Source organism: Ooceraea biroi, chromosome 2 (genome assembly GCF_003672135.1).
Source record: "Ooceraea biroi isolate clonal line C1 chromosome 2, Obir_v5.4, whole genome shotgun sequence".
NCBI classification, from domain to species: domain Eukaryota; kingdom Metazoa; phylum Arthropoda; class Insecta; order Hymenoptera; family Formicidae; genus Ooceraea; species Ooceraea biroi.
The window spans coordinates 12,899,383-12,951,492 of NC_039507.1; the positions used below are offsets into that span (position 1 = coordinate 12,899,383).

Genomic DNA, 52,110 nt, shown 5'->3' on the forward strand with positions numbered 1-52,110 from the left:
AAAGTAATTCAATAATGTGTATTTAATAAAAAGGATTTAACAAAAGAAACATATGAAAACGTGTAACACGTGAACATGTCGCAATTAAATTAACATTCTCGCACGTACATACGCGTAGATACGAGGAGATAAAGAGAACGATAACGCCCGCCGGACTCGTGATACTCCAAAATAATTTCGGAGAAATGAAAAAAGTTTTTGGGGCAGAAGTGCGCCTCCTCGGCGTTCGCGCTTGTAAAGGGTTGTACCGGAATTAATTTCACTGCGCAATTCCGTCCGCAACTCGTTCTCCATTGCGTAGTTGCAAGAGCTTCCTCCAAAGAAGAAAGAAAAGAAAAAAGGATAGGAACAAGAATGAACGCAAGACGGAAAAGCTTAAAAATTTTCCAGACACCATCGCACGGCGACAACGTGATGACAAACGAACCGAGAAAAAGCCGACATGAGGAATAACGAAGCGAGGAATGATGCAACGCTATGGCTAATGACAGCCGGCAGCAGCGTCGCGCGAGTAATTAATTATCCGCGAGATGAACGGGTTGCAAAACAACGAGTCGGCATCGTAATATACCCGATTCGATAATCGATTCGAATGGAGGCAGGTTCACTAACAAACGAACGATCTGCGGAACGATTTTCAGCAGCTACCTCGACATGCACGAACGCCGCTCGGACTCGGACGGTACATTTAATACGCAAAATAATTGCGTTCGTGCGCCATTCGTTTCTGCGACCCAGGGAAGAGACTAATCTCTCTCGACGTAATTCCCGCGGAGGCAGCTGAAGATATCCGACAGTTCCTGGATCACGGACGCTGCAAGCGGATCAACGATTATTATGACCGCGCGCGGGTGCGTCTCGCGATGATGTAACGAGAGTACAGCTTATCAAGTATTCACGTGACGATTTTCCAAAATCGCGTGGACGACTGAGCGAATTTGCGCCGAATCCCAGAAACGCTATTACCGGCGCAATTAGCAGATGTAGCGTTAAAGTGCCGCGATATACGAGGGTCCGATTAAAAGCGGTAATTCGCGGGCAAAAGAGGGAGGGATGCGAGGGATGGGAGACCGCGCTCGAATCGTTGATTACAGAGAAAGGGCTGGATACAATGTGTGTGTGTGTGTGTGTTCCGATACAGTGAAAAAAATATTCCACCCGTACAACGCACCGCGGCTAATTGTCGAATATTTAATCATTTAATCGGCCGGATCGGCGGATCGACTTTATAAGTCATAGATCGCCGTCTGTCTGCCCCGGATCCGGTAATAACTGGCATTTCTCGCGAACCCGAAATGACGTGACATATACTATATAACGTGCGCGTCGATACGGTGAAATATTCATTGAGTTTTCTTTACAATACGCCGTAATACGGCATTCGTTAAATTCCACGATGTGCGCTCATAAAACAGAGTCCGATAATCACGCCGAAAATAAAATATAAAATATAAAACAGTACTTTTAGCTTACTTTAGAACAGTCACTTAGTACCTTTATTCGTGTTGATAAATGACGTGTTTAACCAGTTCAGTGGTAATGACTCATACATGGGCGTAAAAAAGAAGTACCACAAGTGGTAATGACTCATATATGGGCACCTTGAATAACTCTGCCAATTTTTAACGGATTTGCGTGAAACTTGCTATACTTAGGTTTTCTAGGTCGCTGAATATGAATCCGGAGTCAAAATTGAGAAATTCAAAATGGCGGACCCAATATGGCGGCTTCTAGTGACTAACGGTATTCCATTATGGATAATCTTGCCTCCGTTATTAGCTGGTGAAATATTATCACGACCTCAGAGTGCGCCACAGGGAGGCTACGATAGGATTTTATACTCCATGTTTTTGTTTTTTGTTTTTTTTATATTTTTAATTTTTTTGTTTTTTTTTAATTAAAAAAAAATGTTTGAAATACAGTTTGAATGTCTTAAACCAATCTGTTATCTGCGACCAAAGGAGCATACCGAGTGATACATTTTCATTATGGAATTACAAAGTTAGCCACCTGAAGCCGCCATGTTGGAACCGCCATTTTGAATTTCTCAATTTTGACTCCGGATTCATATTCAGTGACCCAAAAAACCCCTTATAGGTAAGCTTTCATGTAAAATATGTAATTATTCGCTCTTACCACTTTTGGCACAAAACGTTGACTTCGAGTCCACCACTGAACTGGTTAACGAACATGTATTTATAAAGGTACATATATTGTGAGATTTACATCAATTTACTACTGTTGATGAAAAAAAAGAAAACACTCTGTTAAAAGCTTAAGAAGAAGCTTAAAAAATTCATACATATATCTCTATACATAGAAATATTGAATTGTATAACATATATTCGTCCAGTTTTTTTAAATAATTTTAATAATAAATATATGTTTTAACTTGTATTATTAAGAATACTAAAGGGCAGAGAATTATGTGTGACAACCCAATACATTCTATTTCTGTATTGAATCTGATTGTGAGTTATACTTCATCGTCATACCTTGCTTTGCATACGGGTGTGTGTACACTGATAAAAATCAATGCAAATTTACAAAGGAAATTTACCTTAATTTTTAGGATTTTTACTAAAGATGTGTATTTTTTCTCTTGGTTTAATTGAAAATACAGGAATTTTATGAAAAATGAAGTGAATCTGGTATTTTTACACATTAGTTGTAAATTAGTTTCCGGTATTGAAAAATTCACCCATAACATTACATATATGTGCTTAAATTTCACTCCTATACAGTAAATTTACAGTCTAGCGTTGGATTTTACTCTCAGTATCGTGATATGATAGTATTTCAGTAAAATATGGAGTATGCTTGTATAAAGAATTTCATCATCCTAACATGCGCATGCGGTGCTTGCATTGTAGTTTTGGCCGTATAGAATCCACATTAGAAGATCAGGTGTCACTAAACAAAAACAGAAGATGTTACAGTAATTCACAAGTTAAGTCCATAATAAATCATGTACTTTTAACATCAGACAGTAAACTGAAAAACTATTTAACGGAAACTTGATTCCATTGGAATGATAATTTGAACGTTTTGAAATAAAATTACAAATCATTCTGTAACTCTTTTACAGCATATATCAAAGGTTAAAAATGACCACCGATTTTCAGAGTAAAATTTTTGTTAGTGTAGTTTCAACGTCTCGTCAGGCATTGGCATTTTTTGCTACATTCTATCAAACCTTGCACGTATAATATGACTTGAAAAGTTTACGCTCTTCTCAGATTTGCCAAATGTAATGTTAAATAAACAAATCCTCACCATTTGACGTACGCTTCACTTTTCGACGATGAAATTCAGATTTCGCTGGTCGCAGTGACGAGAAACGGTCCCACTCTCCTCAAGACGTATATGTACATATGTGTATGTATGTGTATATATATATATATTTGCTTCCTTCGCGTCACGTACATCGCGATGAAACGATGAACAAATATTATTTCTCGCGCCAGCGAGAACGCTTCTATCAAGGCATTACGTTATCGGCTGGCGTGCTCCAGTCTTACCCCATGTTCCCTTTTGGACCAATCGTTCGCGCATGACCTGCGACGCTCGTGTCTGCTTCAACCTAAGAGTCAAATCGAGATTTATTGTCTGCTATTTACTTTTTCAGGAACCCAAATGCTTATACATTTTATTAAAAATACGGTTACGGTTTAATTTACGGTTCGATTCAGTTTACAACCCTGCATTTTAATATTATATCGCATGATCGCGGTGTCATAAACTTTATAATCCGCGAGAATCGTCTGCATCAAGACGCTACGTGACTCTTCTCACGTCTTTATTCTCTGAAAAGGGAAGAGAGAACTTGCGACGACGCCCGCAACATGAATCTTGCGAAGGAAGTATGTTTAAAATATAGATACATACAATATAACTGTGTAAAAATATAAATCTGAATATAGATAGGAAAAGTTACCGCGTGCGCCTTCGCTATTGGTAATTATTATAATATTGTAGCAAGAATTTGCATTAACAGCGACGTTTGTTTCACAATAAATACGCAATACACGCGCAGAGTTCAATATCAATATTATCGTATATTTAATATAATATCAATATCAAACTCTCGTACCTCATAATTATAACGTAATACGTTGTCATGACGCGCGTTGCACGCGTCAATATCGATACACTCGCAAAGTGCGCTGGCATTGTAATATCCGTTTTATTAACGCGAATGTGTTGCGAATGTGCACATTTACATACGTAATCCCATCTCTGCATTTTCTTTCGTTAAATCTCGAAGCGTGCATTAATTAAGAAAAATTCAGAGCTCTTCTCTCAGCAAAAATTCCTAGCGTGTTCTAATTATGGAGATCTTTTGCGCTTCAAGAAATCTTTTGTGAAGCAAGAAAGTTCAAACGAGCGAACAAAGCTTCAACGATGTTGTAAACGTACAACGCAATATCGTATTCCAATTGGAACATTTACAGATTTAAAAAATAACGTGATATCGATGTTTTACATAATTAATACGTGTATACAAGATAAGTACGCGATCATGCGAGAATGCGAACCGCAACACGCTTTCCGATTTGCAAGCTCGTCGAAAAATGGGTCACCAGCGACAAAGTTGCGAGATAAATTATCGACTTTGGCAGAGTTACTGGGCCGGCCGAAGTGATCTCGTAGGACTTCGACAAGGAAATGGATGGCATGAGAAAATCGATTTATTTTCGTTCGTCGCAATACATAAACATCCTCGGGAATACGTTAACATAACGTGCATTAATTACGTGTGCGAGTCACTTTGTTCTCAAATCTCGCTTGTTATATTGTGGCATTATTGTACAGTGATCTGGCGCGCGTACAATTTTTATAATTCCACAACACTATTTCTAATAACATACCTATCATATGCAAAATTATTTGTAATAAAAATCTGTAATATACGCGAGAAAATTAATCAACATGTATTGTTTCATAACAAATTTGTTCATTGAAGCGGCCAGTCTCTTCTATGTTTTATACTTGTACGCAGAAATAATATAATAAAATATATATTATAACTAGCAATAAATATTTAATAAAACGATAATTATATCATTAATTAAACGCCGTCTGTTTACCACACGATACCCATTCCACTGCGCGCAGTAGTAAGAGTACAGCATTGAAGCGACGAATTTGATGAATTTGTCATTATCACAGGATTACTAAAACATGACAAGCATTCGCATAAAGCTTTTGCCAGAAACAATTTTCTCTGAGAAATTTGTCACGAACGAGATATATTGCCGGTTGCTACTTTGTTGAAATGTTACGTACACGTATGCACGTACGGCAAAACACATATAATATTTATACACGGCGGGGAACGCGCTTAATGGAAATTTACGCTGAAATAAAGCTCGTTGAACTCGTCGAGATAAGCACATCCGCGGCATTCCAGTTTGTTTTATTGAATAAAATCTGATGCTTTCGTGCGATATGCGCGAAAACACGTTTCGTTTCACGGTTCGTCCCGGGTTGTCGTATCCGAGCACGGGAAATAGCGCGGGCCTGCTGCTGCTGGGGGCCACTTTATCGAGTAAAGTCACTACAGCAGCTTTTACAGGAATTACTCACTGAATCGCGGCGAAGTGAGGCGGCTCCGACATAAGTAAAGTGTACACAATGGATTCATCGCGGCGCAGCGCAGCGAGAATCCTGACGCTCCGCACTCGCGCCGCTTCATCGAATTAATCTTAGTCCACGGGCTTTTACCATGATCGTGGGAATCGTGAAAAATGATCCTATTTATCTCGTTTAAGACGAGATCTATCAGTCGGAGTGCATCAGATTTATCCCGGACCGCTGCATGCAAACTGGCCTTTCGTTATTTCACTCGCCGCTTCGTATCGTTGAGAATGATGGCACTGAATTACAGTAATTAAACATTTACCGAGTCATGCACCCGTCTTCATGAGATTTTAAATCATCGTTTGAATCACGCAACGTGAATCACTTCATAAGCATATTCAAATTGTTCTCGTTATTTTTTTTCTTTTAAATATAACATGACTTTTTCCGAGGCGAGGAATAAATGGAAGGTAATGCAGCTGCTCGTGAAAATTGAGTTCGCGAAAGGAGCTGCCAGCAGAAATTAGCACGTTAAAGTGCAGAGCGTGTGTGCGCGTATACGTACGAATCGTACAAAAGGAGTGCACGATGACGAAGGGACAGCCTCGACTCACATTCCGCACGTTTGCCGAATAAATTACGCGATTTCTAATTAAGTACAGCTAAAGTGCTTATTAGAGTTGGCTCGTTAATCATTCGTCCGTGTGACATTTTTCCATTGAAAAACGTTCGTACAAATGTGCTCGATGTGCTGTCGCGCACGCAAATCGCTTTTGTGAAACATAGTCTGCTAACGAAAGAAACATTCGTCCTGTCCTTTATTGTTGCTTCTCGATCCAGTGTAATTTAGTCTAATTAGACCTGCGTACAAAAACGACGTAGACACAAGCATGAATGATTGCGTATTCTAGGTACTGCAGCAAATCTCAACATCAAGCAAAGACCAAAAAAATCTTCTGTATTAATATTTTTATATTAATATAACTAATATAATTAATATTAATTTTGATGTTGTTACTTTTTGTTACATACATATAAAATATAATAATCGATTATTTTAATGCATGTTAGGCTGCGAACGATACTTTCTGTTCAGCGGCTGTGATGTCCTGATTGCAATAAATAATTCATGACTGCTATTCGATTCGATTGCAATTTAGCGTATTTCACTAATTGCAATAAAGCAGCAACTGCGACCGATCTGCGATGCTTGTAACACGCGGCACGGCGCGAACGGCAATTACACAAAGTATTCCTTAATGTAGAAGAGAATATGAGATCGAACTCGCGTCATTGCAAATTCCACTTTTACTCCAGACAATCTACAGTTCCAAAAATACTCTTGAAAATACGAGCGCTTGCTCTGTTCATCGAGCGAGCACGTTAAGAATACGCTTTGCTTGATGTTTCTAAATCACAGCGCCGACCATTTGTCATTTGTCGTTCCGGTATCCTCCAGCGAGGAGGACACATTTAAAGCGGAAACTTTCTTCAGCACGTTCGCAGGATTACTAGTCTCGTTATTTTCCCGTAACTCGGCCGACCTTCTTTTGACGACGGGAAAGGAGAGAGAGACAGAGGAACCGGATGTGCGACCAATTTTCATGGCGCGCGCGCGACACCGGGACGAGCCGCGTATCTCATTGCAGTAAGCGGATGACCCAATTTCGTAACAATGCACGCCGCCGGCGAGCGTCGGTGTGGGCGAACGAGACGCAGACAAACAGGAGCAGGGTAGAGAAAATCGGGGAAGGAAAGGGAGTGCGGGAGAGACGGACCGCTTTTATCGCCGGGTTGCAGTAGGCGAACACTGGGTTTCCTGGGTTTGGAAGGGCGCATTTATGAGCGGCACCCGCGAGCTTATTTATATCTGCACGTTAAACGTAAGGGAAGAATTCTCGCGTCGAACGGGTGTTTCATCTCGCCGATCGTTCGCGCTTTATTCCGCGTGAAAACGCGCGTTCTTCACGCGTGCGTCTCCGCGAGCTGTTGCCGAGTAGAAAACGCGATCAACGCTCGTCCGTCTCCGAGGAGTCGGAGAATTACGGGCGTGCGCGCGGTGGGAGACAATAACAAAGTACCAAAGTACCAGCGACCGCGAATTTAATTCATGAAACTACCCTCCCGGGGACACGTCGCCTCCCCGTCCTGTCCTCCTCCTTCCGAAATAAAGCTCTGCTTGCCAAGTGAAATAGCGTCTCCGGGAGGAGGAATATGCATTTGTGCGTTTGCCTGGGAGGAGATGGGTCCGCGAAAGGCTTAATTCGCGCCCGGCGACAACGCGACAACGGCCAAGACCGGGGGCAATGCAGGCAAGCGTAAGGATGAGCACGAGACGGACAGGGTGGCGCGACCCCGAGCGCGCGCACGGTTTTACGCGCACTCGCGCGAGCCGAAATTCATGCGGGGGGCGCAGGAACTGATATTTCCCAGAGAATGAATCACCCTTATACAAACGGACCGACACACCGCGGTAACGGCGGCACAATAGTTGGACAATAGCAAAAGCGCGCTGGTTGTTAGCGCTGGTAGCCGGCGAAAAGGGGATGGATACCGGCTAGAGAGGGTGGAGGGCGGTCGGAGGATGCGTCAGAGGGTGAGGCGGAACGCTCACGAGTGCTCATGAGAGAGCGCACGACAAGGGCAGAAGATTTCGTGGGTCGCTTCCCTCCGCGCGCGTACGAGCGAGGTAGCCGAGTGGTAAAAGGGGCCGCCAAGGGGTTGCCGGGGGTTGGAGAGAGAAGGAGAGACGTGGAAGGATGGAGGAGGGCTGGGACTGTGCTCTCTAGACGGAAACAGGATGAAGGTGCGCCTTTCCGCGTGCAAACCGCGCTGCTGCGCCGAGCCGCACCGCCAACAGCCGCGCAAATTAAATAACCCACATCCATTAAAAGCGTTGCCGTTACTCTTCCGGGTTCGTACCCGGTTACCAAGCACTTAATGTCCAATTAACGTATCACGTAAATCGGTTGATAGAACTGAGCGCGAGCGCGAACGTGTCACGCGGCTCGCGATGATTTATGATTTTAGCTACGTTTAAACGGCTCCGACGGTGAATCAGGTCATGCTATTCGCGTCTAAACTTGATAAGCATAGGTTGCATTCAACCGAAACCACGATTGCTAATCCTGTTGCTAATGGGAAATTAAATTTGCTATGAAAAAGTTCAGATAATCGCGCTCTTAAGCCCGATTTAGACGATGCAATATATTGCGCAGGATTTGACGCAATTTTTAAAGAAACATTGCAGAATATCATACACAAATTGCAAACAAATTGCATGTGTTTCGTAAATTGCGCAAGATATCGAAAACGTGCTTTATTCCTGAACAATTGTTTGTCTGCTGGCATGCGCCATGGTTTGTACGTCTCGAGATCTGTTCTTTTTAGAATGAACTGTCTGCACTAATACAAGAAGTATATACATCTGTTCGTTTTAGCTGACTGTACTAGTGCAGAAAGGACCTCGAAAAAGAACAAACTTTTGTTACTTATTTATTTATAATTAGTGCAAGGTTATGATAATCGCCTCTGTATTATTCGTTTTGTTATACATATATGTTTCTATTAATAAGCACGCTATTCCTACTGATACGTTTCTCCATGTTTTCAGTTTGTACATATTGCGTATACAAGTGCATATTACGCAAATCTTGTGTCAAATAAAATGCACAGTATAAAACACAATACAATTCAACGGCAAGCAATTCTTACAGCAAAAAATTGCTCAAGAAATTGCATCAAATCTAGCGCAATATAATGCATAGTCTAAAACGGGCTTTACACGCGATCGAACATGTGCAATTTTATCATTGATTCTTACGAGATTAGACTGCACGAGTGCACGTTATTTTATAATCTATGAATCGCCCATATTCGCTGACGATTCCGCAGCAGAAATAAGCGCTTCTGCATAAATAATTAATTAAGACATGTTGGTTTACTTAGCTACATTATTCGGAATTGTCAACCTGTCATTTTCATTTATACTACTCCTTTCGTTAAAAGGTCTGAATGATACGCGAGCTCTCCGTAAATAGAGCTAAGAGAAACGAGGCAACGTTGCATCTAGATTCCATTGACACGATAACTGATGAGAAGCATTTCTTTTCACGGCGCCGTACTTTACATGCACCTATACCTACATATATTTAAATGACCGTTCCTTGGCGTTCATGAAATTTAAAACCTATCGACCCGTATGGAGCAACTAGATTCTCACGAGATTGCTCCTTTGAGGTCTGGTCAATCGCGGCGTCACTCATGGTCCTGGTTTATCAAGCTGCCCTTCACTCTCTTGCAAGGCTTTCATGAAATTTAATAGGTTATTCGATATACTCTTCGCTTTTTCACGTCAAGTCGCGCTCATAAGAAACAAAGGACGCGCACGCTAATACATTTCTGTCCTACTTCTCTTCCATCTCTCCTCTCACATAATAATTTATCGGCACACTTTTCATGCACGACTTTTGATTTTGATAATTGCGTAGCATAACGTTAACGCGGAAAATATTTTCGATTTAATAAACGTTTTAATGCACGTCACGATTACATCAGGAGAGAGAGAGAGAGCGCTTCTTATTTATATATTATTACTTATATTATTATTTATAATTATTATTTCTATACCAGCCAAGAAACCACTAATTTTCGTGGAAATGATATTACCAACTTCACGTTGCGGCACCGGTAATCTAATGGTCATCCCCTTCGTTTTGTATAATAAAATGGGGGGCATTACCGAGACAGAGTTCCCTACGCTTTGCTCGGAGGCGAAACACTTCACGGGAAAATTCAATAGATAGCCGAACGATGGAGGATGTTGTAGAGATTGTTCCGTTGCGCGTGATCTATGGGGGCACCGTGGCCCGGTCTACCCCATAGCCTTCTCCAAGTATCGAAGTGCCTGCGACAACTCTCCTGTTCGATTCGCCGTTCCTCCTGAAACGAGATCGAAGCGCGGAATGATACGTGATCACAGATAAAAAGCTGGACGAAACGTTTTGCAAACGTTTGGCCAAACATGATCGTACTGCTGTGAAATAAAGGCGTAATGTTTATTTGCAGGATACCATTTCATTTTACGAAGCAGCAAATTCGTGACGGAATCCATGTTCATAATACAAAACATAATACGCACCGTGTGCGAAAGGACTGATAATTAAAAATATTTAAAAAATACCTATTTGCAATAAAATTATTGGGAAATACCATTTCAATTTAATAAATATTATTAAATATTTTGTTTTAACTCTCATCGTGATTCCATCATAAAGCTTCCATCCCATGCAATTACTGCGTTATTTCATTATTAATGTAACCTACATTTAGTCCCATCGCGGCAATGGTTATAAATCAATTTTTAATGGCATTGATTAATCAGTTTTAGTGCATAGTCAAAATTTCAAGCTATTTTCCGGTGGACTTTCCGTACTTCACTTTTACTAAATCCGCTGCTATGATGGATTCATTTTTCGCAAAATAAAACCGATTAAAGATGCAATTTCGGATCGATTTAATTTTAGTGGTATTTTCAATACTGAGAAATATGATAGCCGTAACAGACGAATCCATTAAAAATCCCGTGTGATTTTATTGTGCGCATCGTGTGTATTGCATATGAATTTGGTCAGCAATTGACGAGAGATCGGTTACAATTAATCGCGCCTCGAATTTAGCATCCGACATCGCGCGATCATCATCGATCATGCGTCAGTACTCACCAGATCCCTGTTCCGTTTACGTCGTATCTGCTCGGCGAGATCCGCAATGTACTCCCGATTGCCAATATTGAACGCAGGAAACCTGCAAAAAAGGGGAAGACGCACGTCACACTCGGCTTTCATATCCTTTCTTTGATGGACGCGACGCTCCTGCGGAAATGACGAGGCACGAGGTGCGTCGAGGTGCAGATTACGGAAGTAAGGGTTCCAGGAGAGAATGTAGGACGATCTATCTAACAAGACGACGCGAGAGCGAACCGTGTCAGAGATCCCCTCGAGTTTAAAACTGTAACATTTAGTGTAATCACACTATCGAAAGATAAATGTAGAATGTAAATCACGAGTGAAACCAATAAATTGTGTGATGAGAACAAAGTAGGTAACTTGAATAAAAGATACTCAGTTTGAAAATTAGAACATAAAAAATAGAAAATTTTTATCACTCGAGATGTTATTAAATAAAGCATGTGCAGTTCGGGGACATTATTAACATTGTCCAGAAATGATTGGATAATCTATATATTTTTGGGAAATGTCGAAATCTGATGTAAATTCTTCTCTATTTTTATCGGCCAGCTAGCTGGCATATTTCATTTATTTTACGCTAACAACGCGAAAATTTATTTTACGCTATAACGGAACATATTTGAACACACGTGTATCGATCGGATGCTATATCGATCTTCGTGCGTTTCTAATCTCGCTGCGACAGGTAGCGTCCCTTTTTACTGTCGTAAAAACGGTAGAATCACGGAGGAAAAAGCCTTTTTTAAGTGAATAATACCGAGCATGTTTTCCCCCACGCGTTATCACTGCGTGCGGACAGATAATCGAGGATGATTAATTACTACGGGCGCCGGATGTCAGCCGACTGTGTTATAAACAATGCGACACCTCTGCTACGCAACTTTCATACGCTATTCCATTAAATGTTATCAAAGTGTCTCGTTACACGTTAGGTTAGCGTTGCTCCTATTTGCATCCACCGTTACGACCGTTTACACGTGGGGTTTATCGAACGATAAATCGGGGTATTATCCCATCGGGTGCAACGCCAGAAAAGGCAGTTACGTTAGTTGGCTCCGGACGGCGAAGCCCATAAAAATATTTTCCCGTGGAAAGACAATGATGGAAAACGTATATAGATATTAGTCCGTGGTCCTGACGCATTATAAATTCAATTTGGGATATCACAGCTGCGCCACGACGCCTGCACGAAGTTGTATTACATCTGCAGCTGAAAACTAGGTCGTTCCTGGAAAACCCTACGCTCCCCCTTACGATTATTCTGCAATCGAGTTCTCTTTTTTTTCGGCGGTATCCCTTCTTCGAGAAACGGAAGATTCACGTTTCGCTTCTTCACCGAGAAATTTCAGAACAGAGATACACCGGCGTGCGAAACATCGGTCTGCAATAATATATTTATGCGCGCGAGAGCTTACGTAAGATCGAGCACTTTTTAGAGAAGATCCGGCTGTTTCCGAGGAACATATTCTTCGCGGAGAGATATCCCTCGAAAAATTATCCTGATGAATATTTAGCGCACAGGGGAGGGGAAAATGAGGGCGAGATTGAGCAGGAACGGACAGGTGGAATGGTCGAGGTCGAGTGCATCCAGGTCAATTGGTTGATTACCTGTAATGTAGTTACATCCCTCGAGTGTCGTATTACCGCTAACCGATTCCACCGACATGTCTCGTCGTGTTTGTCGTACTTGCGAGATGCAAATTGAAAAATTAACTGCGCCGAGCCCGGCATTATAATCGAGAAACTGACATTTGCTTTATGAGAAACGGAGAACGGAAAAAAGAGGCGGGTGTATTGTGCCGTGCGCATGTCATCGTGCTCATCTCTCTCTCGTGTTCTCTCTGCTCGTGTATATTTTATACAAGATGTCAGTCTTTCATGACAGATTGTTAAAAGTAAAAAAAACACGAGAGATCTCGGCAGAATTGAAAAAGGGAGAAAATAAAGAGCGGAAAGAACGGGGAAAATGTTGAGGAAGCATAAATGCGTGCGCTTTGAGGTATTGTATAAAAGAAGGAGACAGACGATATCATGCGGTGATATTGTCATACATAATAATATACAAGGTGCTCGGTTTAGCATTTGGCAAAATTAATTGTGATTTTAATACTCGAGCGTGCACGTGTCTCCCCATCAAAAGTGTACGAAATATTAAATTCTCTCTCTCTCTCTCTCTCTCTCTCTCTCTCTTTCTCTCTCGATTAAACTGGTAATCAATAACATATTTCCATCAAGAAAATTACAAACAACAAATGCTCTGGACATTACAATAATGACCAAACGTACACGATTATAAGCAATTTAACGTTATTACGACCAATTTCATAGCAACTATATCGTAACTTTATTGATTACTTTTTATCGTCTCGGCGCCTCGTCATCTCAACATTCGCATAACACAATGAATGAATGAACGGGCTTGAGGCACGCCATATAATATATTGTTTTTAAGTACACACGAAAAAATAATCTTCTTAATTAATACTGAATTAATTAATGTTACAAAATACTCAATCAATACTACATTAATATTAAAATCACAATAATAAATCAATATTTTTATATTTAGTAATTACAAATAAATATCAACACAATATATAAATTTTACATGTATGAATACTCAGCGAGATTGAAAAAGACCTGGACAGTCGGAGTGTTTGACATTCTCGAATTTACAGACGCGCAAAGTCATCTTCGATGATTGCATCCTGCGATCATCAGCATCATTCATCAAGCGACCGGACATTTCAGACAAGTGAGTCAATGTTCAACCAGCCACATGTTGTAACACGTGTACATCCGATTACTTACGATTCTATCATGTATCCCGGACGAGTGGCGTCTGTGACAACGTAGCGCGTGGTCTGCGGATGCGACCGATAGCGCCTGCTGGTTAACAAAGGCACCAATTCGACACCGCCCGTCAGTTCGTACACCTGAATCTCCTCCTTGTAGGGATTCCTCGGGTCCTGCAGTGGCTGCACGTCTGAAGTGATACCTGCGGAGGGAAAGAGCGTCGCCGGGAATCCTCGGTGCCGGGCTTGCTGAAAGCAAGTAGTAAGCTATTTACCTGGCACCGCTTTGTCATCGTAGAATTTATTCATGTCCGCGACGGCGAGAGGATTGGCGTTCCTCTTGTGCAATCTGTCGATCATCGAGTTACTCGTCCAGCCCTGAGGTGAATCAAAGAAAGAGAGAAAGAGAGAAGGAAGTCTTCAGTTAAATAGTTAAAGCGTTCTTTTTTTATTCAAGCTGCATTTGCTGCTAATTAAATTTCATTTTATTTACGCTACCAGCAGCCTAGTATTAAAAGAACTTTTGTGCTATCGAAATATTTGGCACAAATATTGCCCGTTTCGACGCACGAAGACACACGTGTATCGCAAGTAAAATGCAAAATCAACGCACGGAAGGATCGATGTTTCGCCCGCAAACAGATTCGCAACCGTAATTAGCCAAGTCGCGAGAGTTCATTCATCAATGTCGGTCTCGTTAGCCGACTAGTTACAAGCTTCTCGGCGTATTATAACGAAAAAAAGACGCTATAAATCCGCTCACCATAAATCCATACCCGCGGACAGGTAACGCGGTGCGCGATGAGAGAGAAAGAGAGATATCCGCACATTAGAGAAAGGTACGCGGAGAAGTATACCGGTAAGTTTAAAGGATCTCATCCAACGAGAAGACAATTCGGAAACGCAATGCGCTAATAAAGTTCAGTTTAAACTTTCTGGTTGCGGGTGAAAGGACTCCGAGAAGATCGTTTAATTAAGCGCGATGCGACGCGGTTACGCGGAGTGATTAATTAATAATTAAGAATCGCATGTGTCCCTTTTCTTCCCGCTCCTCGGAAAAGACAGTCGAGATGCAATTGGAAATCGAGAATAATCGCCAGCTTAAAGAAGGGTTGCCCGGTTGCAACTCCGCGGAATTGTCGGCGGTGGAACGGATTCGCAATATTCTTTTGATATCCACTGCGCACTTTCGAGGGCGGATTTATATTTGAAACGAATGAATTACCGCGCCAGCCGATTGCGTTTAATTGATAACGCCACGCTTTCGATATCAAGTGCGGCGCGATCGCTCGCCAAATAAATCCAGCAAATAATTTCGTAGCACGAAAGTCATAGCTATCGCACGTGACGCGATCTACACGAATTATATATAATACTATTTCAACGACGCGAAGTCGTTATTGCGAAAACAACAGCAATAATTTCTACAAATTATTTCCACCGACTCCTGCGCAATGATGTAGAAAAAATTGTTGATTCGCGTGCGTATACAATATTCTATATTGTATTAATATATATTGTGCATCATATTATTGCATATATGTATATAATATTTCAAATTATATTATTTATATTATTCAATTTAAATTATATTATTAATATTATTACTGCATATAATTATTGTATATCATATTACAGTATAATAGAGCACTAATGTGATATATTATAGTTTACGCAAAAGTTATTTTGTATATTTATTTCGGACGAATGTGACTGTGTGATTTATTCTGCTAAATCCTGATTAATTTACTCGATCTTGCGTTTTATCGAGCGTAAAATTACGCGATCCGTAATTTCTGTTTTGCACTATCATCGTACGCTAAAATAGTTAATCGAACTCATATGAGCGTACGCAAGCACATGTAAACAAACTTATCAGCAATATCACAAATACCATTGGCAACCCCCGTTTCGACGTATGCGGAATTATGAAAATTACATATTCGCCAGATCGAAGAGCAATTTCCTTGATGAACTTATATTTAACCGGAAACGTCAGCGGCCGAAACTGGCGTGCGAGTGCATTTCAAAAGCACCCATCTAAAATGCTGTTTACGCTAATTGCGCGTAAAATGATCCGCCGCGCCGCGTCAACGATTGTAACGCGCTGTCGATATTCCGGTTGCCATCGAACGCACGCCTGAATAATTATTGCAAAAGGTGGACTGCGTGATATTCGTGACGATGATGGAAAAGCGATGGCGGAGAGTCGGCAAAAATAATACCCCGAGAATTTCACCCGCGAAAAACGGTTTCTCTTCATCCGCCAGGTCTCGCACGGTCAGATTAGCCGCGCGCACATTCGTCACACACACGATATATAAATAAATACGGTGACTCCACCACGCCCCCACGTGGGCCAATTTATCGCGTTTATAACCGCGTGCAAAAAAATACGCGCCGGAGACGCACCGCGGCAGATTTGGGCGGAATTTAATTTCTTAGCAAAAACGCGCCTCCTCGTTTTACGTATCTTCTCTTTCGCGGTATCGCTTTACGTAGTAAATTACGGCGCGCAAAAAATGCCCGCGACCGCGATTTACTTGCGTACCGCCGCGGGATTCATTGCACAGCAATTCGCCGGTGAGGGAACAGATAACTTCCCGGGAGAGCATCGAACAACAGATATCGCGCTCCACGTTCTCCCATATAAATTTATATCGCGAGTCGTTTATGTTCTCATGCCCCGAGTCGCCACTTCTCTATTATTCAGTTCGATAGTTAAAGAGAACTTCTCATTGATACTTCATTCTTGTTGTAAAACATGAAAAAATTCAACGGTTCTCCTGTTGAGTGACGAGCCATCTACTGACCTATATACGTCACTCAACATCAAGACCTGAATAATTCTATAAATATTTTTGTAAAAGTGGTTCGGCGGAAGTAGGAATTGCTGGATTGCAATTTTAACTGGATTGTATTGGATTGTAATATAAATAAGTTTGATGGCAATCTGTATAAACGTGTCCTAATTCTAAGAATTTAGTTACGATTCATTGCAAATGCGCATAACTGTAATTAACAAAAAGCTACTTATAATCAATTTAAACTTAGCATTGCTACTTCGCAACATCTTATTGAAGTTTAATATTTAACCCTTAAAATGGAAAACTGTAAAGTGTTCGACATATAATCGACAAATGCTGTGGGAATTCAAACAAGACAATTCTGCTGCAGACACGCCTCGAAAAATGTGTACTGTATACAGTAAGGGTGTAATAACAGAAAGAGCAGTGCAAAAGTGGTGTGTGAAATTTCGTTCTGGGAATCAGAGCATGAAGGATGAACTGGACTATGGTCTGTACGTCATTTTGATTTTGATGAGAAAGCTTCACAAATATTGATGGATGAAAACCTGCGCTTAACAATACGGGAGTTAGCAAATAGACTAGAAACATCACACATGATTGTTAATAAATAAAAAAAATATTGAATATAACCGAACTTATTCATGTTACAACTCAATTATAAGATCTGAATTTCAAGCAAAACTACAAAATGTGATATCTGACCTGTATGTCTAAATGACTCTGTCATCAAACATTGTTATTAGATAAGATACCATATTTTCGATGTTCAAAAAAGTTGATTTTGTTGCATTGTTAATAAAGAGTTTCGAATTATTTTCTATTTTATGTTAAAAAGGATTAAATACTGTAATTGATAGTACAAAACATACTTGGTTAAACTGACATTTGTCTTTTTTATTTGCATTACTTTTAAGTGTGGCATCTTACTCTAATTGTGCTATGATGTAAATTAACGTATCATCAACTAGATGCGCGATGGACAATTTACTTACGATCAATGTTTAAGAGGCAGGTCTCGAGGGCACAGCTTCTTATATATCACGTTTGAAAAATTTATCAGAATGGACTTATCCCCTTCTCGCGCAGCGAACCCTTCAATTACCGCGATGTCTACAGTTTGCCTCGAACCCTCGGGGCCAATGTTCGTCAATCTAACAGGGTTACTCGCGCGGCAGCAGAAAGTTCGGATGCAAAGTTGCCGGTACAGGCTGACGTGAGATACTCCCATTCGCCGTGACAATGTAATTTCGTTATCGTTCCAATTGGTTTCTCAGCGCGCGAGGTTGTTGCTTAAACGTGCAATTACGGGGAATCCCAATCCTCGAAAGTACGATGCGCGGACATCCCTCTTCCCCGCTTCGAAAATTTTATCGAAAAACATGCGAAAGAACTATGCTGGACCACCGTAAAAAAGGTCACGAGACACTATCGACATTTTTTGTTTTGACGATTCCAAAAAAGCTGACTTCACACTGAGAAAAATTTTCATCGGATAAACCGATTGCATAGTAACAAACGGATATATCCGATTAAAGTGCATAAAAGACAAAGGAAAATGATCGGACATATCCGATAAAGGTAATCGGAAAACTATTTAATCGGTTTATCCGATGAAAAATTTTTCTCAGTGCAAGATTTGATACGCCTATTTGCTTACGATTATTTCCAGAGTTGAGTAACTCGTTACTTTTAACAAAGTTAGTTACAGTTACTTTTTTCGATAATTTTAACTTTATCTTCGTTTCTTTCTCTCCACGTGTAACTGAAACTTAACTCGGTTACATATACTCGGTAACTAGTAACTGATTTAATAATTATATTAATAGTTACTTCTATAAATATAAAGTATAATGTAACATTATATAAATTCAAAATAAGTAATGTAATCATATAATCCAATTAAAGTCTTGGTTCGCCAGGAGTTTAAATGCAACAAATAATTCTTAAATTTGACTGAACTGGCAATTTATTAGATGGTAAAGTCACAACGTTTCGACCTCAGGTTTAGGTCTTTTTCAAGTGACAGTTAAACAATCAGTCATTTTCAGATTCTAATAAATTGACAGTTCAGTCAAATTTAACAATTATTTGTTATAATGATATAAATAATAAATTTATCAGTGTATTTAGAGAGCATATTTATATAATTTAATTCTTTTATCTCTACAAGATTGTTATAGAATTTTTATCACTGTGTAGAAGTGATATTTTTATTTTCATTGCAAGAAAGTGACTGCACAGTAACGACTCGTTACTTTTGGAATACTATATAACTGTAACGTGTTACTTTTCAGAGTCGGTAACTTGTAACTGTAACTGTAACTAGATACTTTTGTTAATAAGGTTTTTATAAAGTAACTTTCCCAACCCTGTTTGTATTTCTGTGTTGATTATTATGCGTTATGATTTTTCTGATACTTGTTATAACAACTTTACTCTCTTTCACCATGAAACCATACCATTAGATAACTCATATGAGTGATACTTTAATTAACCACTTTCTGAGGCATAACTTTGGTATCATAAGCATGTTTGGCACGTCGCGTGACGATGTGCTAATTGTACTGAATTATATGCCACTAACGCATACTGCGAGACTGCAATATATTGTGCATTGTCAACACGGAAACCTATCCCCGTCACGTCACATTATTCCACCCATCCATTACGCAATCCCTTTGTCTTATTGATTTATCTATTAGCAGGTGTGCAAGAAATCGATAATTCTAAATAATTCTAAATCGTGCTTTCGACGAGATGGATTTAAATATTTCTACATTCGCGCCACATTAAATGCTGAAATGCTGAATAATGCTAAATTAAATGTTGAGTATAAAATATCTTTGTCACAATATCTTGCTTTTGCTTCTAAAAAAAGAAGAAATAAAAGCAGTTTTGTTTCTCGAGAAGGAGACGCATCGAATCGTTTCAAATAACGTTCGAGTTCTTTCATAACATTTCTCTATTAATCAGAGTAATATGCAAGTAAACATTTCGCCCTGCCGCTGCGCGCGCATAATTGAATGAGCGCGTATACTCGACGACACTCCGCGCGATGTATCTTGAAATATCGCGCCCAAAGAAACCCTGATTCCCGGAGGATGCAGAAGCTACCCCGATGATTAGGGATTCCCTTTTCGCAATTAGCGGATACGCGACGAGACACCCGTCGAGGTATCCTCACGTGTACGATTAACGCGGCAAGATAGATATGCGTACCATGGATTCGAGGAAGCGCACACCCAGCAACTTCGGATCCCTCCAAGGAGCACCGCCAGGACCAGGACGCCCCCATGGCGTAGGATCCACCAGCTAAGCACACGGTGCCGTCGCATATTAAGCAGTTTCCAGGGCCTGTTTCCTACGTACGTACGTACCTACGCGTACGTACGCGAGATCGTCGCAACGTACTCGGAACACGTGCTCGATGTCTACTCGCGTGCTGCTATCGTACCGAGGGAGGGTTGGTTGGTTTAAACAGGGGCTCCAGCCGCACCCCGGATCGCGTTAGAACCTAATCTGCATCCGATTAGCGACGCGGCCTAATTTCCACGACCGGCACGTAATCTTGAAAATTGCACCGCGACGAGAAGGCGGCTGCAAGGTAATGTGATAGAGGTGTGTTTGCTCGCGCCTTAACGTGCCCTGAGAATTTTGGGAGTCGCCGAGGTTCGCCCCGGTACATGGAAAACGAACGCGGGATCGATCATCTGACGCCCGTTTCGCGACATTGATCGGAACCCAGGTAAACTAATAATGTAAAGTGTTTTTCATGCGCTGCCCCAACTCGCAAATTCTTTTATTAGGCTCGAGATGGGCCAGATTAGTTTAATCTGCTTAGGTCCGCGATAAGCGGCTTAACTAATTACCTAATACATAATACAATAATCGGTTTCCGTCATAATGTAACAAAACACGCATTATCAGAGCTGAGACAGAGAACAATATTTTCACTGTCCACCTAGCTGCGATCACCGCGTACCTTGTCAATTTTGCAATCCTGCGCTGTCAACAAATATAATAAACCGTGGAAATGTTTCTCATCGTCGTGTTAAATATTTGAAAAGTTTGAATTCTTTTCCTAAATTATCCAAAAAACGAGGTGATAAATAGAGGATATCTCTTGCCAATTTTGCAATCCTGTGCTGTCGACAAATATAATAAACCGTGGAAATGTTTCTCATCGTCGTGTCAAATATTTAAAAAGTTTGAATTCTTTTCCTAAATTATCCAAAATATTAGGTAATAAATAGAGGATATCTCAATCATTAAAACTTTTTCATATGAAAAAATAGAAAACATTATACGCGACACTGAACGTTAAAACCTTTTTCGTCACTTTATATATATGTATATACACACAGAGAAAGAGAGAGAGAGAGAGGGAGGGAGGAAAAGCGTCAAAAATTTCGTTGCGAGGGCCGTAGGCAGTAGGCATTGGAGAATCGACTTTGTGGAAGTGAGAGTAGCGTTTCTAGTTCTACGTGATCGGAGAAATCGACTATACGTCTCGAGTTCGGGCGGATACGACGTGTTCGGCCCCGGCGGCACAGCCGCCCTCTCGAAATTATTGCCACGAGAAAAATGCCTCGTGTCCAACATACAAGGAAAGTCCATTACGCGATTTCTCGTATTTGCTGGCATGACGAGTCGATACTGCGCCCGACAATAAAATTCAACTCATTTGGATATATGTATAGTCGCGATTCCTGACGAGAAAGATCACACCTTTTGCGAGCGCATTTCGTCGGACAAATTCACACAACTTGCATCTTTTTTAGTGCATCAGCATAGAAAGAAGCGAAATAAAAATTGTCTGCAATACGTGCAAACTTGCTGTTGACTTGGTCAGAGTTATGAAATCGTGGAAATGGATTTTAATGAAGAGATCTTGTTGTCTTGCTGTATTGTAAATTAATACGGACGAATAAATCAAAATCAAAATTTTTTTGTTCATTTCTTCTCGAGTCAATTCTAGAAATGAAGAAAATCGTATTCCACTATTGGTACGTTTAGAACTATACCACTAAGGATAATAACTTCCGACCAGTCTTGCATACTAGCAGCTTCTAGATTTATGCATAGAACAAAGCCTGTTAAACTCCACGCATCATCGCGTGTTCCACATTCACGCGATGACACTGCAATACAAACTTCGTGTGTGCGGTATCGGAAAGGTATCATGTACGAGGTCAGATGAGATATTAATGGAGAGGGAGACTTCCGCCGGCAATATCATCACTTTTGATCGACACGCGCGCACAAGGACGATAAAGTTACGGGTCCACTTACGGATAAAAATCATGCGAATTACTATCTCTCAACGCCGGCTCGTAATTTATCATTCAAAGTGAATAATCTCAAAGCTGTCCCACTTGCGTGTAACAAAAACTATATAGCGAGACGCACGCAAACGTATTTATAATTTTATATAACGTATACGTACAATTATAATTTGTAATTTTTTATAGGAAGATGACTGCTCAATTGCATAGTACAAATTGAACACCAAGTTGGCCCAACAATTGCCGATTATTGTTCCTTAAATTACCCTAAATTACCTTAAAATTGCATAAAACTGAAAGAAAAAGAATTCGTTTAATCCGAACGGAAATTGATTGCCACCGGATGCGCGGCACACGGAGTTCAACGGAGTGCGTGTTCTTTACCCTTTCGCCCCATTTGTACGTGGTGCACGAGCTGGAATCCTCTTTGCAACATTCAGCGCGATAATAGAAGCGACTTCCGGCGCCGTTGCGCGCTACTCGCGATGTCTGCCAGGTGGATCGTGTCGACAAGGATCACGGCGGAGAAATCGTACGTACGTAATTTGCCTTTGTGTGAAATTTTATGGGAGAGCTGAGTGCGCCTTTTGTGCAGCGACGAACTCGCGTACCGACAATATTGCGCGATTATAACGATATCACAAGCGCACAAAGACGCGCGTCTAATTGGCGTCGCGATGCAAGATCTTCTTTCGGTATACGGTATAACGCAAAGAAGCGCGTTTACGATGAGCTTCTGCGAGGGCAAATGCCATTAATTCACGGACTAATAAATTACCGATCCGATTTGTGCGCACAAAGTTGAGCGCTTTGCTTATTACCTATCTGCCGCGGAAAATGCTGCTGGAAACGTGCGCAGAAACATGCCGCTGCGTTCAATTATGCTTACATAAATATAAATTATTTTCGAAAATTGCTAATTTTAAGTCGATCATATCTGACATTAATCTAGATGATTCAGATTATGTATTTCAAGTGTGAGTTATGACATCCTCCAACACAAATAAGTAAATTATTTTCTTTTGTAAGCAGCACATGTCATGGACAATACATGTCATGAACAATAAAGCGCGTTTTACTACATACTAAACAAATATTTCAATAAAAGTATCGTCAGCTTAATTACGAAATACAGTCAGCTTTGTGACTGCGCTTCCGCGTGCTTCGGATACAGTAATAATTTCTGATAAAGGTAAGCGATTAATGTTTCTGCATTCACGCGGCGTGTATAAATTCTATCGTTAATATTTTCTCGATCTCCTAAAGCAAACGACAGATGCTTGAGGAATCGAGCAAACGCGTCATTCTTTTCTCTCTCTTGACGAATGTATTTCGTAACAAAAAATTTGCGTGCACTCGTACATTCATGTCGCGGTAAAGAAAACGTATGGAAATTTGCATGGAAATACGAAACTCGCTTAATCCAAACAACAAGCGAGATGAATTCTACGGATATTTTTGCTTCGTTCTGTCAGAGATTAATTCTGTCTATATCTGCTTTTGTCCATTTATAAAATATACGAACATATTCTGTATAAAGGAGCGTATGTATTTTCAAGGTATTGGTCTCGCCAGAAATTGTTGATTATAATTTCAGGTTACATCTTTTTAGAACACGCGATATCGTTGTAAAAAATCAAGTTTCACGAAACTTTATGAAATTTTATGAAACCGTTTCCATCGTAAAAATGGGGAAAAAACATATTTTTGTGACTCATACGGAATAAACGTTAACGAATGAATCGAATCTGTTTATGGATCGCTGTGAAACCCATAGACAATTATCAAAAAAACGTTTTCAACGCAATTTGTTACGATCTCAAATTATTATACATTGGTTGAGCAAATATAGCTAGTAACCGCTCTTGATCTCACAAAAATTTGAAGTGATGACGCTTGAATCTAAGCGAATGGTGACATTATTCAATCGCGGTCGAAAAAACAAGTTTTTACAATTAATTGCAACAAATTATGTCTTGTTTACGTTGATAACGTAATATGTATGCATAAGCTGTGAAAAAAATACATGATGATTACATACATATACCGGTAAATATGTAAACTTTAATTCTGGAAGATGTATCATCATCTATCTCCGCTGCGGGGAGAGCAAAGAACTTTTGTAACGTAATCCGCAAATTTATCATTTCGTGCATTACGGATAATCATTTCGCGTGTGACTGCATTAAGCTCTTATTCCGATGATAGATATGCGCGTCGAAAACATCCAGCCGCAGCGGCAGAAAATTTCACTACGTACTCGCTATTCGAGAATTGCACAATAATCGTTAGTTACACTCAAGAGTTCGGACTATACACAACATAGTTATACTTCATTATATATTTCCCGCGAGATTATTCAAATATTAAACAAATCGCACAGGGGTAATTTACCGCTGCATGATTCTCGTAATGAAAAATGCAAGATACTATTATTGAAACATTAACAAGCTGAAATATTAACGTAAGAAACTTGTTCGATTTAATTTAATTTCAGTAGATTAAAACAGAATGTGTTAGAGGAGCTGGTATTTCTCGGACACTTGTTAAAGTAATACTGCATCCATCCCGGCGCATTTGCAATGGATAACAATTCGTTGCGCGAGCTCGCTTGTGTGATTAAACGCTAGTCTCTCGTGAAAAAGCGGAAAAAGTATTAAGATAAAAAAAGTTATTAACATTTCCGGCGAGAAATGAATCGATAAAGTGAGACTGCCGCAGTTTTATAGGTGCTCTTTAAAACTGATGTCAGACGCAGATTACTCTAATATGTGCTGCAACGCGATGTTTGTATCACAATCTGTTATATGTTACTTGAATACGTTTTGCACGGCACACGTTGCGTTGCGTGATATTGTTTCCTGACTCTTGCGTTTCATACATGGCCACATATGTTTATACACGTGTACCGCACACGGATTTAATTACACGATTTGTATGTAACTTACACTGCTCGGCAATTAAAGCGCGTGCACTGGAATTAAAGTGCTGTGCAAGTTTCACCGTCGTGAATAATTCGCGCGATAATTTCGCCCTCGGGAAATCATCAGCAAAAAGGGAACCCTTTCTTCGAATTTTCGACGGGCACAAATTGATTCGGATATCGCGTCGTGAAAGCATATTGCGGTCCGCTTCCCTCGCGACGACTTTGTGGCTCTCGCAACAGCAGCGTGATATTGATTCATCCATTAAAGAGGACGACGGAGAGAAATAAAATTTATTTCTTCGGCGGCAACGTGATAGGACCCTCTCAGAGTCGTCGCGAGCGCGAGCTATTCAACTCGCATCTCGCGTCTGTCGACGAGAAATTGTCGGCGCGAGAACCGATGGCGTGGAATCATTAAAAACGCGGCAACGCAAATCTTGCAGCGCGCAACACGACGCGTCTCGCATGCATCATCGTGTGACGTGCGTGAGCTAACATTCCTTAAAGTTTTCAGGAAACGACTATAACGCACGCCTCTCTCTCGCTTCCTCTCTTGCGCGGATTTACGAGACGAAGTTTTGCGGGCGCGATGCGCCGATAGTTCAGATGAAAAGAAAAATGACAGCAGCCAGGGGAAACAGTCTCTCCCGGGCGGTTTTACCTGACCGAAACTGTGACACCTAGGCGGCTGGAGTGGCTCCAGGGGCACGTTCTTCTTCCTTAGGGTGGCCGCACAGGGCGCGCCGCCACCTGGTTTACCCCACGGCGAGTAGCTGGCCAGGATCTCCTGCAACTGTAAAGAAAAAAAAAAACGAGGAACGTAGCTATGAGTTCGCTTTACGAAACGTTGGCCGAATCGGGGCGCGCGAGATATCCCGGAGACCACCCGCATCCGGTATCTCGTTCGAGTTAGGCGAATCGCACGTGTAACGAATTTTTCGCGTGAACTAGGAGTTCCGACGAGAAATAATAGCTTCTTGTTTTAATTATGAACTTTGAGAAACGATAAAAATACGTGATGAAAAATATCCGAAATGTGATATTTTACAATTTGGACACTCTTGAATACGATTCAAGAATTTCTTGAACACTATTCGGAAAGAAAGCTTTTTTCCCGGAATTAATTTAGAGTATTGAGCCTGACGTGCCTGGGTTTTGTGATTCTACTCGGGCCTAGAGTAGAATCAGCCTTGAGCACATCAGCCACTCTTGGCGACATCGCTAACGTACTTGCATCCGACCGCATACACTTTCACCAGACCGCGACTGCAGCAGACTCCCGGGTAACAAGAGGGAAGGTCTGCGAGTAATCCCTCGGCTGTCTTTATTAACATACCGGTTACACAATAAATCCCTGTTGAGCGCACGGTAAATATAATTTAATGCGTCCCTACATGCGCAGAATTAGCGATACAAAATAATCACCGGAGCAATAATTACGCTCGGATTTTCTCTCGTCGATGTAATGTATCCGCATGCATTTCGGGTGATTGGAATCGGTGCACAAAGTACATACGCGTTACGGTCGCTTGGACATTCGGTACATATGTTTTTACAACATATTCCATGCAGATTGTTATTTTCACGGACGGTGGTAATGAGCGTAACAAGCATTTGCATTTTGCAAATATTTAGAACCACTCCGACGCTGATTACGCATCATCGTTACGCCACGTTGGTAACAATGAAAAATAGAAAAAAAGCATCGCAGTTAGATGCGCAGTAGGAGCTGAAGTAAAATTGCAGTAAACATGAAGCATGCGATCATCTGGAAATATTAATGAGCAATTTATGTACATCGATTTCCCGTATTTGGCCGTAACATTCCCGTTATTGATCGTACCATTCTGGCAAAACAAGATTAATGCTAGGAAGAACATTTCTTCGTAACGTTTAAATAACTCGAGAAAATGATAAATCGCGACTGAGATTGGGCGCTTCGAAATTTCACGATGCTCGTAGATTTTCCAAGCGGTACGAATACCCTCCTAATTCATTGACGTTACTCCAATTACGAATTACTCTTGCCAATCCCTCTCGGAAATTACTTTTTAATGCGACTTCAGCGGGTGGACCTTGGCGCAGGGCTGCGCAACATTCGTACTGTAACAAGTTTGTAACAAGCGCGAGACGAACCGTGCAGTTTAAACGTAAAGCACAACGAGAGAGAGTGATAGATTATTGGGTTATCTTTCGCGGCTTGTTTCTTGGGATAGTTAGACTTGGATTATGCAAATCCGCTTTAATGGGATATTCGTAGCTTTATTACCGTTCGGCTCTTGCACGTAATTTCCCGCTCGGAATTCAACGACGCGCCGCGTGAGAAACGTACAAATAAATAAGCGCAACTGGGTCGGCCACGTAATCGAATAACAATGCTATCTTCAAAACGCGCTCGCAATACAGACGAGTACGATGTAATACTCGAGCGAGATTGATCGATGTTCCCAAATAACATTCATTTTTGGGATATCCGCGCTCGTCTCGAAACGACAACGCGAGTCGAACCATGCAGTTTAAACGTGTGTGTGTCTTGAACATTGATCCGTTTCTGAAATGTTTACGTTTGTTCCAAATGTAGGTCTAATTCAGATGTAGGTAATTTTCTATCTGCCACTCATAGAGATTATACAGGGTGTCCCAGACTTACTGTATTACTACAGCCTGAACATAGGCACTATAGCAACTTTTCAGGATCCTTTGTAGATACTTCGTAGGCACTAATTCGCTTGTACATATGTATATTTTTTCATATTGTTTTCCGTGTTTTGTTTTTAATTTCGATTTTAGTGTTAAATTAAGTGTTTATTAGTGTTAAATTTAGTGTTTAGTGTTTAGTTTTAAAATGAGATACCGGTGTTCATATACAGGGTGTCCCAGACTTACCGAATCACCGATTCAGGGTAGACTCCTGACGTCATTCCGAGACGAAAGTTCCTCTGACAAAATGTCGAGGGTAGCATAGTTTCGGCGCTATAAAGGGTTAACATTTACCAATCCATGTACTGAATCGGTCCTGAATCATTGTCAGTCTTGCGGACAGTGTACAAAGAAATAAAGCAAATAATAATTTCGAGTGTCAACGTTTCTATCAGGTTGAGTGAAGTAATGTGGAAGGGTCCTTTTGATATGCGATGTCCCTGAGCGCGCGACATTTTGACAAGCTGATTGGTGAACTTTAAACCTTTCCCATTTAATAACTATAGTAGCCTCGACATTTCGGCATTAGAATTTTCGTCTCCAAATGAATTCAGGAATCTACCATTAATGGACTGTCATGGAGACCCGATTTCGGGTACATAACTCCCATAACCGTAGTTTGTTCTGCTTATACAGGGTGTCCCGGGTTTTAACCGACAAACTGCGGGAGCATATTCTACTAGTGGAAATAAAAAAAATTCTTATATCGAGTTTGCTTAGAAATGCTTTATTACAAAGTTATAAACCAATATTGAAAAGAAATATGAGATAAGTAACAACGGAACATAGTGTAGAATTTGGAAGGTCGAAGATGTTTATGTTATGTGTATTCACATGTATTCATGTTCACTATGTTGAAACGATTCAGTATGATTGTTACTTTCACAACAGTAGCTGTTAGATTTCAATCGTCGTGTGAACTAGCAATTACTATCAGAATGCCAAAAGTGTTTTCAAATGAGGAATACACTGATATTCATTTCGTGTACGGATTCTGTGACGGAAATGCACGAGCTGCCGTACGAGAGTATCAACGTAGATTTCCTAACAGGAGAGTACCAGGTAGATTTAAAGCAACGAATTACTAATTCAGTTACTGAGATGCAACAAAATTTTCAGGAATGTCGTACTGTAACAAATTCTGTACTACGTCGATATCTAGCTTGTATCGATGTGCAAGGACAACATTTTGAAATGCGTCACTAAATCATTGCGTACATAATTTTTATTTTTGTGAAAAAATCCGTTGTTACTTATCTCATATTTCTTTTCAATATTGGTTTATAACTTTGTAATAAAGCATTTCTAAGCAAACTCGATATAAGAATTTTTTCTTATTTCCACTAGTAGAATATGCTCCCGCAGTTTGTCGGTTAAAACCCGGGACACCCTGTATACTCTTCATGCCACCTATGACGTAGAAATTTCGTCTCAGATCAATTAAACCTCTAAAAGCAGTCTACAGAATTAAACGTAGACTTTGATATCTCGGATGGCTGCAAAGGATTAGTTCCAACATTTGTGTATGTACGTGTTCCTTCTCTATCTCTCACAGGTGACTCTTATCTGGATGGTAACAATGGCAGCAAAGACAATGATGTTAAGGGGCGATCGCCACGGGGCTCATGGCATAAACGGCAGCAACGTGGCCGAGTTGGAACGCCCATTCGTGACACATACTTCACGTTGTTCGCGGTGCTTTTGACGTTGCAGCTCCTCCTTCCGTCGCCTCCATAACGCCGTACCCTCCTGAACGACCCGGCGCTCGCGCTTCCTCCTCGCGTCCTCCTCGACTTCCGGCTCGTACGCCGTCTCAGGAATTTCCTGCGCCATTTACGTACCGTGGCCCCGGCCTGACGGGGAAAAGAAGAACGAAGTAGTGCGGCTGCACGATCACGACAATAGCAATATCCCGATGCGGGGCGAACTCCTTAAACATCCGCCGACGCGAATGTCGAATACTAAAATAGGATGCCGAGGGGCGAAAGAGGGAGGACAAGGGAAGAGGTGACTTGGCGCGAGTCGCATGCCGTGGCACGTGGTTCTGTCATCATTCGTTATCGATTTAACAGAATATTGCTCTTCTCTCGGGAGGCACGTCGTCGTTGTATGTATCCGACGGTGTAATAGGAGTGCCAATGCTAGAACACCACGCTGTAATCGAGACATCCGGTTTTATATATCGTTTCCCGATATAAAAACGAGCGTCCACCGACCGATCCCCGCGCGCGTGTCCACTCCCCGTGCTCCATTCCGCTCACATAAAGCCTCGTGCTTTGTTCGTTCATTCGACGCTTAAGCTGTGATTTAATTCCGCGTGTCCTGCCACGGAGGGATGCGCACGAGGTACGTGCAGTTGCGGATTTTCGGCTAGCGGCGCTCAAATTGTTAGCGCGCCGTGTTGTATTTAACGTTTTTTTCGCAACGTTTATGTCCTCATTTTCTGGCTAAAAATCTTTGCATCCTGGGATTTTTTATTATTTAAAAGACAAAAAAAGGAAATGGAGGAAGCATAGAATATGCAATTGAAAAGCGCGAGCTTGTTGCATTCCAGAGTTATAAATAATAACTGACTTTGTATTCAGATCACATTTAATCAATCATTTTAACTCGTCACACGAGAGCAACTTATGCGATTTCCATTATATATTTTATTGCCTTGGCATCGGACCTGGGTATTCATGCCGCGCAATGTTTGTGAAACTGTATTTCCTAAGTAGGTCATTCAGACCTTTACTTCCAGAATATCAAATATCGTCAGGACGAAATGTATGCTTCTTTCACGCAGTCTTTATGTATCCAAACTTAAAACATAAATAATTAATTAACTTAAATCATAAATAATCTAACGAAATAAGTTTTAAATATTAGTTAATTCAAAATTAATTAACAATAATTGTGCTTTATTTCGGTAATTCGGTGAAATAATCTAGATTAATATTGAAATACAAAGCGCGTGTGCGTGTACGTACGTGTGATTATCTTCTTTCACATCACAACGTATTATAATATGGCAATAATATTGCATTAATTGCAAAATCTACATTCGCTCTTCCGCATGAAACCTATATAATGCTTTATTTGGACAGTACGATTGTATATTTTTCGAAATATAATCCCCTCGTTGCAATAAATGTACCATAATATTTACCGTAGTAGAGTGACGAGGAGATTTACATTTACGAAAGTGCTCCGAAAAAAAATACGAGTACTTCAGATATTTAAAACTGCACTTGTGTGTGTGTGTGTGTGTGTGTGGGCGCGCGCGCGTGCGTGGAATAACGTACAAACGGCACATTAAAATTAATTAACATAAGAAAATCATTCATCCTGATCTCTGTGTGAATAAATTAATTTTAAACTTTAACCGAGATCTTTCTCGAAAGGAGATTATCATTGAAAGAGAAGATAAATCCGTGGGTCCAGTCAATACACACAATAGATGACGTATAAACTGAATGGGCTCTGATAATATCCACTAGCTGAATAGAACTGAATGGTTATGCTTTATTTTTGATACGCACATTTCTGATCGTCGATACAGATTTATGAACAAGCACACATGCACACGCGCGTGCACGCAAGGTGTACTATAGACACGCTTCGTACGATAATAAATAAACTGTGAATGCACTCGGTGGCGAGAATTGACCATAAAGCCGGTTTCCAGATGTGAACCTGCTGCTGGTTGCGTCCGAGGTGCATTGTAAAAAAAAGATTGAGATAAAAACATGGACCGGTCCTTGCAAATAGTACCGTGCACCGACGATGCGACACAATTCTTATATTGTAAAAAGAAAAGATAAAGCTTTCGAGTCTGATCACAATTAATCGGTGGTGGCTGGTGGAACAAGAGTCCGATATTATATTCAAGTGTTGCGATCGTTCGATTTGTTTCTCGCGTTAGACGTGCAGAAGCACATGCAAGAGTAGGTAATCACGAATGCAAGTCGCTGAGTGAAGAAGACCGCCTCTCTTGCTAAAATGATACCATAACTCGCCAAGCCGCGCTGCATTATTCCCACCGTGCCGCTCTTCTTTTTGCGCAAGCAGACTTTCCATCAGCCATTAGAGCTTTATTTAAGCTCGACGCGGTAGCTGCGATGCAGCAGTGATATTCAATCGTACGAGCGCATCAGGAGAGATTCGTCAGCAGGTCACGTAACGATCGGATACAAATTTTATATCGTCTCGGACGAGGGAAGACGAGCGGTCGAAAACCAAGGGGTGGGTCGCGTACGATGTAATGCACACATATATCGATCTCCTTTTCCAAATTCGCTGCAATTTGATCCCATGCGTGTCATCCGAGAAACAAGCCCGAGAAGCCGATCAATACCCCGTCTTGCAATCGATAACGAATGAAATTGACAGGACAATCAAAACGTAACACAAGGGGATGCGACACGCGCGATCGATTCCTGGAGAACACGACGATGCCGGGGCGCCGTTCGGCGTCGTCGTTTTTCTCCCCGAGCGTCGGAATTCAAAATACACGCTTCTTCTTTCGTGATGCGCGAAAGATGTACGATGTACTCACGACGTTACCGCTCCTCGCGTGCCATCACAGGCGGAATATCCGCGCGAGCGAGCGAGCGAGGGATGCTACGTGCAAGTGAAACTGTTTTTCGCGAACCGATTACATTCTTACGGCGCCAACACGGTTGGTGCCTCGCCGAGACGACGAGTACACGCGACTGCGGACCCTCGTGAAACCGCGCGCCTCCGTCAGGGTGGCTTCACGGGGGTTGTGATAGCCGCCGACATCCCGGCTGTTCGCGTTCGACATACCGGCGCACGATTTCGCTGTGTACATGCATAGCTACGTGTACGGTGTTATCTACACTGCTATACCTTTCAACCTTTAACTGCCAACCCTCTCCTAATCAGGAACGTAGTGGCCACTCCAGGTTGCCCCCGAACAATCGACGCGGCTTCCGTGCGTTGGGGGTGCCGGAAGTATTCCTCGATGCGCAAACGAGCGAGGTGTAATCGTCCGGATAGCTGGTAAGGATGTGACGAGGATCGGTGACAGAACTTGAACTGATTTTATGGAAAACTAGGGAAACGCCTGTCTACGCCAGGCGTTATCATTGTTGAAATTAAAGATTTCAAGAATTTTCCCATTACCTGGGGGTGAATCCCTATCACCATGCGAAATTTGGTGTTTCTAGCATGTCGGGAAGTACCCGATCAATTCAACGACAGACGGAATAAGGATTTTATATGTATAGATATTTCAGTTTTCGGTGTTACGTATTTATTGAGGCGTTCATCTTGTTTCTTAAATCTGGAAAAAGACAGATCGATATTATACTTAATTGTAAGTTTATACGTAATAAATTTGCATTTGTCTCGTATCAGTAATATTTTTGGAACGTATATCTTTGGAAAAATGAAATAAGAAAATTACAATGGAAAATTGAAACTTTGCGAGTCGCTGTTAAAATGTTTCTCCGAGATGAGTAAACGCTGTTCTCGAATAGCTGTTATATAAAAAAACAATATTACTTATCGAACTTACCGAAGATTCCACAAAAAGATTAATTACACAAGGGATTACACTTGAAAAGTTACATTGTGAAATAAAATGTTACATTGAAGGAATACAGGATACTGTTATGAAATACGTATAGATTTTTTACTATTTTACATTCTCCCTACGGCGGTCCGCACAATTCTGGACGAGCGAGATGGTTATCAAAATCTATTGACTACATATCATTGATTCGACGTTTTTTTCATAGCAAAAGTTCAGCAGACTATTGATTCATCAGCATACAAAACGTTTTGTGTTACTACTACATCAAACTCTCAAATACGTATCTCCAATTTTTTCAATCTGCAAACAATATATTCTTTACACCCGTATTTTATCATCCAACTTATTACAACTATATAATATATAAAATTTATCGCAATAATTTATCATTAATAATGTAATAATAATAATATCGAAATTTATTATTATTGTTATTGTTGTATTGTTGTATAATAAAGCCTAGCTAGTATAAGCTTATAAAAATATGATAAAAACGTACTTTTGGAATATTTAATATATAATTAAATTATAAAATTGTAGGATTCATGAATTATAAATTACATAAAATTCATTACATAAATAAATAATATAATAAATTACATAAAATTTAAACAAGTCGTATATGAACCTCATCTCCATCAATTGTTCGCCTCAAATTCGCGATTTGCTTATCGGCGCATAATTTTCATTGTGTATGTCCATAACATTAACTTACACCCTATTATTCTACATCGCTAAATCTTTCGACCTTTGACTCTCAAACCTGATCATTAAGAAAAGTGCTTGAATTAAATTAGAAATTACATACAATTACGAGAATATTAAGAGGAATATTTCAAGAATATTAAGAGGATTATTTATAAGAATTTCAACGGTTACATAATACTTTTATTACTTGCGCTGTATAACTTTATGATATTGGGTTGTTCGGAAAGTAATTTCGTTTTTCACAAAGAGATGTCGTTAGTCGCGTTCCTCGATACTTAACCTTACTCTAAGCGGCAAATTCGTTTTATATTTTGACAACTGCCATTTCAGACGTCATTTAGTATCTTATTGTGTTGCGATCTGTCAAGTAATTTTTTTTGGCATCACATCAAACATGGAAAATCAAAGTGAGCATTTTCGTAATATTTTGCTTTTTTACTACCGAAAGGGTAAAAATGCAGTGTAAGCGAGAAAAAAATTGTGTGCCGTGTACGGAGAAGATGTATTGAGTGAACGTCAGTGTCAGAATTGGTTTTCGAAATTTCGTACTGGAAATTTCGATTTGAAAGATGCACCACGTTCAGGTCGGCCAATTAAAGCTGATGACGAGAAAATAAAGGCTCTGGTGGATGCAAACCGTCGCATAACAACACGCGAAATTGCTGAAAAGTTAAATTTATCGAATTCGACCGTTTACGATCATTTGAAACGCCTTGGATTCGTTTCAAAGCTCGATATTTGGGTTCCACACAATTTAAAGGAAATTGACTTGATTCGACGCATTACCATCTGCGATTCATTGTTGAAACGTGAAGAAAATGAACTATTTTTGAAGCGAATCATAACTGGAGATGAAAAATGGATTGTTTACAACAATGTTAAGCGAAAACGATTATGGTCCAGGCAAGATGAACCTGCTCAATCGACATCCAAGGCAGATATTCATCAAAAGAAGATCATGCTTTCTGTATGGTGGGATTGGAAGGGAATCGTATTTTTCGAGCTACTACCAAGCAACCAGACGATTGATTCGAAAGTGTATTGTCGTCAGCTGGATGAATTGGATGCTGCCATCAAGCAGAAGCTACCAGAATTGGCGAATAGGAAAGTTGTCGTATTCCATCACGACAATGCCAGACCACACACAAGTTTGGTCACTCGCCAGAAGCTTTTACAGCTTGGATGGGATGTGCTACCACACCCACCATACTCTCCTGATCTGGCACCATCCGATTATCATTTGTTCCGGTCTCTACAAAATTCTTTGAACAATGTAAACTTCGATTCAAATGAAGGCGTCAAAAATCACTTGCTTCAATTTTTTGTCAATAAGGAGAAGGACTTCTATGAGCGTGGAATCTTAAAGTTGCCAAAAAGATGGCGAAAGGTAGTGGAACAAAATGGCCAATACATCACTGAATAAAATTTATTCTAAATATGAAAAAACCGCCTTTCATTTTTCCTTGAAAAAACGAAATAACTTTCCGAACAACCCAATAAATAGATTGAAGACGTTATTGATTCCATCCGGAATTAAGAAAAAGAAAAAGAGACTTCCACAGACACACAATCCTTACCTAATCAGACCTTATCAGATGTCAGATACGTAGTGGCCGCCAGGCAAGTGGCTCTTCCACTCGCAATATGGCCGCCGTCAACCACGGTCTACAGTCCGAGTTTGCCGTCTACACTTCTTGCACTTACTCCACGACTATACACGAACCAGATTTGACGTGTACAGGTTGCCGGCGAGCGTATTTGATGCATCTCCAGCAGCAGTCTCCGTCTCGTTGTCATTAACGCGTTCACGATGTTACGGGCAACGTTTTTAATCGCGATATGCGCCCTTGCCGTCGTGCACGCCGCGAATCTAGAAATTGTGCCCGACGAGGAGCTCCTGAATCTGATAAAAACCGAAAAATACGTCGTCGTCCTGTTCAGTAAGTTTGTTTTTTTTTTCTTACTTCAATCGTTTAAATGTTATCTCAGGAAGGAGCAATAGACACTAATCGCAAGTTAAATACGTTACTAATCGCGGGAGACGAGCATTACGCACCGATTACACGCGATTTGCGTACAGCTTTGTGTCATAAATCGGTCAGTCCTGTCTCAGCTGAGAAACGACTCATTTTCCAGACAATGATAATCTATTCTATACTAATATATAGAGGTAAACTTTGTTCCATTGTTCGGGGTAATCTCAGAAACTACTAAACCGATTTGAAAAAATCTCACTGGTGGATAGCTTAGATCTTCCTGAGTAACATAGGCTATGTGCAATCGTCTTGCAACTTCTAAAAATGTGCGCATCGTAAAAAAATACGTTTTTTATGCTTTATATTTTCCAAATATACCGAGCGCGCGGAGCGCGCGAGGAACAAGCACCAGCTAGTCTAAGATACAGTTGATTGTTGAATAAAATTTTACGCAAGCTGAACGTGATGTTCGTTTCTCTGCTGACGGTCTGAAGTATCCAATAATGTAGAACAATGAACGTTTAAGGCTGTACTCCAGTTAGCACTGCGAATAAAATACTTCCTATCGTTTTATTTGAAAGAAGAAAATAGAAGGTGTTTTATAGCATTCGCAGTGCTGGACTATGCCTGAATCATCTTTAACCCCAGCTTCCCACACAGGAGTGCCTGAAATCCCAAGCAAAATAAAGTAATTCATGATTTTTGAATGTAACCTTTATTCACAAGCGAATATTTTACAAACTACTTTCTTTTTCAAATTTTCCTATGCACAGGCATATTCCCTGATGTGTGGTGTATAGATGGAAAAAAGTGACTTCAAATCAGTCGATGTTTTCTTATATTTTTAACTAAATGTTAAATCCCAGTACCCCAGTGGGAAGCCTGTGAAAATTGAAAGCTAGGGTTAACCTCGCTAATGATAATGGTTCTGTTCGCAGCCAGGAAAGATTGCCCGGAATGTGAGAATTATGAGAAGGTGCTGATTCAGTTGCGGGAGGACCTGGTGGACTCGCTGTCCACATGGATCGTCAAGGTTGTCGACAGTCAACTACTTCACCTGTACAGTTCCGATAAGGAACCCATTCTACTATTCTTCCGACATGGGCTTCCACTGTTGTACGATGGTACGGATGCCGCAAGAAATAACAGTTATATAAATACACTCCGATTGTTTAATACATTGCTTCGTGATAATACATCTTGTCCTTCCATACACTTGTCATGATATGTCGCTAAACGTAGGCTTCTGCTTTCCCTAAATGTGCTTACAAATACAATACTTGTACTATAGAACTATGTCACGTGCGCTTTCCTTTCTAGGACGCTTAAACGACGAGGATATACTGACTATGTTCACGGAAAATAAAGTACCCGCGGTGAAGGAACTCACGGACGACACGTTTGAGCATCTAACTCAAGCGAGTAGCGGTGCGACGACCGGCGACTGGTTCATCATGTTGTAAGTCCTACTTACTTCTACTTTGCAGTCTACGCGGTGCATGATCGGCTATCTTATCTAGGTAATAATAACGGCAGTACGTTCTAATCGTGCGCGTGTAACACCAGTTACAGTACAGATTGCGTACAGTGCTTGCGTTTGATCGCGAGATGGGAGACGGTCGCCGCGAAGCTCAAGCAGAGGGTGAACGTGGCGCTCATCAACAAATCCACAACTGGGGTTTCCACAGCCAGGAGGTTCAACGTTTACGACACTCCGCAATTTATATTGTGAGTACACGCGGATACAAGTCGCTGGTGTTCGCGCAGGATATTCTGTTATAATGTTTACACGTTATAATATTCGTAATATAACATTATTTATACAGGGTGTCCCAAACTTACCGTATAACCCGTTAATGATGGATTCCTGAGTCCATTTGGAGACAAAAATCCTAATACCAAAATGTCGAGGCTGCTATAGTTTTTAAACGGGAAAGATTTAAAGTTCACTTAAGGACTGCGCGTATCAAAAAGACCCTTCCACAACAGTTCAACTCGACTCAATAGAAACAATAACACTCGAAATTATTATTCATTGTATTTCTTTGTATACTGCTGGCAAGACCGATGAATATCAAAATGATAATTTTTTTGTTATTGTTCTTATCTAGTTGAGTGAAGGAATCTACCATTAATAATTATTAATGGTTATACGGTAGATCTGGGACACCCTGTATACACGAACATAATATTCATATGTTAGAAATCCATATGCGAGTGGCATAAACGCAAGGAAAAGTAACAGATTTTACTTTGTACTTTGTACAGCTTCAGACACGGCAAAATGTACCGGTATGACACGGCGAGGTACGACGTCGGCTCCCTCGTATCATTCGCCAAGGAATGGTACAGAAACGTGAAAGCGGAAAAAGTGCCTGTCCCTCAAACTCCCTTGTAAGCTCGACGGTGCATGTGACCATGCTAAAACTTATCATTCTTTTTTTCGCTTACTTTGTAAGTTTGTACATTGACGTATCGTTCGTTTCAGTGACGATTTCACGCAGATGATCGCGAACTTCCTTCGCGATAACCCGTGGATACTTAAGCTGAGCAGCATTTGCATCGGGATACTGGTCGTTATTACGGCTGTGTCGAAATTTAGGCACAAGCCCGAGACGCCGCAGAAGAAAGAGAAATAAGTCTATCGCGCTTTGATTTGCCAAAGGTACACGGATGTTTTTCTATCATTACCTACTAAACGTACTAAAATTAATTGTTAATTGTACATTAGGTTATCGCACGTACAAGAGACAACTTGTGCAACTTCAGATTTAATAATGCATTATCACACGAACCTGTTTGTCTCTTTTAGGATTCTTCGACGAAGTTTCTCATTGTCATAGTAACAGTTTCATGAGAGATGATTGAGAAATGTTCGCTTATACATACATATATACACACACACACATATATATATATATATATATATATATATATAGTTTAGAATATAGAATTATGTCAGTTGAGCGTGTGCATATACCATCTCCAAATTAGTCGAAGACTAATATTGAAGAATCAATACTTGAACTATAACAACCTAATGTACAAATATCTGTCTTATATATAATTCCGGCATAGCAAATTAGATATATTTTTTACTCAAGAGATGCATTCAAACACAGATAGAGCAAGTAGAGTGATAGGAAATTCAAAAATAAGAGCAAAGATATATTGTTATAGTTTCTTAAACTAACATGTGCTTTATCGAGAGAAAGATTGTTATTGTCGTCTACCTATTGCGCGCAATACATTCCAGCAATTGTGTATCATGACACGACTACGTTATATCTATTGTTCCAGACTTTGTTACTGCTCTTTTTTTTATATATATATAAACGATTTGTAAATAAATTAATTTTATTAAGAGGAGAGCAATTAGAAAAAAAATATAGCGTTAAATTGTAGCGATTACTGATTAATCTCTCCCATGTATGAATTTTTTTTACATAAATATATCTTTGATGCAAGAGACTCGATGCCAATTTCCATCATTTGCCGTACCACATATGTGCACGCATGTGTGATAAATTTAATAGTGGAAATATTGCTTTTTTACAATACGATGAGCCATCTAGCTTAAATATATTTTCATTACGTTTTACAATAAATATTTCAAGTATAAATATGCTTCAGATTATTTAAACTAAAATACAAGAGGCACAAGTGACAATGCTCATAAAATCACATGTAACGTTATGCACAATTTAACCAAATGCACATATGGCAAGCATTGACCTACAATTTCTTTCACAGAAATGAGGAATCTATATGTAAATTTACATAATCTATTTATATGTAAATGTACATAAACCTATGAAAAAGGATATATATATATAAAATAAAATTACAGTTAAAAGTACATAACGTTCATATGTGAATGCACTATAAAAGAAAAATAGTGATCTTTATAACGATCTGTCATTCAATAAAATGCCATTTAAATATCACAACTAAAGCCGATATTGTAAACCTATACACGTAGATGTAAAAGATCAGTTTTTACGCGTACTAGCCCGGAAATTGTACTTGTTCTCTATAAAACCATTTTGGTCTCGTCTTATGCATTTGTAAAAGGCATCCGCGTCCGCAATTAAATATTGTCGACCGCCACGTTTATCCTAAAAACGGTTGACGGATTAGTCAATGCCGTTCTGATACTTTTCTCAAACTTCTCCTGTATCGAGGAGAACTCCATAATATTACTGGGTCTGGACTCGATCCAGAATCCGTCGAACTCGTAAAAGAGGTAACAGTAAAACTGATGAAAGGCACGAATCGTCGGCAGGGTCTTCGAGGAGTTGTATACGTGAGTCTGAGCGCTGCCGTCCCTCAGCAGCCTCAGCGCCATGCTGGTGAGGTTTATACCGACGATGGCGAACGCGTAGCCGTAACGCGGATGATGCGAGTGCGACAACACGTGCGTCGCCGTGCTGGGGTACTCTTGAGCGAAGTAAACGAGATTTTCCAGTCCCAGCATGCCCATCCCGCGGAAATCCGTCTTTGGATCGTCCCCTTGGAAGCCGATCTCCTGCCACTGCTTGGTCACCCTTGCGTCGAGGGGCTCGTACGGCATCAGCAGGTCCCACAGCTTCAGCAGCCGCCGCTCGTGCTCCGGATTGTCCGAGTTGTACGACGTCTTCCTCAGGTCCTCGCACTCCACGCACAGCTGACGGTAGCCCCAGATCAGCTCGACGCACTTGCCGAACGACTTGGGGAAATCAGGATGAGCCGTGGGATTGATCTTCTTCGTCACCAGCACGGTCCTGATCGCGTCCTCCAGGATCTTGCGCTCCGTCCTCGTGGTTATCCCACGCCGATCGGCGACGTCGTTCAGGTACGCGACGAGAGTCCTGATGTTTGAATTGCGCGACCGCCCGAGGCATTCCTTCACCGCGAACGTCCGCGGCGCCCCGGACGGCTGCCCGTAGCAGATTCTCTGGAGCTCGCACATCTGCGTGGTCTGGTGCAAGAACCATTTTACCAACGGCCTGAAGTACCAGCACACCAGGCTCCACACGTACGTGAACATTCCTGCCGTCATCGATCGGCGGTAGCTGTCAAAGCGACGCGCGCGCGATGATCCTAAAAGCACTGCATTACCGTCGCGCATTATTGTTATCCAATCATTATTGTCGCTTCATCTGAATGATCGATTCTTACCGCGCAACGTATCAAATTAATACGTGAGGAACGCCGGACATCCGCGCGATTAACCTCGCCGATCCCGTCTTACTGCTCTCCTCCCTCACTCGCGGATACATCAGAATACACGTGCATCGGCGTCCCTGTCTCTGCACTCACAAATCGGCACTTGGGCCGTTCGGCGTCATGTCATATATATACTTTGACTTTGATCCCTGAAATCAAAGGTCGACAGGAGTGACGAGCGATCTCCGAATCGATCTTGAGGTCCTCCTGCGGTAAACGCACCAAGTTATGGTCAAGGTTAAGTCGTGTCCATATCGCATATCCTTATTGCAAAATCAGCCTTTTTGCAATAATGCTTTTTGCGAAAGTATCGATTGTTTCTCAATTAAACTAACCTAGTCTAGCTTAGACGTCTAGCCATTTTTGCAAAAAGGCTAAAGTGCATCAGTCTAATCGAGAGACGATCGAAAACGTTTGCTTTCGCAAAACGACGCCGGGTTGCAAAAGGACTAGCCTTGTGCAAAAAGGTTGATTTTGCAATAAGGCTGCGATATCCATAAGCGAGCTCTATATTCTATACTTTTATTTTTTATAAATGTTTGAGATGCAAATTGCAAAATCGGGCTCTTTACAAAGGTTTATACATATACAAGGAATCCATATAAAGAAAGGAGTGAACATTTTTTCGAATTTCAATCTCAATACCATGATAAATGAGCAAAACATTTATTCATTCATTTATCATGGTATTGAGATTAAATTCGAAAAAAGTTTTGTATAAACCTTCGTAAGGAGCTCGATTTTGCAATTTGGACCCCAAAAATTGATTAAAAAAATGGAAGTATGAGATTTTATACAACATATTTGTACTTTAGGTGAAACTTAAAAGAAAGTAAATTTCTAGACTTTTTTCAAAAAACTCGCTCTCTAGAAAAGAGAGAGCTGCCGATCCTTTTGAACACAATTATAATCCATTAATTTTCATACTGAGGCCGAAAAACGAAAAGTAAAAACGATTCCATAGTTCATTTTTATTCCGCTACGGGATCCTACTGTCATTCGATCCTGTCGACCACTCGACCCTCGAGATGCATCTCAAATATCTCAATTCCCGGGCAGGCGCGAGTTACGATTGTCGCGTGTAGCGGTTAGGTTCCCCCATGGTATGTACATGAGGTGTAACCGCTAGCTAATGCACGCACGAGAGGACAAGCTTGCGCGAACGCACGTTAGTTTGGAACGGTGTCAATCGATCACCTAGCCAGAAGCGAGAATCATCCTCAACGTGGCAGCCGGCTCGTACGAGTGCGAGTTGCCGCACGAGCGGAGGTTATGGCGAAGTACCTGATACAGATCATCGTGATGGGCACGCAGGTCGTCGGCAAAGCGTTCGCACGTGCGTTGCGCCAGGAAATCGCGGCGAGCCAGGAAGCTGCACGAAGGGCAGGTGGTGGAAGGCAGGGCGCGCAACACGCCGCTGCCAATACCAGAAGCGGGCTCACGCTGGACGAGGCGCTTCGCATCCTCAACGTCGAGCGTCCTGATCAGAAGGAATTGATCGAACAAAACTACAAATATCTCATGGAAGCTAACGACAGATCGAAGGGCGGTTCGTTCTACCTACAGTCGAAGGTTGTCCGTGCCAAGGAACGCATCGACGATGAACTGAGGAACCAAAAGGCCACCGAGACACCACCGTCCTCGCAAACGAGCTCAACGAGTCAAGAAGCTTCCAGGCAGCCATAGGATTTATCTCTAGTCTATTCTAATTCTAGAAGTCTGTACATAACGATGTATATGTGCATCATACTAATAAATAGCAAAATTCGATCATCGAGATCGGAATAACTTTGGCATACACGCACGGACCTAGCTATCGTTCTCTTCTATCGGGTACAAAATTTTCTAGATTTCTAATATATTCTTTTAAAAGCATCAAGTCGATTGTAAGTTCAAACTATGTATTTCGAGCAGAGAGATATACCTATTGTTTAAGATTTTTCTAAGAATAAATACTGAGCAATGATACATAAATTTGCAGCTATTGCATCATGTCACGCAGTGATGTATCCGAGTAAAATGAAAAGAGGGAGACAAAGGTATTCTTATTCATGTATGTATATTCGGCAGATATTATATACAAGTTATCGATATTATACAAGTCTTTGAAGTTGTCGCTCTTATACGACACTTTTCGTTATTAAAACTCTGTATTAAACATCAAAAGCCGGCGCTCTACTTCGTTAAACCAGCTACTTTCGCATCCTGTGGTTCAATCCGATTTTGCGCCTGGCGTATGATCAGTCGCTCTTGGTTGTGACGTACAGACCATAAACTCGGCAAGTGCTTCGGATTCATAGTGATAAGGAAATGCTCCCGCCACATACGCTCCAGTTCAATCAGTCCACCTTCCTGTCGTTGGAAATACTGCACCACCTGTCGCACACGAACCGGACGAGTAGTAAAAGTCACAAAACGAAATAGCGGCTCGACTTCAGAGTCGGATTAAGGGGGGAAGGGGGGACTAAGCCCCGGGCCTCGCTTATTAAGGGGCCTCACCCGAGCATCATTCAAGAATATTTATTTTCCGAATAAATGGGCTTGAAAACCCTTATCCGACCCTGCTCGACTTGAACTTCAAATGAATACCTTTAATCCGTGCGGCTGATATTTGCACTGATTAAGCGGCTGTTGGATCAGCGTGGACTTCAGCTGCTCGTTCAGGGTACTCAGTAGATCTGGCGTGATCTTCTGTTTCCCCGTGTATTCCAGTACGAAATTCTCGAACTCCTCGCGTCGCCCCGAAGGGAGTGATACTGTATCATTCAACGCCTTGACGGCTGAATGCAGTTTCCGATAGTTGTTGACGTATTTGTCTCGCACGTGGGAGAGCGGCCCAATCAACGGTGCATCGCACATGTCTGCTAGCTTTCTTCTGAGCTGCAGATCATGGCTGTTACTAATCTCATGGCAAGGTGGGCACAGTAGCAGCACATCGTGAGACTGATGTGCCTTCATCACCACTGAAAACAGATGCCCAATACTTTTAGTTACGAGTACAAGTAAAATGGAAATAAATAAATAATGAGTGACTAGTCAATTATACGCTTTCTTTGAATTGACTTACGTGGGAAATATTTGCGATACTCCCGCGGCACGACATTTTTTCGAATGAATTTATCGGTGCATCCGCAGACTACGCACTGATTGACCTTCACTTGCGTGTAGTACTGGCCGACTTCGCCCAAGGCTCGGCCAGACGGCTCGAAATTTAATCTCACTGTAAATGGTTCTGTCGACACAAGCTCGCCCAATTTCTTCGTGATGTACCACTCGGCTTTCTTGCGGTCGCAGGTACACAATATATCTCCATCAGGCGCTTGCAGGTAACAATTATGATACAACGGTTTGATCCTTGTCGGTATTGAATTCTTTCGTTCGATATTGCTATTATTGTTCTTATCGGTTATCGGTGACCTTTTGACAACATTTGGAATGTTGTTACATGTATTGTCCGTACTTGGTGATCGTTGAGCCCTGTACCTTAAAAACAAAACGAGATATCCTTGTACATTTTAAACGTGCACAGATTATTATAAACTTATAAAATGCAATGACTCGTCGGTTTTTGTACCTCGTATCAACTACTCCAGCAGGCAGGCCGTGAACCCGCACGTTTACATCACTATTCAACATATTACATAAATAAATCCCTAATCTTTGCCATAATGAATACTTTTGCATCTCTTTCTGCCTTATCTGCAAACAAATATTCAAAGGTGAAGAGTATAGCGTGCAATTCTTACGGCAAAACCGTATGAAGAAACAGATACTTGGTTAATCTCCTTACTTTGTGATAAATGATAACAGATGCAAGTGCATCACAAGCGGCGTACGCCACTTGTTCGTCGGAGAGAGTGCCAACGTCCCAATCCCCGCATCTCACTTCTACTATTTTGTCCATCTCAATGTTAAGATACTCTAAACTCATGGCAGCTAAGCTTTTTCGGCTCGGTAGACGGAGGGTCTCGGATAGATTTCTCAAATCGAGAGTACCACTGACTCTGCAACCATAATCCTTGACAATCTTCTGTCCATCTTCGAACGAAGCTATCCCAACTTTGAGAATCTGCTTACTAGCCAGCAGTTCCTGCAAAACAAAAAGTGCAATAATTATTGAAGGATCACCTCGTTAGTTTCGTACGTTATTTGTAACTGCATATTTTTCAACCGCAAAATGCAACTACTCGTACCTTTAGTTTAGGCGGAACATATCCGATTTTCCCAAGGCGGAATAGAGCAACTACTCCATTGTAAGTGGCCAACTGTAATAGGGAAACGGGTCCTTCCTTGACCCATTCGCAATCAAAACCCAATACGCCACCGGATAGATTACTAAGAAGAAAAATGTACACAAATTAGTAACTTTTTTACATAATATAAAATAAAGAAGTATGCAAGCATAATATTTCTGGTAACATTTTGCAAAGTAGATTTTGAAGCTGATGCAGCAGCATATATTATAAAAGTACTATTATTTTTATATGGAAGTGAATAATACAAATTTATAATATATGCTAAAAATAGTCTAAAAGGATAAAAGTTTATGTTATCATTTCGAATTTAAGTTACAAAGTCTCCAATTACAGTAATAATTATATTAAATAATATCGATCAGAATTTTATGTGCTAGGCATGGTAATATCTGTACAAGTAGAGCCTTCTTCATACTTTCAAGGACATCTTAGATGTATCCTCTTTCATACACAAGGAGAGGCTCACTCTGGTATTGAGTGAGACCATCCCCAAAAAAATGTAAACAATACTTGAGAGAACGGCCGTTTCCATCATATTATTGGAAGTTATACAAGAAACGGCAACGTATATCCATACTTGATGCTCATAGAAATTATTATAGAAAATATTATAGGAAGAAACATTAGAAAATGATAAAGAAACTAAGATAAATAATATGAGATAAAGAAATAAATTAGGACAAACACTTATTCGACAGAATGAAGATAGAATCTCCACTGCGCTTACCAGCGAATACGTTGTACGGCGTAATCGCATTTCTCTGGAGAGTCCGCCAGGATGATCTTGTCCAATATAAGCTTAACTCCGTTTTTGTCGTCGTTTTCCTTATCATTATTAGTATTATTACTATTATTAACAGTATTCTCGCGTTTAACTTTACATTTGCCGTTATCCCTGCTGCTATCTCGACTCTTTAGATTTTTGTACAGATGTTTTACGCTACGAAGCACGTTGTTGCGATACTTCGAAGCTAGAAAGACGAGCCCCACAGTCACGCAAACGAGAAACATGTTGTTACGTGCGGGAACCATTAATCAACGAGGAAACACTTGAGACACGTGAAATTCGATTAAAATTAAAAATTGTATATACAATTCCTTCTCGTTATCATACACAATATATATATATACACACACGAGCGATTCGTTCAAGTTCAAGAAATTTACAAACAATTATGATGAGATCAATTTGGCTAATAAGCTAAGCTAGGAAGCAACTTATCAATCACAGCGTAATAAACATTTATAAAAAATTCACATAGATTATAAATCACGCGGAACGTTCGGCATGATAAATCTACGAATATTTGAAATAGTGGTCGCGCCTGCCCGAAGCTTCGTATAAAATAATCATCTCGGTGACCAGCTCCGATCCATGAAAATTCAACGAACGAGGCTCAACGGACCCCGTAACGACGATAGCGACTAGCGCACCGACTACAGGTATCACGGACTGTCACGAATAACTGCGGGACGATTCTTCTGCCGCGCACTTCATCTGCCATTTAGCATCGTACGAATCAACGTCACTATTTTTTGCCCGCTACCGAAAATCGATCTCTGCCAATCGATACTCGCGATCAAAGCAAAAGCACTGAACAATAACACTGAATGGAACCGCTAGCTAAGATAATCGTTAGCCAATCAAATGGCTGATATACGAATACCGCCCCGTGACTGCTCCGTCGACTTCGACATTTCTTTTCGATGTATCGAATGCGACGTGATTGGTCAGGTGGTTAACGAGTGATGCGTGCGCCACATCTCGTTCTCCCGCGGTTCGCGCGACGCGCAGGTTCACATAACCTATTTCCTATAGCAGTTTCTCATCTACATCGCCCGTGAATTTACAATCTTACATCCCGTTTCTGCGCGTCAACTGCGGCGAGATTGAAGTTTTGCTTTTAGGTTATATGCTATTTATACAACATAATCCTGTGCTAATGAGTTAGTATTGTGTTATCGTACGTGCGCGCGAGTCCTCGTCGTAGTATGATGATAACCTGCGCGGCCAGCGGCTGTCCCTCCACTCAGACCACGAAGATAGACGGCAATCTAATCTCGTTTTTTGCGTTTCCAGAGGACGATCTGTCAGTATCCTCTATATCCCCGCTGTTCAATGCTGATTAGCGATTGCTCAATCTTCCTGTGCTGAATTTTAGGAGGAAGAATCAATGGCTTCACAATTGCAATTTGGCGTCGGGTATCGTTAGCGAAAGGGAATCTTGTGGGTTACACTTGTGCGAGCTGCACTTTGAAAAAGTAAACTTTACCGCGTCCCGAGACTTGAAGTCAAACGCCGTTCCTACCCTGTTCGGTAGAATAGAAGGTTTGCAGGCCTAGCTAGAAATTTACGTTCCCCTAAGGATTTTCTACAATTATCTTAATATTCTACAGAATATTCATAATTCTTGGAATTGTTTGACATTGATGATCTTCATAAGATTTCTTTATTATTTTATCCTGCTTCAATGAAGACAGGTTAGGTTTTAAGTAATAATCGAAATAATCAGTAATTGAAAATTGTTTACAGTAATTTATTTGTAAATATGTGATATGTTATTGGCTTCTAGCATATGGCTATTTCAAAGCTAATTTTATCCTGCTTCTGCATGAGATTAAAATCTTTATAGCTTTGTAACATTGCAATAACGTACATATCTCTTTGTAGAGCCTCCAAAGAAGCGTAAACTCGAGAATGTAGTGCAAACTGTACCAGCAAAGGCACCACCGTTCAAGCAGAAAAAGATAGACGAACACTCGCATACCTTAGTGACGCCACCACAGAGCCCATTTATGCAACTCACAGATAATGTAGATGATTAATCCATCACTTCAGCAACGTTGCTAACGTACAACACTGAATAACTGACAATCTGTATATTACATTGCAGGCTGAAGATCCGACTAGTGGAATTAAAGATGTATCCGTCGATCATGCGGTAGCTATGAACGGTTCTATGACGTCGAGTTCCATAACGAGTCTTCAGATGCATACGAAGACGTATCGTCTGATGATACAGATCGACAAGATGCGAAGCAAACCGGGCCCAAAGTGCAAGAAGCTAGTGCCTTTGATAATGCTCAATAACGACGCGAAGCACCTCACGATGAACATGCACGAGATCGTGAGGAAGGATCAGCCACCTTTGCAGAAACTGGTTAAGAGGGCCTGTGCCAAGGGTAGTTGTAGACTGAAGGAATGTATATTTGGTTCGCGACCGGCGCTCCAATGCGAACTATGTGATAAATATTACGTTACGAAGAGAAAGGAGGACAAGAGCTACTCTTGCTCGATATGTTCCAAGACTTTCCTGAATTCGCAGTTGTTATACGTCCACGTTAGGAAGCACTTTATCTGCGACATATGCCAGACGGAGTGTAGCTCGCAGATGACGTACGACAAGCACGTGAGGTTGCACGTTAGCACTGATCCGTTGTATCCGTACAAGTGTCACCAGTGTGCCAAGATATTCGATCTGAAGGAGAGCGTCAAGCAGCACTGCTCGACGGAGCACCCGAAAATCAAGCTTCAAACCACCACTGTTCAAATTACTCCCTCTTCTGTAGCTACCAAGGTCCGCCAACAGAGCGAGTATCGATGCGTCAACTGTAACATCAGTTTCCAGCACGACCAAAGCTACAGGTAAGCGACAGTGAATACGAATATCATACAAAATGCTTTAGAAATGTGTTTATGAAATACAAAACCATCATCTTGCTCTGCAATGATGAAAACTTGTTACAGGAATCACATGAGCGCTCACAAGAGGAAAGAAAGCTTGAGATGTAACATCGGCGAGACGAATAACATAATCCCAGTGCCGAATCCGTTAACTGGCAGCCAGATAGGCATACTGCAAGCGGTGAAGTTCAGCTGTCGGGTGTGCTCGAAGGAATTCGACAACGTCGGGGAAGTCGACGTGCACACGAGGACCCACCTGGAGGACGCCGAGGAAGGCCTCAACTGCAAAATCTGCAAGCAATCGTTCAAGACCAACGCGGCATTCAGCGAGCACCTGAAGCATCACCTGTCGCGCGCGCATCCTTGTCCAATCTGTTCAAAAGCCTTCATTAACGGAACCACATTACAGATACACCTAAAAACGCACCCCGAGTCGTAGGTCCCCGCGATAGATCGTACGTTTTTACTTTGGCCCTTGCGATGGACGTTCTGTTATTTTTTTCAAGAAACTCGTGTGAAATACAATGTTCGAGTAAGTGTTACCGAGTCTTGTATAGCCGGTACGGTCGGTATCTCAATCAAACATAAGCCTGTGTATATTATGTAGAAAATCGTATGCCACTTTTATAGCCACGATGGTAAACGAGTGACAGTCGTATAATATTTGAAAATCGTTAACTTCTCAAATTTACATTTTTTTTAAAGTAGAATCATACTTCGTTCTAATTGTTCTTCTATCAATTAAATTAGTTATTATTATTATTATTAGTTTATATTCAAGCATTGATTTCATTAGGATAGATAGTTTTTTGTTAGTATGTATGCAATATGTATGTATACAATTCCTTTGTAAACAGCGTCCTTTTATTACGATGTCATTGCTACGTATCATAAACTTTTTGGATATGTTAATTGCATACGCACGTGAAAGCAATAAATTTCTAGTAAATTTGATTTCCTTTATGTAAACTTGGAAAGATAATTTTAATTATGCCAACAAAACGAAATATCTAGAAGACATTTTGTAAATATTAAGTCTATACGTGTGAAACTTGGGAAATTCCACAGCTTCGTATAGTCATATTGATATTTTTATTATGTGTGCGTTCTATAAAAAGGAACCAGAAAAAGAGGGTAGCATACGTACTATACTATTCAATTTATAAATACAGAAATAAACATTTTCCTAATATATATCTGTGGCTATTAATACCTCCGAACATAGTTCTATTAAAAATAGATCAAAAGTTTTGTTATCTGCTGAATTGGAGTTTTTTTTTATATGTATAGAGTTTAAGAAAAATTGTATATTTATTTTATAAACTTCTCTAGACTAACATACTTGAAAAGCACTTCCCGAAAAAGTTTTTACTAAAATAATAATTGATTTAAGTTAATAGAAATTGAATAAATAAAATTTCATTATGATCTTATTCATCGACATTTTCACAGTTTTAATGAGTCATATATGTAGACAAGATAAATCCAAACGTGTAAGTAAAAGTGAAAATATATCTTGTCAAAGTTTATCTTAAGCGCAAAAAGCGCTATATATAGTATTACAGATTCTGTTTTTACTTCTTGTATCTTCAAGATGCGGTAACATGTCATATAAATAGATGGAGATTAAAACGAGCTCTCAAGAGCTCACTTCCTGAAATTGAATTCACAATCCGCAAAATAAGGGATTAAAGTTAAATCTGGGAAATTAAAATTATCTTGTTTAACGTCCAAACATCTCCTCTTTTTTTCTTTAAGAAATAAAATTCCATACATAATTCTGTCTATACGCAGAGAATATATATAATACAATATCCAAACCAAATTAATGTAAACTAAACAGGTAAAGTTTTTAATTTCAACTTTTATTGAATTAAGGTATTGAAGAAATGAAGTTTTATCGCGTCTACTTAAATATCTTATAGTTATCTCAAGCGGTCGCGTTTTACGGATTGAACATTCCTAATTCGCCTATTTTTCGCAGGGAATGCTCGTCGGGGTAACAAGTGTGAGCGTGATGGACCTGGAGATACGAGCATACGAATGAATGAACGGATGAATGAGCGAACGGATGACGATAATAGTGTCCTTTGAGAGATGCCGCGGTGCTCTCGTGAAACGCGCGCAGAATGATCCTGATTTTCACAACGAAAGGAACGTCCAGAAGTCACCGGCTTACACCGGCACGAACCGGGCACCTGGGAGAAGGGGAACCGCCTCCAAGGCCGACAGCTAAAAGACGCCGACAGCGACGACCCGCTGCGGAACAATCGCGCCGATGTTCACGGGTCACCCACTGTCAACGGGGACCACTTCAAACGTAGCCGGCCTCAATGTGTTTATTTGGCCAACGTCAAATTTACTCGTGGCAAAGGGGAGCCCGAATCGATACGCCGTGCCGCCACGGGCACACACCGCACTTCGCTGCCCTGTTTTTGTATTGGGAGACACAGATCCGATCGTTTTGTGCGGAGAATCGCGTCACCGGCGGGGCGAGGCGTGGCTTGTGTAAGCCCGTTGTAAGCTCTTGACTTTTCGAGCTTAAGTCGAGGACGCTCCGATAATCCGATTGCCGCCGACTAAATTGTGGTAAAAATTGAAAGTGCTCGATGTTCAACGAATACGAGTTTCTCTTCTTCTGTGGGAGGCTGTGTAAGATTAGTGCACACATGGGACACGCGGAACGCAATGTTTCTTACTTCCCAGCAAACACAGTCATATAACAATGATATTGCCATAATATAACAGAATGTAACACGCAATATAACATGTTCGTTACATGTAACGTATATGTTAGTTGTAATTTCCCACTCAAACGAAATTGCAGTAATATAACAATAATATAACGTGTTACTAAAATGTTATTTAAATGTTATATAAATGGAA

General features: G+C 40.8%; 6 protein-coding genes across 10 annotated transcripts; 3 read left to right on the plus strand and 3 right to left on the minus strand.

Moving 5' to 3' along the window:
• Nucleotides 1–2,602: 2,602 nt before the first annotated feature.
• Nucleotides 2,603–31,101, minus strand: LOC105278940. The gene is made up of 7 exons (XM_026975530.1): nt 29,530–31,101; nt 25,811–25,942; nt 20,158–20,250; nt 14,404–14,506; nt 14,145–14,331; nt 11,307–11,388; nt 2,603–10,524 (listed from the first exon to the last, which is right to left on the minus strand). The coding sequence occupies exons 1-7, from the start codon at nt 29,680–29,682 to the stop codon at nt 10,378–10,380; spliced, it is 897 nt and encodes a 298-aa protein (XP_026831331.1). The 5' UTR covers nt 29,683–31,101; the 3' UTR covers nt 2,603–10,377.
• A 4,694-nt stretch (nt 31,102–35,795) lies between these two features.
• Nucleotides 35,796–39,439, plus strand: LOC105278939 (protein disulfide-isomerase A5). The gene is made up of 6 exons (XM_011338405.3): nt 35,796–36,039; nt 37,014–37,199; nt 37,396–37,534; nt 37,642–37,803; nt 38,344–38,469; nt 38,564–39,439. The coding sequence occupies exons 1-6, from the start codon at nt 35,910–35,912 to the stop codon at nt 38,712–38,714; spliced, it is 894 nt and encodes a 297-aa protein (XP_011336707.1). The 5' UTR covers nt 35,796–35,909; the 3' UTR covers nt 38,715–39,439.
• A 184-nt stretch (nt 39,440–39,623) lies between these two features.
• LOC105278938 (ELMO domain-containing protein 2) lies at nt 39,624–41,441 on the minus strand. 2 transcript variants are annotated; one of them, XM_011338404.3, is made up of 2 exons: nt 41,236–41,441; nt 39,624–41,157 (listed from the first exon to the last, which is right to left on the minus strand). In XM_011338404.3, the coding sequence occupies exon 2, from the start codon at nt 41,114–41,116 to the stop codon at nt 40,166–40,168; it is 951 nt and encodes a 316-aa protein (XP_011336706.1). In that variant the 5' UTR covers nt 41,117–41,157; nt 41,236–41,441; the 3' UTR covers nt 39,624–40,165. The 2 variants fall into 2 exon arrangements, with proteins under 2 accessions (XP_011336706.1, XP_011336705.1); XM_011338403.3 differs by having other exon boundaries at nt 39,624–41,166.
• An 877-nt stretch (nt 41,442–42,318) lies between these two features.
• LOC105278937 (mitochondrial import inner membrane translocase subunit Tim16) lies at nt 42,319–43,064 on the plus strand. The gene has a single exon (XM_011338402.3). The coding sequence runs from the start codon at nt 42,556–42,558 to the stop codon at nt 42,967–42,969; it is 414 nt and encodes a 137-aa protein (XP_011336704.1). The 5' UTR covers nt 42,319–42,555; the 3' UTR covers nt 42,970–43,064.
• Nucleotides 43,065–43,328: 264 nt separating this feature from the next.
• On the minus strand, nt 43,329–46,571 carry LOC105278934 (exonuclease 3'-5' domain-containing protein 2). Its single transcript, XM_011338397.3, has 7 exons — nt 46,267–46,571; nt 45,477–45,618; nt 45,074–45,373; nt 44,858–44,982; nt 44,351–44,766; nt 43,873–44,246; nt 43,329–43,659 (listed from the first exon to the last, which is right to left on the minus strand). The coding sequence occupies exons 1-7, from the start codon at nt 46,569–46,571 to the stop codon at nt 43,459–43,461; spliced, it is 1,863 nt and encodes a 620-aa protein (XP_011336699.2). The 3' UTR covers nt 43,329–43,458.
• A 736-nt stretch (nt 46,572–47,307) lies between these two features.
• On the plus strand, nt 47,308–50,418 carry LOC105278935 (zinc finger protein 699). Of its 4 annotated transcripts, XM_011338399.3 has the most exons (6): nt 47,308–47,486; nt 47,620–47,629; nt 47,702–47,868; nt 48,211–48,353; nt 48,434–49,185; nt 49,288–50,418. In XM_011338399.3, the coding sequence occupies exons 1-6, from the start codon at nt 47,453–47,455 to the stop codon at nt 49,661–49,663; spliced, it is 1,482 nt and encodes a 493-aa protein (XP_011336701.2). In that variant the 5' UTR covers nt 47,308–47,452; the 3' UTR covers nt 49,664–50,418. The 4 variants fall into 4 exon arrangements, with proteins under 4 accessions (XP_011336701.2, XP_011336702.1, XP_011336700.2 ...); XM_011338398.3 differs by having other exon boundaries at nt 47,309–47,629; XM_011338401.3 differs by lacking the exons at nt 47,308–47,486; nt 47,620–47,629 and adding an exon at nt 47,937–48,020 and having other exon boundaries at nt 47,851–47,868.
• Nucleotides 50,419–52,110: the final 1,692 nt, after the last annotated feature.

Bases quoted from the DNA above. Each gene is read 5' to 3' on its own strand.
- LOC105278940 (XM_026975530.1), bottom strand. From the start codon at position 29,682: ATGGCGCAGGAAATTCCTGAGACGGCGTACGAGCCGGAAGTCGAGGAG. The intron at 14,332-14,403 runs GTAAATAGCTTA...TTCCCTCCGCAG, and splicing joins CGATGACAAAGCGGTGCCAG to GTATCACTTCAGACGTGCAG. The intron at 11,389-14,144 runs GTAAGTAATCGG...CCTTTTTTGCAG, and splicing joins CCGGGATACATGATAGAATC to GTTTCCTGCGTTCAATATTG.
- LOC105278939 (XM_011338405.3), top strand. From the start codon at position 35,910: ATGTTACGGGCAACGTTTTTAATCGCGATATGCGCCCTTGCCGTCGTG. The intron at 36,040-37,013 runs GTAAGTTTGTTT...TTCTGTTCGCAG, and splicing joins ATACGTCGTCGTCCTGTTCA to CCAGGAAAGATTGCCCGGAA. The intron at 37,200-37,395 runs GTACGGATGCCG...TTTCCTTTCTAG, and splicing joins GCTTCCACTGTTGTACGATG to GACGCTTAAACGACGAGGAT.
- LOC105278938 (XM_011338404.3), bottom strand. From the start codon at position 41,116: ATGACGGCAGGAATGTTCACGTACGTGTGGAGCCTGGTGTGCTGGTAC.
- LOC105278937 (XM_011338402.3), top strand. From the start codon at position 42,556: ATGGCGAAGTACCTGATACAGATCATCGTGATGGGCACGCAGGTCGTC.
- LOC105278934 (XM_011338397.3), bottom strand. From the start codon at position 46,571: ATGGTTCCCGCACGTAACAACATGTTTCTCGTTTGCGTGACTGTGGGG. The intron at 44,983-45,073 runs GTAAGGAGATTA...ATTTGTTTGCAG, and splicing joins CTGTTATCATTTATCACAAA to ATAAGGCAGAAAGAGATGCA. The intron at 44,767-44,857 runs GTACAAAAACCG...TTTGTTTTTAAG, and splicing joins GCTGGAGTAGTTGATACGAG to GTACAGGGCTCAACGATCAC.
- LOC105278935 (XM_011338398.3), top strand. From the start codon at position 47,532: ATGATGATAACCTGCGCGGCCAGCGGCTGTCCCTCCACTCAGACCACG. The intron at 47,630-47,701 runs GTCAGTATCCTC...GCTGAATTTTAG, and splicing joins GCGTTTCCAGAGGACGATCT to GAGGAAGAATCAATGGCTTC. The intron at 48,354-48,433 runs GTAGATGATTAA...ATTACATTGCAG, and splicing joins TTATGCAACTCACAGATAAT to GCTGAAGATCCGACTAGTGG.